This window comes from Nicotiana sylvestris, chromosome 2 (assembly GCF_000393655.2).
Source record: "Nicotiana sylvestris chromosome 2, ASM39365v2, whole genome shotgun sequence".
Lineage (NCBI taxonomy): Eukaryota > Viridiplantae > Streptophyta > Magnoliopsida > Solanales > Solanaceae > Nicotiana > Nicotiana sylvestris.
Window position 1 is genome coordinate 35,671,015 of NC_091058.1, and position 72,089 is coordinate 35,743,103.

Sequence of the window (72,089 nt, forward strand, 5' to 3'; positions counted from 1 at the left end):
GTTCGAGATACATTTTCACAACGTTTCAATTCTCTGTAAAATAATAATAGTAATAATAATAAAAGCGGTAAAGAGTTAAAATTTGCACATAAGTTCGTATTTGTATAAAATCAGATAATTAAGTTAAATACGACAATTGAGCGACCGTGCTAGAACCACGGAACTCGGGAATGCCTAACACTTTCTCCCGGGTTAACAGAATTCCTTATGCGGATTTCTGATTTGCGGACTGTAATACAGAGTCATTCTTTTTCTTGATTCGGGATTAAAACCGGTGACTTGGGACACCATAAATCTCTCAAGTGGCGACTCTGATCCATAAATAATTAAATCCCGTTTCGATTGTCCTTTAATTGAAAAAACTTCCCTCTGCGCCCCTTTGCGGCGGCGCGGGCTAAAAGGAGGTGTGACAATCATGCTCCTAGGATCTTACTTTTAAATCTGTTTGCTCTACTAAGTAGAAATTATGTATATAAGGTTCTACATCTTTTCACATCTAGAAACCATGCCTATAGGATTCAGATAATTTCATAATAAGAATCATGCTTTCAATGTCTTAAAAAATCGGATTAACTTATAGATGCCATGCCTTAGGACTTAATTCAGATTCTGGTGCAACGAGTGTTATGTATGTTTCCATGCCTGCAAATCGTTAAAATCAGTATTACACTTAGATATTATGGCTATAGGGAGCCATACTCGAAATTCTGCTTGTCAGTCTAATCTAGTCTAATAAATCAACTTAGTCCACGCCTAGCTCATTTCTGAATTGGTTTTATTAAGTATTTCATATTTCCTGAAACAAGTTCCTTAAAACTGTCTCAACCTATCATTAGATATCATTTCTATAGATATTAAAGAAGTCTGTTTCAAAACTTGCTTTGTTTTTATACAAGTGTGTTAATCAGCACTCCGCGTATAGGTAAGCTTTTAGGGCGTTTTCAAAACTGCATCTCTGAAACCGTTTCTATTGCCTAATGTTTTCTGATCCTAAGAGTCTTTAAAAATCCATAGGCAACTGCCAGGGTTATAACTTCTGAGTCTAAAAGAGGTTATTTGTCTGACTGCATATTCACCTAGATATCCTGCTTTAGGACAAAGGGAAATAAAAGACGAGAGAATCCTGCCTTTATTTTGACTACCCTAGGCTAGAGGACTTGACGGACCACCTCAGAGGTCGGAAGAAGATTCTTGGAGACCACGTCAACCCTTGCTGAAAGGGGTATGGGGGACAAGCAGGGCATATAGCCCATAAAGAGGGGGAATCCGTTCGTTCATACGCACACCAACTGGATCATCCACAGCGAAGATAATACTCGAAAAGGGACTACGAGTCACCTTCTTTGAGCAATATTCTATTTTTCAGAGAGAAGAATGACCAAAAGTAGACCTGACCTGAACAAGTACATCCGACCTTTCGTCTTGATAATCGTTGACCAAACACTCGCTTTGCATGACCAATATGGGATGGGAAGGGTAGGTATGGGATATGTAGACTACGCACTAATGTCACGTGTAGCCCCTCATTGAGGAGTGTTTACTGGACATTGTGTGGGGTGATCCTATAGGATAACCAACCTAGGACTCCTCTTTACCAGATTCCTTTTTTATTAAAACTTTGTTTTACAACTTGTCCAAATCTTAATACTTGAGTTATACCAACATGTTTTGCTTGCGACCTATTTGATTCAATTGTTTACTTGTAATGGATTTATGAATATAAGTTCGACCGGGACCCACAGTTATGGACCAAGAGGGATGCCTAACACCTTCCCCTCGAGCTTACTTCGAGCCCTTACCCTAATCTCTAGTAATGCAAACCAACCCAAGAGTTAATCACTCTAGGTACCCTAACGCACCATAATCCGTTAGGTGGTGACTCTTCAAATACCCAATTCCCAAAAGGAGATGAGTCATTACACCCCGTGAATGTCGAAACCCGGACTTCCCCGCCAAAAGAGGAAAAAGGGGGCGCGACAATGATCATTTTGATCTGGCTCACTATCTCCATCATTGTCTTGGGTTCCTTCATGTACAATAGGTGCCGTAGCAATAGAAATTGGATCAATATCAACTAAGATCTCATTACTTTGAGAATCTATCTTCTCGGCTTTGTCAATATCTTCAATAGTCTGGTCTTCAAAGAATATTACATCACGACTTCTAATAAGTTTATTGTCAACTGTATCGTAAAAACGATACCCAAACTTATCTTGACCATAACCGATATGCATTGCTTAGTTTTGACATCGAGTTTTGATCTCTCATCTTTAGGAACATGCACACAAGATTTACACCCAAAAACCCATCTCTCTTTACTTCCTCGTTCAACACATCACTCTTGGCATATTCCATGGTTGCCTTACCTCCAGGAGCTGAATTTGTCAAAGAAACACGAAGAGTTTCCCAAGAGTCTGGTAAAGTATTAAGAAACCAAAGTCCTTGTATATCATTATCAAAATTAACTCCCATTCTAGACAGTTGATCAAGGACGCCCTGAAAATCATTTATGTGATCAGGGATAGGGCTGCCTTCCTTGTATTTAAAGGTCATCAATTCCTTTAGCAGGAACAACGTGTTGTTCCCGGTTTTTGAAGGATAAAGAGTCTCTAGATTTTCCCATAATGATCTCGTATGTGTCTCATTCACAATATGGTTGCGAACTGTATCTTCAACCCATTGTCGTATATATCCACATACTTGTTGATGCTCGAAATCCCAATCTTTATAAGATATACTCTCGGGTTTATGAGCTGCAAAATGGGTAGATGCATCTTCTTCACGAACAACAAGTCTTTCATCTTACTTCTCCAAACATTATAATTGCTTCTATTTAAACATACTATATTGCTCATATACGCCTCCATTCCATAAAAACCTGGATAAGTAACCAAGGCTCTGATACCACTGTTATGACTGAAATAATCAGGTGTAATGCGGAATCTAGTAAAACAAACCATGAACGATGATAAATCAGATAAAAAAAGAGAAATATACCAGAAGAGACACAAACATTTAACGTGGTTCGGTCAATTGACCTACGTCTACGGGCGGAGATGAGCAATCCACTATATAAAAGAGAGTACAAAAATATTGAGAGAACAACCTCACGAAGAGGCAAATACAAGTGACATACTAACACTTGTCCCGTAAAGTTCTCCCTTACATAACTCTCAAACCCCATATGGCTACATTGTGGATGCTGCTGAATGAGAAGGAAGGTTCTTCAATTTATAGAAGTCCAAACCTTTTCCTACAACAAAAAGGTTAAATATGGAAGAATTATATTTTCCTTCTAAGAAAAGAAAAACCCAATTATGGTAAATATGTTGTCTTTTACTTCATGAGATAGGAAAACCAATTTTGTTAAGAAAATCTGGACAAACACCTAACAGTTATATATTGTTTAACCAAAAACAAGCCTTTTGATCAAAATCTAATTTTAGAAGAAAACGGGTTACTAATAACCAAGTTTTATTTCACTTTCCCAACAATATCAAAGGAAAATAATAAGAATAACTAAGAAAATAATTGATAGACAAATTGCAAAGTCAAGGTAGAGGATTTCGAGAAAGTAGGAAAGTAAAGAGTATATTTCAATATTGTCTCATATCTGTCTCTACAAATAGAATTTTGTGCCCTTATATAGGAATATACAATAGTAACGGTTTTTCCCACATAATTTGGGTCGATTATGGGAATTATTGATATTTATTGCCCATTATCTTGGATATCTATAACTAGAGTATTTATTGCTATAAATGCCTCATATCTATTCCAATTCCTCTTCCTTATTTACTCCCGGTTCATGTATCTTTCCTTCTTTTTATTCTTTATTCATTTCGTCCTTATTTATTCCTTGCCAACGGTTAGGCCAGGTACCGTCTCGTGGGTATTTCGTCTCGTGCCTTCTCTTCCCTATCGATTAAGAAAGCCACATGTCACTATATCACTGTCCCACGTGCCATGCCATGTTAGCATTCCAATATTCCATGTGTAATGCTTTTTCACCACTAATATAGATAGTCCCTCCACTTTCCTGAATATTCTCTACTAAATATTTGGGGAAGTGAAAAGTTTTTATGGCGGGAATTCTCTGCCACCATTTTTTCAAATGCAATCATACCTTTTTCTAAACCGATGCAACATATAACATATTCATTTAATGATCATGCCACATGGCCTTTACTAATTGGTTCATCATTTCCTCAACACTTTTTAGGGATTTTCTACAGCTGCATCAGTCACAAAGTGATGGTTCCATTATGACGCTTCATAATGAATTTAATAGTCGTGTCTTCTTATAAATACTTCACCCTTTTTTGGTTTTCTGAAGCCTTTTCTCCTTCATCTTTTTGTCTTACACCTTTCTGCCTTTTTTTACCTATTCTTCTTTAGATAATCATGTCTTCCCCTGACCCTTGCAAAGTTGTAATTGTCGACGAGTTTATTTCTTCCAATGCACCTACTAGAAGTAGAAGAGATGGTAGGCTGCGTAGCCTCAGTTCTATTTATAACTGTGGTTCCCCCTCTTAAAGTAGTGTTGTCAATCTGTCTTCTTCTAGACCTGGGGCTCCTATAACCCCAAGATCTTCTTCTAGAGATAAATATTCAACTGAAGCTTTTACGTGAACCCACTGTCGATGAAATTGTTCCTCAATAATTTTCCTTTGTGACTGATCGTGAATCTATGAGTAGTCAAGTTTCTTCCATGGCTTCCCTTGATCGTGTTGATTGTTACCTAACTTTGATTACTACTAGTCTTCTCGCTCTCGTTCGAAGAGAATGTTGTTGGAAAACTGACTTCCTAATTTTAGTTCATGGTGCCAACCAGAGAATAACTTCATATCAGACTGGTTATTCCTTCGTATATAGATATCCTTTTACCCTATGCTTTAAACCTCCTATTGATCCATTGATAATTGAATTCTATCATTACTTCAATATGTGTTTAGGACAGATTGGTCCTATTATTTGGAGAGCTGTTGCATGCCTCCGTTATTTGTCGAACTTGGCTTCTATGCCCTTTACTTTCCATCATCTACTTCATCTTTACTCCCTTAAATTATTTCGTGAAGGATTTTTTTCCCTTATGGCCAGAAGTAAGAGAGTATTAGTTAGCCCTAAAGATGACAGAGACCATGGCTGGTATGCCCTCTTCGTTGCTTCTCCCACTAGTGCTTTGATGGGTGAAGAAAACATGCCTTTTTTCTAGAAAGATGGAATTTTACACGTAAGTATATCTACCTTGTCTTTTCCCTTTCTCAAGAAAGATACTCATCTATTCACGTGCCTACTTTTTCAGCAACCATGGAAGTTTTCGAGGAGATTCTTAACTTCCGTGCTTGGGCAGAGAAGTTACTATCTATTTCCCCTTTGGAGAGAAGATCTTGGAAATATCTCTCACAGATATTCAACTGGAAAGTTAAGACACACGGTACTTTTCCCGCTTAGTCTTTTCCTTTCTCTTTTTTACTAACTTAAGAGTTTCTTACCATGCCTTTTTGTTTCTTTGCTAGGATTTCCTATTCGTGGTGTCATTCCTGCTTCTTTTTCATCCATAAGCTTATAGCAAGTCTGGCCCAAAAAAGAATTTTAAGCTCTTCTTCAAAAAGAAAGGTTGACGAAGCTCGTGGCTCTGAGGGTGAAGAAGAACCAGAGGAGGGTTCTTTAGTTCGTAGGCCCCGAGTTAGGAGAAGCGTTATTTTCAGTGATGAAGCTACCGCTCCATCAAGCTCAGTTCCTTCTAGACCTTTGGACGAGCCAGAAAGTGCCCCATTAGTGATCTTTGATGAAGAAATGAATGATCCCCACCCTGCTTTTGTTGAACAATTATTTGCTCATGGCTACGGAAGTGAGGAAGCCTTTGAACCCGTTTCTGAGGAGTTTCCACTTACCTTTTCCAATGTCAGTCCCCAATTATCCTCAAGTTTCCTTACCTAAAGTTGTTGCTGATGCTCCACCTGTGACTGCTTTCACCTCATCTGCCATTTCAACTGCTACTACTTCTCATAAAGAAGTTGATCCTTCCAGTAGCAAGAAGGCGATGAAGAAAATTATTGTCGAGGTTCCTGAAGGCAGGAACTTATTGAAGATGTCGGGTCAAGTCGACGTATGGTTGAAGCCTTTACTAGGTCCTATGGAGAAGGCAAAGTTGGAGAGTCATAGTTCGTTGACTTGGTTGAATGATATTGTTCATTCATCTCTAAAGGTTCGAGTTTGATTTTACTCCTTATTTCTTCTATTTTCATTTTATCCATGAACCTTTTTTATAGATTAATTTGAGCACTGAACTAATGAAAAGGATCGTCCATGCTGACCAACAAATTATTGATTACCGCACCGAGGCTGATAATTGGAAAGAGCAATTTGAAGGTCTTCAACTGGGGAAGGAAGTGTTGGCAGAGGAGAAGGATGCCTTAGACCAACAAATGCAAATGATCGATGCTGATTTCGAAGGCAACCGAAGAGATAAGGAGTTTGAGAGAACTCCTTAACCAGAAAGAGACTTATGCAGGAGAGTTGGTTCAAACACTTACTCAAACTCAAGAAGATCTATGTTCCTCAACTGATAAGGTTAAATTCTTGGAAAGTTCCCTTATTCCTTTGAAGGCAGCTTTTGATGTTTCCAAAATAGAGAAGGAAGAGTTGATAACCAAGATTGATCAGTGGGAGAAAGACTATGAGGCTCTCGAGGATAAGTCGTTACTTGACATAAGTAGAGCTTTTTTGAATACTCGCCTCAAGACTTTAATCGAAGCCAACCAGGAGGGTTTTGACCTTAACACTGAGATTGCTAAAGCTAAAGAGGCAATTGAAAAAACTCAGCAAAGTGCTTTCCTTTACCTAAAGGTGAAATTCCCAAAGATGATGGACTTGCTCCGGGTGAAGCTAATATTCAAGCCTCTTCTTCTCAAGCTGACCCCTCTACTTCCATCAATGATGCTCCTGTTGCTGATGTTCCTGTGGATGATGCCTCGTAATGTTTCTGTTACTTGATTGTTTTGTTTAGAACTTTTTGGTGGGAAGTTTTTCTTTTCTTTTTTGGAATAGTTGTTGGTTTATCCCTATCTTGTTCTGGGGTTTGATTATAAACAAGTACTTTGTTTTTGCAAAGTTTAATATATAAATCTCGGCTTTCTTTTTCGCATATTTTGATGGTCGAGTTTTTGTTCCACTCTTTGACATTCAATCTTGCATTAAAAATGCTTTAACAGTCCCTGATTTTGTTAGACACGAAATTTTTATAAAAGAGGACCCTTTTATAAGAGACACTGATGAAGATGACGCCTCATCTTCATATTGGTGTAAATATATGAAAGAAGTAGAAAAAAATAATTTGAGGAAGTTTTATGCTTTGAACTTTCAAATTTTGTACATCATTCTTCATTTATGCAATACAACATTTACAACTCTTTCACAACTGCTTTATTTGTAACAAGTTTCAAAATTCTGGGTCTATTGTCCCGTAACTAATTATTGACCTTAACCTAAAAACTCATAAGAACTTGGAGTATATCTTGTATCCATCTTGTGTCCTTTTTGCGAGTTTTACACCTTCTCAAGGTTTCTTCAAAGGTTTTTGAAGGCTTGATTTTTGGCTCTTAGGCTGATTCAGGCTTGAATTCTGACTTTTTGTCTTTTTTTGCCTCTTCAATATATATATATAGTCCCCCCCAGTGTTAGAGATTTAAAGTATAAAATCTCGAGCACTGGATTGTTTCTTCCTTTGGTCCATTCCCTAAAAAGGAAAATACACACGGGACTCGGAGGTATACATTTAGATGATGACTACTTAACCCTTTTTCTCCATCAGAAAGGTTGTAATCTAGATCGAGAATAATTCAGTATTACTCGTGTCTTTAGGGTCTAATATCATCATTTGGTACGAGCTAGCTTTTGCCTATCATCTAAAATAGTTAGTATAATTAAAAAGAATAAAATAAAATCATATTTGAGTGATACCTGACCATGGGTACTTCTTTTGCCTAGAAGTAATATTTCTTTAGATGAACAGCATTCCAATTTGATGGTAGTACTTTACATTCCATGGTTTCCAACTCATATGCTCCCTTTCCAATGATGCTTCGAATTCTATAGGGTCCTTCCCAATTTGGACTCAACTTCCCTGCATTGTCTGTTTTTGTTGATTGAATAACCTTTTTGAGGACGAAGTCCCCAATCTTGAAGTATCTAAGATGAGCTTTCCGGTTGTAGTATCGCTCAATAATTTATTTTTGAGCGGCCATTCTTATTAGAGCCGCTTCTCTCCTTTCTTCAAGCAAATCCAAATTTATTCACATCTCTTCCACGTTTGATTCCTCAATTTATTGTATATATCTTGTACTTGGTTCACCTGTTTTTGCTGGAATTAAGGCTTCAGCACCATATACAAGTAAAAATGGAGTCTTTCCCGTACCTGTTTTTGCTGTCATTCGATAAGCCCATAAGACTCCTGGTAACACTTCAGGCCATTTGCCTTTTGACTCCTCTAATATTTTCATCAAGTTATTAATAATAACTTTGTTTGTCGATTTGTCTTGCCCATTGTCCACATGGTGGTAAGGTGTTGAAATTATCCTTTTAATCTGCCAACTCTGAAAAAATTGTGATTTTTGTGCCTATGAATTGTGGGCCATTGTCACATACGATTTCTTTTGGAACTCTGAACTGACATATAATATTTCGCCAAACAAAGTCCCTAAATTCTTTCTCCCGCACCTGTTTGAGAGCTCCTGCTTCTACCCATTTGGTAAAATAATCAGTTAATACTAATAAAAACCGTACCTTTCCTTTAGCTTGTGGTAGTGGACCCACAATATCCATTCCCCACTTCATAAAAGTCCATGGTAAAATAATTGCATGTAATAGCTCCGTTGGGTGATGCATGTTATTGACATATCATTGGCGTTTGTCACACTTGGCCACAAAACTTTCCGCATCTTCTTCTATTTTTGGCTAATAGTATCCTGCTCTTATTAGAGTTTTTACCAAGGATCTTCCTCCTGCGTGATTTTCACAATGTCTTTCATGTATTTCTCTCATCACATATTCTGTTTGAGAAGGTCCGAGACATCTTTTTAAAGGTCCTTCGAACATCTTTCGAAAGAGGTTTCCACGAACCAAACAGTAACGGGCGACTTTTCATCGAAGTGACCGAGCCTTTTTCTTGTCTTCAGGTAGAATTCTGTACTACAGAAAATTAACAAATTCGTTTCTCTAATCCCAGGTTAAATTATTAAAATTTACCTCATTTTTATCTTGGTCGAGTGCTGAATGAAACAAATGTATTACGGTAGCATTTTCTGCATTCGTTACTTTTGCAACTGATGCGAGATTAGCCAGTGCGTCTGCTTTCGCATTTTCCTCCCTAGGTATTTGCACAATTTTCCATGATTAAAATTGTCTGATTAATTCTCATGCCTTTTCTAAATATTGCTGCATTTGCATCTGGTTAACTACCAGTTGCGAATCACTTTTGATTATAATCTGCTCTATTTCGAGTTCTCGTGCCAATTTCAGCCCTGCAATTATAGCCTCGTATTCTGCTTCATTGTTAGTAATGGGATGACACTTTATTGCTTGCCTTATGGTTTTCCCCGAAGGTGAGATTAGAACAATGCATAAACCCACTCCTTTAACATTCGAGAAGCCATCAGTAAATAGGGTCCAAGTACCCAGATTAGATCCGGTGAATACCTATAGTTCCTTTTCTGCTTCAAGAACTATTCTTGCGCTGAAATCTGCCACAAAATCTGCTAAAACTTGTGACTTTATCGCAGTTCTAGGTTGGTACACGATATCGTATTCACTGAGTTCTATAGCCCATTTAGCTAACCTACCTGACAGTTCTTGCTTATACAATATATTTCTTAGGGGATAAGCGGTTACTACAGAGATAGGATGACATTGAAAATAAGACCTCAACTTTCTAGATGCCAAAATTGAAAAAGAAAACGTTAGTTTATGTGCTTTACCCTCGATCTTCCAGAACTATGTAAAGATCTGATTCACGCGGGGTCATGATACGTAGGCAACCTACATAGGGTTCGATCAAATCATTTTTTTATTATTAAAAGAAAAAAAAGAAAAAAAAAAGGGGTGAGGTCATGGGATGTGAGAAATGAGAAGGAAGGAAAAGAGCGACAATTAGAAAGAAAAAGGGGAAGGAAAATGAGCGAGCTAAGAAGGGCTAGAAAAACAAAGAAAAGAGAGGTTGAAATGAACAAAATGGGATGATGCCAACTGACCTTTGTACCCTCGAATCATTTTAGAACCGATAACTGTGGCTAGGTGCATTGCACATAAAGTGAGATTATCTTATGTTAAATGCCCCAACGCTAACGTGATGGCTTCATTTTGTTATATTCATAGCAGAAGGGTGGTTGGTTTGTAGTTTTAAAGCGGTAACTCCTCTCCATATCATAAAGCCAAAAGGCAATGGCAGACAACAACAAAACTGAGTTAGTTGATACAGGTGCCCAAAAGCAATTAGTTGAACATGACAATGGGTTGGTTGAAGAGGTGAAGATGTTAAGACAACACATGACGGACATGTATTAGGCCTTGATGACTGGGAAGGCACCCCCCCCCCCCGCCACCACCTAGCTTCCTAAATACTACCCATACCCAAACACCAGTCACAGTGCCAGATAATCCCCCATACTCTCCAGTTCCACCCGCTTATCATGGCTTTCCCAACCACCCTAGTAGCTCCATCACTCATCTTCCAATTACCTTTCCCAAAAATTGCCCTCCTGTCTTATCCACCATCTCCTACAATGAACACCCACTCAAAGCTCACGATGCCCAATATTACCCCTCAGAGGTTGCCTACAAGGTTCCCAACTCATACAAACAGGGCCCACGAGATGAGCCTCATGTTGAAAATGAAAAATTCACAGGAAGAAAAGGGCGATATGGGATACCCAGGAGGCTGAAAGGCATAGAACAATCCTTAAAAAAGAAGCAAGGAATGGGAGACCAGGGTAGAATGTCTTACAAAGAATTGTCTATGTCCCCCGATGTTCGTCTGCCTGCGGGGTTTAAAATACCAAAATTTAACTTGTATAATGGAGTTGGAGCTCCGGTAACCCATTTGAGGGATTATTGCAGCAAAATGAGAAGTGTTGGCGAGAGAGATGATTTGTTGATGGCGTATTTCAGTGAGAGCCTGACTAGGGCAACTTTGGAATGGCATAATCATCAAGATGTTGGTAAGTGGCCTACATTAGGTGACATGGCTCAAGATTTTGTTCGATGCTTTCAAAACAGATCAGGTGTTGCCCCAGACCACTCCTCCCTATCTAAAATGGAAAAGAAGCCGGAGGAAAGCTTTAGGGAGTTTGGGCTCAGGTGGAGGGAGAAAGCGGCTCGAGTCAATACCCCGATTGGCGAAGAAGAAATGGTTGAGCTTTTCCTACAAGCCCAGGGGCCCACTTGCTTCAGTCATTTGATCCCGGCCTTGGGAAAGCCTTTCAAAAATGTATTAAAAATAGGGGAGCTAGTGGAAGAGGGAATCAAGTCAGGGAAAATCATGAGATATTCGAAAGACATTCAGAACACCCCAGTGAGCTTGGGTAGAAGAAAGAGAAATAGAAAAGATGATCTGATGGGTTTTTCCAATCAACACTTCCAGCCTCGACATCGTCCCCGTGGATATCCTTGTGCACTAGATGATCCTCCCCAATGTCACTTCTCTACACGGAACTCCCAAAATAGTACATCACTTTCCCAGTACCCAGCTCCACAAAATGCCTATCCACCTCCGCGAGCCTACCGAAAACCCCCTGGATTAGACTTTCGGCCCAGTCAAGCCTTTAAGAGCGAGAGGTTACAGAAGAAGAAAACATTCACTCCATTGGGAGTGTCATATGCCAGTCTGTTCCAGAGGCTAAGGAAATTGGACATGTTAAAGCCGACCCAGATAAAAATGTCAAACCCTCTTCGAAAGAAGTTTGATTTTTCTCAAAGGTGCGCCTATTGCTCAGATGCCTCGGGGCATGACATAGAGAAGTGTTGGAATCTGAAGAATGCGATTCAGAAGCTTATTGATGCAGGCGACATTGTTGTGCAAAATCCAGATGCAGCAGACACTAGCCAAAGTTCATCGCCTATGCATAATGAGACGCATATGGTGGGTATGGTTTATTTTGAAAAGGAATGTGAGAATTCTTCTGGGAGCCTCGGAGGTCCACGTGCTACTAAGCTTTCAATGCTATCAGGGGCTGATCTTAAGAACGAGCCGACAAAAGGAACCCAAAAGCAATTTGTTAAGAACAATGTAATGAAGACTTGTGAAGTTCCTAGTATTGTTGATGCAGAAGTCAATGGCTAAGATGTTGAGTTGGAGGACTGGAAAAATGCTCTTTTCTTGGTTAGCCAGGGAGGAGCTTTGGTGGCTTAGTTTGTTGTCATTTCTGTTGTCCGGCTTATTTCAGGGTTGTAATCCGGATATTGTCTTGTGACTCAAACCCTTCTATCCTTTTATTTTGTCTAGTTCCTTTAGTCGTAGTATCTCATTTAGTGTTGTCTAGGTTTGTTCCAGGGTTGTATCCCAATTTGTTTTACTTGTTTTGTTATTCGAACCGTTTCACCGTCTGTCTAATGCAATGTCCTGTCTTTTGTTATTTCCAATCATTTTCTTTGTTTAGTTCTTTTCTATCCTTTCATTTTGTCTTTTGTCTAATGCTGGTTCTAGTGACATGACATGCATGCAAAATTCTAGGCCTGGTCTTAAAGTCAGTTTAGTTACGAAGCAATGGAACAATTTTGAAGATGATAGAGACATTTGAGGGAAATAAGTAAAGGCATTTTGAGATCACTTGAAGCCCGAACCATGTGAAATTGGGGCAGGTAGAACATAAAGAAACCCTATTGAAATGGATCATGCCGCATCGGGTGGAAGCTAAAGGCAAGTTTGCCAAATCGACAGGGGTCGATCGTGGTAAGGAGAGTGAGAGTATTGTCCAAGGGTGCTTTGTATTCAACAGGTGTAGAAGGCGAATGTGTGGATATGGTCATCAAATCTGGCGCAATCAAAAGATGTTACGAATGTTTTCCTTGGTTTGTTTAATTGTGTTGTTTGCACTTGGCATGTTTTGAAGATTGGAATGACGAAGGCATTTTGTTTTGCTATCTAAACACCTTATCCTTCGTTACTCCTTTGAGCCTTGTTTATTTTCTTTCATACCCCTCTTTCGAAAAAGGAGAAAAGAAAAGAATGAAAAGGGAGAGAAGAAAAATGAAAATAAAAATAAAAAGAAAAAAGGAAATAATGAAAAGAAAAAGAAGAAAAACAACAAAAAGATAAAAAGAAAGCAAAAAAGAGAAAGAAAAGAAAGAGAAAAGAGAAAATCACAACAACAAAGTAATTCCTATATCATGAACTACGTTCGACCTGATTCCTTTTAAGGATAAGTAGACAGCCTCATGGTTCGGTCTCATTAAAATAAAAATCCAAAAGTCCCCAAGCAAGAAACTAGGGCAGAAGTTGTGGTTGTTGTAAGAAATCTGATTCCAAAAGTTGTAATTTTGAACCCATGTGAATTGTTTTGAGCCTTTAATATCCTTTCTTTTTAACCTTATCCAAAAGCCCACGTTATGGTCCAAAGAAATACCTTCCGATTAGTCTTCAAGAGATGCCAAGTCAAGCAAAGAGATGTAATCCATATCAGCGGCAACACTCTGGTCCAAGCAGAAAAATAATGAAAATGAGAGAGTCTTATTGGTAAAAACCCTCACGGACACCGAAAGGCGATGGAAAGCTGAGAGAAATAAAAAATGAGAGAGTTTTATTGGTGAAAACCCTCACGGGCACTGTAAGGCGAATGTAAGTTGAGAGAAAGAACAAAATGAGAGAGGCTTGATGGTGAAAACCCTTCAGGCACTACAAGTCTAATAAGGATTGTGAATCAGATTGGATAATTGGAGCATTGAAGCCCAGTTTCACGGTTTAGGGGGTGTGATAGGAGTTGAACATCAGACTTGCTCAACAGAATAGGCCACATGTGCATGTCATGGTCATTAGAGTTTGTATCCACATTTGATAGGTTTCTACTTTGTAGTTTTCTTGTTTGGGATCATTTCTTTCCTTTGTCCTTTACTCTGTTCCTTTTGTCTTGCTTACTTCCTCTTCCCGAGTCTGTGCGGTTAGAACAAGTGAGAAATGACTTCAAAATTTGCCACCAGTTGTCCAATTGCACAAAATGGGGTCTGCCTAACACATCAAAATGTCATAAGTCAGAAAAGAACAATAAGCGCATTGAGCTGGTAATAATCAACATGCTTTGGGATCCTTGTGAAATACAAAGGTTTGGTACATATCAATTCATGAACAACGCAACAAGATGGAGGGTGTTAGGTGAACGAATCAAAGGTATTTTCTGTGAAACACAAAGGTTTGGTACATATCAATTCATGGACAATGCAACAAATGGAGGGTGTTAGGTGAATGGATTAAAGGTATTTTCTGTGATAAGATTGACAGAGAAAGTGGTTAACCAATAACAAGCAAAGTCTTCCAAGTGGAAATCAAAGTTATCATGGCAAGTGAAGGAGCAATAGACCTCAAGGCCAATGCCAGTGGATTAAGTCAGGAAAGAACAACATATACATTGAGTGGACGGTAATTGACGTGCTTTGGGATTCATGTGTGAAACAAAGGTTGGTAAATGTCAGTTCATGAGTAATGCAATAGATAGAGGGTTTTGGGTCTGAACGGAGAAGAGGTATTTTCTATGATAAGGATGACAGAGAAAGTGATTAGTCAAGGAACAAGCAAGGTCTTTGAGTGGAAATCAGTTATCATGAGAAGTGAAGGAACAACCGCCCTCAAAGTCAAGGCCATCAACTAACCACCACATTTTAAAACTGATGAAATTTTTCTTTGATTAAAACAGGGGCAGGAAATTTCAGTTGTTTCGGAGAAACCGTCCGTGAAGAAAGGCAGTCACCAGACAGGTTTGATTTGTGATTTTCAGGACCCTCCTATAAAATGGGACCTAGTTTAAAAATCGAAACAATCATAAGTAGCATAAATGTACCCCAAGGAATATAAGTTGGTTTCAAAGTTTGCATGTTTAAGATAAGATATAATTAGGAGTTTTCAGTACCCTCCTGGATAATGGGATGTAGCTTTAAGACCCTCTTAGATAACAAGATTTAGCGGAAGTCACACCTTTAGAAGATATAACTTAGATTTAAAATTGTCGTTTAAGTAAGAATTGTCAGGACCCCCTGGATAATGGGACCTAGCTTTCGAATTCTTAGTAATATTTGGTAATATGATTCAGTTTAACACTCACATCTGTGCCCAACCTCCAAACTGGGGTAGAAAATTTTCTTTGTTTTATCTGTTTCATTGAAGTTAGGAGCCCACATGGAGAGCAGGGAATACTTTCAAGCGCAGCAGTCAGGATCCCACCTAGAGAACAAGGGAGTACAATTTAAGTTTAGCCTTCAAGTCCTCTGTTTCGTCTATTTCGAAATCAGGAGCCCTCCTGGAGAGCAGGGAATACATTCAAGTTTAGCAATCAGGAGCCCGCCTGGAGAGCAGGGAATACGTTTCAAGTTGAAATCAGCCGCACACCTGGAGAGCAGGGAATACGTTTCAAGTTGAAATCAAGAGCCCGCCTGGAGAGCAGAGAATACACTCAAGTTTAGCAATCAGGAGTCCGCCTGGAGAGCAGGGAATACGTTTCAAGTTGAAATCAGGAGCCCGCCTGGAGAGCAAGGAATACACTCAAGTTTAGCAATCAGGAGCCCGCCTGAAGAGCAGGGAATACGTTTCAAGTTGAAATCAGGAGCCCGCCTGGAGAGCAAGGAATACACTCAAGTTTAGCAATCAGGAGCCCGCCTGAAGAGCAGGGAATACGTTTCAAGTTGAAATCAGGAGCCCGCCTGGAGAGCAGGGAATACACTCAAGTTTAGCAATTAGGAGCCCGTGTGAAGAGCAGGGAATACGTTTCAAGTTGAAGTCAGGAGCCCGCCTGGAGAGCAGGGAATACGTTTCAAGTTGAAGTCAGAATGCCCGCCTGGAGAGCAGGGAATATATTCAAGCGCAGCAGTTAGGAGCCCGCCTGGATAGCATGGGAATATATTCACGTTTTGAAGTCAGGAGCCCGCCTGGATAGCATGGAAATACATTCATGTTTTGGAGTCAGGAGCCCACCTGGATAGCATGGGAATACATTCACATTTTGAAGTCAGGAGCCCGCCTGGATAGTATGGGAATACATTCACGTTTTGGAGTCATAACAAGGGAATACATTTCAAGTTCAGCAATCAAGAGCCCACCCGGAGAACAAAGGAATACATTCAAGTTTCAGGAATCAGGAGCCCACCTGGAGAACAAAGGGAAAATAGTTCAAGTTTCAAGGACAAGCAGTGCAATTGTTGGAAATCAGGCGCCCACCTGGAGAAACAAAGGGAAAGCACCAACATTCAAAGGAGTTCAGCAATTAGGAGCCCACCTGGAGAACAAAGGGAAGTAGTTCAAGTTTCAAAGAAAAGCAGTGCAAATGTTCAGCAATCAGGAGCCTACCTGGAGAATAAGAGAATTCACTTCAGAATGCAATTCAAGTCAGCAACGAAAGAAGCTCGCGGTAAGAATGCGAGTCAATAGTCCGAGTTGATCAACAAAAGTTGGTCACAATAAAGAAAAAGAAGAAGAGAAAGGCAAGAAGTTAATCCAAATGCAGGAGTTGATGAAAGATGTGGGCTGCTCAAGACATGGCCGAGGTCACAAGCACTGCATGCCCGGTTTTGATCCAAAAAGCTGAAGAAGAATGAGCTAGCACCTGCAACTAGCAAGCGTCAATGTTCAAATCCAAAGTCTGCAAGAAGAACCATTCAAGACTCAATATCAAGCTTCAGAAGACTTATAGATAGGAATCTTGTAACTCGTAGTTGATAGGCTTAACTAGTCTTTTTCTTGTTTTGATTTTTTATGTAACATCAGGATCGCGGACCGGAACCTCAGCGGAACGGCATGTAACGACCTGACCGATCGTTTTGAGCTCCGGCCCGTCATTCAGTAGTTTGAGGCCATAAGCGGCTTCATATTAGGTATATTGACTTGTGCGTATGGTCAGAATTAAAATTCAGGAAGTTTGGAGTCAAATATAAATGGAAATTCTCATTTTGAAAGCTTAAAATTGAAGAAATGAACTAGGATTGGAATTTTGAGTAAACGACCTCGGAATTGGGATCCGAAGGTTCCAGCAGGTTTGTATGATGATTTCGGACTTGGGCGTATGCCCGGATCGGGTTTTGGATAACCCGGGAGCGTTTTGGCGCCTATTGTGGAAGATAGCATTTTAGAAGAAATTGCATCAGTTTGGTTTAAAATGCATTTCAGTGTTATTGATGTCCGTTTGGGATTCCGAGACTGGGAGTAGCTCCGTATGGTGATTCTGGATTTGGGAGCGCGATCGGAAGTGAATTCGGATGTCCGGAGGTCATTTTGAAGTCATTTGGCTAAATATAAAAATTTGAAGGTTTTTGAGAAAATTCGACCGGAAGTGGAAATTTTGATATCGGGGTTGGAATGCGGTTCCGAAAGATGGGGCAAGTCCGTAATGTCGAATGTGACTTGTGTGCAAAATTTGAAGTCATTCCGGAATGATTTTGGTAAGGTTTGAGACACTTAGTCTCTTTTAAGGAGGTTTAAGTTGGAAAAGTCAACCGAACGTTGACTTATGTGTTAGACGGATTGGATTTGAATTTCGATGATTCAGTTAGCTTTGGGGGATGATTTGTGACTTAGGAGTGTGATCAGAAGTAATTTTGGAGGTCCGGTGTAGAATTAGGCTTGAATTGGCGAAGTTAGTATTTTGGCGAATTCCGGTTGATAGGTGAGATTTTGATCCGGGAGTCGGAATGGAATTCCGAGAATTACTGTAGATTTGTTATGTCATTTTTGATGTGTGTGCAAAATTTCAGGTCATTCGGACATCGTTTGGTCGGGTTTTTGATCGAAAGTGTATTTTCAGAAGTTTTTGGAAACTTAGGCTTGAATTCGATGAGTTTTGGGTAATTTGATGTTGTTTGAGGTGTTTTGATGATTTGACCAGGTTTTAATGATGTTATGAATTATGTTGGCATTTTTGGTCAGGGTCTCATGAGGCTCGGATAAGTTTTGCAAGAGTTTTTGGAAGATTTTTGCCGTTTTGAGCATAAGCATGTAATGATCCAAGGGTCCATTTTTAGTTTTAGAGATCCAAATTTGATTTCGAGACTTCCAGAATTTAAATCATGAATTATAGGACTGATCTAAAAATTTTGGTTTAATTTCATCAAGGCGCGATTGGGTTTTTGACGTGAAATGTGAGTTAATTGTTTAACGAGCGAAATGGGTATTGAACTGGACAAACGAGCTCCAAATTGAGTTTCGATTGAAGGGTTGTGTTTGTATTATTATTTGTGACTCATAGGAATAAAAATCGTCTAATTCCGAGTTCGTATGATGGAGTTAGAGCCTTTTTAGTGAAAATAAAAGCTGCTGCAATTTCTGCTGCTAAGCTGTCTTTGGACAGCAATGTGCAGTCGTGGAGCGTACTTCAGAGACCTATATCCTTTTATATACATGGAATTTTGAGATAATTCAAAAACAACAGTTGTAGTCCTTCGTATCTAGTTTCCATAAAGCTAAAGAAATCGTAATTTGGACATTTGTAGAGAAAGTTATGATTGATTGAAGATGACTGGTGGAGCAGTTTCTCCAGAAATTTTCTGATTTCATGGAGCCGATTTAGAAGCTCATATCTCGGGATATATAAAGAGTTATATGGTGTACAACCTATCAAATTAAAGATCTTTGAGTCTAGTTTCTAAATCTTCAAACCGTTTGTCATTTGAATATTTATACAAGACGTTATGGGTGTTTAAACAGAAGGTGTCCGACAAGGAACAATTTTAATAGGATGTACAACTTGTATAGCACAAGTGCAAGGTACAACTCGACGAAGCACGGACAGATTCTTTTAAACACGGATTTGGCTTATTTCTTTCATTTCTTTCATTTGGCTTGGATTATTTTGGAGAGAATTTCAAGGGGGATTTCATCAAGCATCAAAGGTGAGTTGTTTCTACTTATTTCCAAGTTAAATACATGGATTAGAGCTGAAAACTCAAGTAATTTATGGACAAAAATGGTGGTTTAGGGCTTGAAACTTAAGAGAATTAAATGGTGATTTGAGGGGTCAAATGAACTCCGAATTTTGTGAATTTGGTATGTATAGACTCGTGGAGATATAAGGGTCGTATTGATGTAAAAATTTCTGAATTTCGAGACGTGGGCCCGGGGCTCGGGTTTTGCTAATTTCGGGATTTTCGACATTTTTCGAGTCTTTTCGATTGGGTTATATTCCCTTAGCCTATTGTAACGTATTCGTTGTGGTTTTGACTAGATTCGACGCGCGAAGAGGTCGATTTTAGAGGAAAGGGCATTGCGGACTAGTCTACGGCCGGTTAGAGGTGAGTAATAAATGTAAATGTTGTTCTGAGGGTTTGAAACCCCGGACTTTCACATCGTAACGCTATATTGAGGCGTGACACGCACTCCATGGCGAGTGCGGGGTCGGATACTATTGGGGATTGTGACTTGGTCCATCCCGTGTGATGTTTATACTATACTGGTGATTGATACACATACTTCATTGATATTACTGGGCTTGATGCCATGTTTGGGGCCTTGTGCCGATTTGTAAAATCCTTCGAGGATTGATATTACTGCTTAGCATGATTTGCATATCATTTAATTTCAGTCCAAGGTTTTAAATGCTGTTTTGCAAACTCAGCCATAATTCTAAGTGTTGAAAACTTAAATGATATTTTTAAATGTATTCCGGGCTGGGAACTTCTGTTTTGTAAATGCCCAAGGGGCTTATTATATTATTTTCTGGACTGATTATAAAGTGACTTGAAACAGTGGTAACAATGGCACTGTGTGATATACTTGAAACAGTGGTAACAATGACACTGTGTGATATACTTGAAACAATGGTAACAATGACACTGTGTGATATACTTGAAATAGTGGTAACAATGACACTGGATGATATATTTGAACAGTGGTAACAATGACACTGTATGATATAAATTGGTCAGGTAACAATGGCTGACCGGTCAGGTAACAATGACTGACCAAGATATTGCGCTTGGGCTGTAGGAGCCCCTCCGGAGTCTGTACACACCCCCAGTGAGCGCCGTCGACGATAAATAAATATGGATGGCTCGGGCTGCACGCCGCAGTGGGTACTGGAATGTACCATCATATGCATTGCATTGCATTCATGTATTTGTATTTATACTGGTGTTTAGCTGCTCAGTTCCATATGTTGCTGTATATTCGGATTGTAGCTTACTTTGTGTATTTACTGGATTTTCTTATCTTCGGACTGTAGTTACTTTTATTACTCACTGGGTCGGAGTACTCACTTTACTCCCTGCACCTTGTGTGCAGATCCAGGGCAGTCTCAGGCTCAGTAGATCCAGTTGATCAGCAGATCCAGCCTCTGGGAGTATCGAGGTAGCTGCACGGCGTTCGCAGCCATTGATCTTCTCCCTCCTATCCTATCTCTTTATTTCCGCATTATCGGACTTTGGATATACCGTGTATTAGGATGATATTCTGTATTCTAGAGGCTCAGATTCGTGACACCGGGTCCTAGTGAGATTATATTGTGTATTTTGTTAAAATCTTCAGTACTTTAATCTTGCTTAATTGATATTTCTTTCCGCTGTTTTTGATAAATTGGGTTAAGTGTTGAATAATGGTCGGGCTTGCCTAGTAGTGTGCTGAGCGCCATCACGATCGGGATTTGGGTCGTGATGCGGCACCTCGACCGGCTCTCCACCTCGGCATACTCCGTCATCTCACTCATCTCTGAACTACACGTGGTCTGATTCCTTTATCGCCAAGGATATGTAGGCAGCTCAGATACCAGAGCTCGGTCACATTCCCCTCTCTCTTAGTTTTAGTCTCTCCAAATAAAGGTCGGGTCAAAAAACCTGTCTAGTCATTCTTTGTCTGAAAATACTTCGTCTTTCCAGTCAAAGAGAGGCAGCTGTAGACATGTGATTTTTTACCCTCCCCAAGATTTTCCATATCTTAGCACGTAAATATTTAGTTTAGGCCTAATATAACTAATTTAACTAGTTTTGACTTTTTTACTTTATTTCGTCACAAAAAATGAAAATTACAAAATATTTTAGTTTACGCATTCTTTCATAAATTTAAATAAAAAATATACAAAAATAGTAGCTTATTTTTATTTTTATATATAATCTTGAAAATACAAAATAGCTTCATATTTTAATATAGTTTAGTTCAATTAATTAAAATTAGTTTTATATTTTATATTATAATTGTATATAATTTTAGAAGGAGGAATTAGTTTTGGGTTGGTTTACCCCGTCTTTATGAATCTTGTAGTCCATCTTTTTTAGTCTTTGGCCCAATTCCCTAATTTTCAAGCCCATAACTCCTAAGACCATTACTCTAACCTACCCAAATCCCTTACCCTTTAATAAAACCTAGATATAGAAGGATGGGGAGGAGATTTTTTAGATCGCGAATACCCAAAAAATAGTGCAGCTTCCCCTTTGCTTTCTTTTTCGCTCCTCATCTTCCACGGAGAGGTACAAAATCTTCCATCATTTTATAAAACCGTAGACCTAAGACCAACAGCAGATCTCCCTCACCTCTCTCTTACATGAAGAACATACACCAATACACAAAAGAGAATGGAACTAGCACAAAACGAAAAATGGGAAATCGAAAAGGGAACTAAGTTTGGTTTTGGTCTCCGTACTTCTCTTATCTGCTTTGTCATTTTAGGTCTTTGATAAGAAATGCAGTCCAATTTTATTTCAAACTCGAAAAATACATAAATATATTTCAGTTTTCGTTTGCGGTTTTCAATCCTGGGGTTTAGTTGAAATTTAAGGTTGGTTTGTTGTATACGGTTTCAAGTTTGCTGTCCGATTGCTGTGTTCGAGGTTGCCGCTGAGCTTTCGAGTCGCCGATTCTGTTCGAGTTTTTTCCGGTGTAGTTGTGGCGGTTGTTTAAGTTTGATTGTCGATTCGTGTTCAAGCTTTGTACGCGGTTGGAATTTCTGTCAAGTAAACATATGGTTTCGATTATTAAGGTTCGTCTCCATTTTGTTTCTACTATTTTTTGAATAGCCTGAAATCTATATATTTGTTATTATGTTGCCTTCATTAATTGTTAAGTCAATACCTGATTCGAGTGTTCATCAATTTCTGATATTGGTTAGATACTACTGTGCTTGAGAGCTTCTGTTTATATAACTTGGTTAAGAAATTTAGGAGATGGTGTTGTTTCCTTCTAGCAGCTCAAAACATCTTCAGTGGCCAAATATCACGTCTTACTTTTCATTTCCATTTAATTAAAGTAAGTCAATTAATCATTTCCCTTTTTTTCAAAGAGAAAGAACAAAATAAAGAGATTTTTTCACATTACAGAAGGAAAATTTTGCCATGCCTTCGATAAGTGGACCTTTTTTTTTGGGATTTTTCTCTAAGTGATGTTTTATTACTATTTGTCGAGCTTCTAGTTTATCTTTAAATCTGGTAATTTCCAGTGTCAAGCTCACGCAATTAATTATGTGAGTATTAGTCTTGAAGAGAAAAGTTGAATAGGCTACTGACTTAGTCCAAATTCTGTTGGGATGGAAAACGAGCTTTCATATCCATTTTGTTAATGTCCTTTAGTTTGGGATCCAGTGGACCTTTCATTATCTGATAATAAGCAAAAATGAGTAGAAAAACTAGACAAATATGGGCCAATGTTTACGGGCTTATTGGATAAGATGATATTTTGTTATGCTTCTAGTTTTGTCTTATTAGCTTTATTTATAACTAATTAATTTTGTCTTGTTCTTGTTAGTCATGTGTGTTTTATAATTTGATCTCAAATTCGAAGTATCGATCGATGGTAATTAGAATGAAAGAATTTTGGGGGTTTGGAGTTACATTGGGTTTGGGATCATTAGTCAGTTGATTTCTTCTAAAATAATTTTTATCTATAAATTCGTGATATTTGCAATAATCTCAACTTAGGAATTGAGCAAATTATGAAAACCCACAGTTTGCTTTAGGCTCAATTTTGACTAGTATTGTGATTATGTATATGTTCGCGTAACATAATTGCAAATTTAATTCTAAAAATGACTCGAGGGATGCGTTCGCGCAACTTCAACCAAACTCTTCTTAAATAAATAAACAAAGCGTTATTAATTGTGGACACGTCTGCGTGACATAATTTTTGACGCGCCAAACAAAAGGGTATACGTACGCGTAACTCAATTCTTTAATTGCGAATAATCAATGATTTAAAAGCGGTAGAAAGATAATTTCACATAGGTTCTAAAACAAGTAATTAAACAATTTTAATAAGCCAAGTATGATCAAAGCGACCGTGCTAGAACCACGGAACTCGGGAATGCCTAACACCTTCTCCCGGGTTAACAGAATTCCTTACCCGGATTTTTGTGTTCGCAGATCGTAAATAGAGTCAACTTTCCTCGATTCGGGATTTTAAACCAGTGAATTGGGACACCATAAAATTATCCCAACTGGCGACTCTAAATCTGTAAATAAACAAATCCCGTTTCGATTGTCCTTTAATTGGAAAAACTCTCTTATATTTATACCCATTATGGGTTTGAAGGAAAAAGGAGGTGTGACACAGTCTATCACCAATAATATGCAAGATATCAAAAGCATGCCTTAGGTGTAAAAACTAGTAGAACCTCATTGTCGACTGTCGAGGAACTTTTTATGCCGTATTATAAGTTTCCTTTTCTTACAGTTCCTGGGCTAATTTACCTTTCCCTATTATTTTTGGTTGAAATCTAACCCTAGGCTCCGCCATTAGTGAGCTCGAGCAAGAGAAATAATAGAGAGAACGTTAGAGAGAGAAAGAAACTAGAAAATGAGAAAATCGTTTCTTATGTTGCTTACTTAGCTGCAAAATGAAATGTACACCCCTTATTATACTAATTAACATAACTAATCATCTACTAACTTCCTTAATTAATCACCTTCTAGAAGAGTACTACATAAATACAGAGATGTACAACTATTTACAACTTCTAATTTCAACATTCCCCCTCAAGTTGAGAATGAAAAAATGTCTTTCATTCCCAACTTAGAGATTAATGTTGCATATTGCTGATGTCCTAGTGCTTTGATCATCCCTCCTTGAATCTTCTCTCGGATGAAATGGCAGTCTATTTCTATGTGTTTTGTTCTTTCATAATACATAGGATTTACAACAATTTGCAATGCTGCTTTATTATCACAAAACAACTTCATGGGCAGCTTTAGATTTACACTCAGCTATTCCAATAGACATTTCAACCACACAACTTCAGCTACTGTGTGTGCCATGCTCCTATACTCAGCTTCAGCTGAGCTTCTAGATACAATATGCTTCTTCTTAGCTTTCCAGGATATGGTTGAAATCCCATGTTTAACACAACATCCAGTAACAGATTTTCTTGGCATAGGACATGATGCCCAATCTGAATCACAGAATGCTTCTATTTCTTCATTGTTGTCACTTGACATTAACAGCCCCAACCCTGGTTGCTTCTTGATGTACCTTACTACATGAATGTTGCTTCACAGTGAGATTTCTTAGGTGCCTGCATAAACTGGCTTAGTGAGTACACTGCATATGAGATATCTGGCCTTGTTATTGTTAGATACAAAAGCTTTCCTATGAGCCTTTAATAATTCCCACTGTCTTCCAGTGATTCATCTCCCTTACTTGTGTCTGTGAAAGTATCAAACTCAGTGCTTATCAGCTTCAAGTTCTACTCCATTGTTGTCTCTTTAGGCTTAGAACTTGCCAAACCTGCATCAGAAATCATCTCTAATACATATTTTCTTTGAGTCATAAGAATTCCCTCTTTTGCTCTAGCAAATTCTATGCCTAAGAAATATCTGACTTCTCCAAGTTCTTTTATTTTGAAGTGTTGATGCAGAGACTTTTGTGCATTTTTAATTTCCTTTAGATCATCTACATAGACCAAAATCAAAACAAATGTGTTATCCACATTTCTAGTAAACAAAAAATAGTCATGCTTTCTTTGTTTAAAACCAGATGAAGACAAGGCTTGAGATAGCTTCACATTCTATTGCCTAGAAGCCTGCTTAAGCCCATAAGATTTAAGTAGCCTACAATCCTTATACTCCCCCTAGCTACTAAATCCTTGGGGAAAATTCATGTAAACTTACTCTTCAAGATCTCCATTCAGAAAAGCATTCTAAACATCCATTTGAAAGATAGGGCAGTGCTTGTGTTACACCCCTCAATATTACGTCAATATTATGTCCCGCAGTATTATACTACGACAATGTTATGCTCTGCGGTAATATGTTACGATGATGTTACCCTCTGCAGTAATATATTATGATGATGTTATGTCCTGCAGTAATAAATTACGACAGTGCTGCACCCTGTAGTATTACATTACGGTGATATTGCGCTTCGCAGTAATAAGTTACGACAGTGTTGCACCCAGCAGTATTGTACGTTGAATTTGTCGTAAGGTAATTGACATCAGTCCAAGGAAAAGATTATTTGGCGATTATTAGGATTATGTTATTTCACAAGTGATTAGTAAATTTATGAAGGTGAAAGGGGGAGCAAGTCAAAGAAAACGAATTTTGCCAAAGTTTGGCATTTTGGGATAAAATACGGCCCGAGCTAAAATACCCGATAATTATGAACTAGTACGATACATGGTACCATACAAGTTACCACATGGTCTTGATAGAGAGGTGTATAAGGTATGCGAAAAGTGAGTAATATTTTAAGTAAGTGAGAATAATTCTCAATTTTACGGGTAATTGATTAATTACCGGGTAATGGGACAATACCTAATTAATTTCAATTATCCAAAAAACGTGGCAGCCCCTATGCTAATTAAAGTGACTCACTACTTTGATGGAAATGTTGCCATATTAAGTAACAAACACATGTTTGGCTTTTCTACACACATGAAACTTACGTTACTATTTGAATTAGTAACAATTTATCTTTCCATTGACACATGTATTACCTGTAGAACAACGGGCTTCAACCTTTTCTTTCCATCATGGCTTTCACTTCATTCCACAAATTTTCATTGTTCTTTCTTCATTTGTGTTTTAGTTTTGTTCAACATTCTCACCTCCTTGTTCCTTGATGTTTTGTTTGTATTCTTCTATCCCCTATCTCGTTGCTGTAGTCGTACAGTGATTGGCAATAAAGATATTCATTCCTGAATATCTCATTATCTCCTATAAACTTTAATTTTTCCATTGCTTCCTGAATTCCCAAGAATATCATACGGATTTTTTCCTACTCCGATCTTGCCGATACGTGTTGTCGCTATTTCCGTGTGTTAGAAGATTGTCAAGAAAATCGGCTCAGGTATGTTAAGGCTACCCCTTCTTTCTTTTGGCTTGATCCATACCATACGAACGAAACGTGCAAATAAACAAATTCCATGAATGACTCTATTTATAGAAGTATTAGAGATATCTATATTCTTGAATTTCCGTGTGTCATAATATTTTATCATCTTTTCATGGGTCTCAGAAAAATATGAAAGTTGAGAAAAAAAAAGTTTACTTTATGATATTGCTCAAAGACAAAATGGTCTTATGAAATTCTGAAAGATTTTATTAATGAACTTTTCATGCTTTGCATTCATGTGCATTGACCCATGACCAGATAGTGTTATATAAACGTGTATATGTAAATATATGTAAATGGGATATGGGAAAAGGTTACGGCATTATATACGCACCACCACCTGATCAACCGATATATGATGATGATGTTGCCAACAGTGGCTGAAATATGATTCAAACGGTGTTATATACGCGTATATATGTATGTATATATATGTATATGGGATATGGAAAGGTTATGGCATTATATACGCGCCACCACCTGATCAGCTGGTATACGATGATGATTTTATCCATAGTGGCCGATATGATATGATGGGATGCCCTCAGAGGCTGATGATGTTATGAAACATATACCTATGCACGACATGACATTCATACGCATATGCATGATGCTAAAAGTAATTTATGATTTACAAGTTATTTAGACTTATAGGTTGATTCATGTACTCTATATTTTTTCCGTGTCTCTTATGTTTTTATTTAAGTGCCTCACATACTAGGTACATTATTCGTACTGACATCCCTTTTGCCTGGAGACGCTGCGTTTCATGCACGTAGGTCCCGATAGACAGGTTGAGATCCCTCCAAGTAGGCTATCAGCTCAGCGGAAGATGTTGGGGTGCTTCATTTGCGTCAGAGTTGCTCGTTTGGTTAGTATGATTTAGACGTGTATTGTTTAGAAAGGCGGGACTCTATCCCGACCTTTATGACATTTATGTACTATTAGAGGCTTGTAGACATATGTCGTGTATATAAAAGATTGTACGGCCTAGTCGGCCTATGTTTTGAGTTTATAGAGGATCATGTTTGCCTATTAGGCCCGTATGTCATGTGTTATAATGATGTAATAAGAAATATATGTTACGTTGGTACTCGGTTGAGTAAGGTACCGGGTGCCCATCGTGGCCCATCGGTTTGGGTCGTGACAAAAGTGGTATCAGAGCAGTTCTGTCTTAGGGAGTCTACAAGCTGTGTCTAGTAGAGTCTTGTTTATGGGTGTGTCGTGCACCACACTTATAAGCAGGAGGCTACAAGGCATTTAGGACTATCACTCTTTTTTCTTACTCTAGATCATATGGTAGAGCTCACTTATAAGAATTCAACTCCCGAACTTCTATTCGTAATAAGACGATGCTTACAATTAGAAAGACGATCGATAAGAGATATAGCTGTGGAATTGTTGATTAGAGGAACTCGATTTTGCATCTTGCTTATGATAAGTAAATGTGAGGTTTTTAGCGAATCATGAGTTTATTGAAAGGTGTAAGATCCCTAATAAGAAGCCTTAAGGAATGAATCTCTATCCACATTTATGGTGAAAGACAAAGAGAGATTAAGAAGATAAATAAAAATTTCAACAAGTAAAGGAAGCAAGATGAAGAAGGGTACGAGGCACCCAGTTAATGAAGATTATCAGTATTACAGTTCCAGCAGAAAAATATAAGCATTGTGAGTTACCCTCAATAGTAAGAAAGGTATGTATAATTGGCCACACACATCTCAGTTATACCATATTGGGGGCTAACAGGTGTAGATTAAGAAGAGGATGGGATGTCACGATCCGGATGGGGTTAGAGTGGCCCAAAATAGTGAATGGATTGTTTTCTTTAGTTGACATTTCTGAAGGATATTGCAAATGCGCTAATAGATCTCCTCGTGAGACACCTTGATGGTGCACCCTAAAATATTAAAGCTAGATATAAACACTGGAAGACTTGAAGGAATAAATATTACCTTAGTGTGGCTCCCGCCCCTGTAATGGAAGAGCCAAGGGATGGAGCAAGGGGAGCCAAAAGCAAAAGAATGTTTTGTTCGAGTTTTCAGAGCAAAGCAGTAGACATAGATAATTAGTGGGAGATAAGAAGAGAGTTAATGAAGCATTATGAGTAAGATATGATACACGGATGACAACGGTAGGTCAAAAAAAATGATCACAGTATTACAGAGTTTACAGTCAAGTGAAGGAAAAGACAAAAAATGACAGGCCTTGAGACAAAAAAAGAATATAGGCCATAAAGTCATATCCTCATTTCGAGAAATAAGTTCGCAACTCTAACGTGATTTACAGAAGGAAAAATTAGACACCATATTAATAGAAAATAATACGGATTGGTGAACAAGATAAACTAAATATGAATTATGGACTGAGTGATTTGATAATAGTCAGCATCATGAGAATTTCAGATCGCGTTCCGACAATAATAGGATGGACAACAGAAGAAAATTCATAAGAAATTCAGAGAATGGTCATTCAGGAAGACGCTTCCCTAAAGCAAGTGATGTTAGAAAAGTTAAGCTTAAGGGACTGTATGTACCAGTTACATTAAGTGTCACCTCACGAGTAAGGGAATTTGTCATCCTTGGTACAGAAGGATTGCCGTAAGGCAAGTAAGGATCATTGATGTTGTGAAACGACGCCAACTATGAAGAGGTAAAACATCTATAAGTAGATCCTCGTGGCTTCAGCTCTTAATATACACCTAAAGAGGGGAATATGGAGTGATGTGGTATTAAGTCAGAATTAAGTGGTTCTAGTGACTATGGAATGGTAAAGGAAGAATGCGATAAATGAAAGAAGAATGAGATGGCATCTATCCAAATCTCATAGATACGCTACGATTCAAGAATATTGTGCAAACACGATGTCAAGGAGAGGAAGTAAAGGTTCCTGCCCGAGCTGTTATTAATAAATAAGGGGCCAGTACGAGACGTAAGTTAAGACAAAGGAAATAACCCAAGAAAGATTACAAGAAATATTGAGATGAGAATGGGCCAACGACTAATTAGTTGTTGATTCAGGAAGAGCCTAGTTATGGCTAGTTAAGAGGATACAGACAAGACAGCAGGTCGTGCAAGATAAAGATAGTAAAACCCAATATAGTGAATTAACTAAGGATAAGTACAAGTGAGCACGAACATCAAAAATTCTATCGGAAATACGATATAATAAGCTCACATCTTTATAAGAGTCAGAGGATCCTCCCTAAGTGCTACAGTGAAGGACTAGCTGAGGAAATAAGGAAGAAGGCTTCAACCTAAGTACAGTGACCTAAAGAGGAAATGGTCTTGTAACAACAAGTTTCACAAAAACATTGTACGTCCTCCATAAGGAAAGTGGCACCTACCATGACTAATGAATGGGAAGTAAAATTAAAAGTAATATTCAAGATCATATGAGTTGCATGAAACCTCTGGCATGTATAGGCACTAAGATGAGTTAAGTATGGACACAACAAGGGGGCAGAAGGACCAGAAAAAGTAATAGCTTACATTGAAAGAAAGCTAAAATGGAACGAAAGAAATTATTCGATTAATGATCCAAAGTTGGTTACGTTACGAACTCACTTATGGGTTCGGAGTTTTATACATGCATCATATACAGCCGTAGAAGATTTTGGTATACGTTAAAAGAAAGAATTGAGTCCAGGTCATAGATGAAGGATTGAAGTGTTAAAGGATTTTATCATGAATATCCCTCAACGCCTATGAAAGACTAAAGTAATAACTAATACCAGGAGTCGTAGGTCGGAAGATATCTAAGGCCTACATAGAGGCTGATCAGAAAGAAGAGGAGACTAAAGAGTTACATCAACTAAGCAAAACAGGAGGGACCAAGAGAATTATAGACCTTAGGATCACTCTTAAGTAGTAGAGGTATAAGAAAGATAGTAAAGTAGCCATATTTTATAATAACTCAATGATGAAGCCAACTGAAGAGTACCAGCTTCATAAGAAGTCAGTATGAAACTCCCACTGAATTGTGTATGCACCAGAGGTGTAACAATAATAATAGAGCTTCAAGTTAAGGACATGAATATTACCTATGTGGAAGGGATGTCATGAAAGAGATAGAATATACGATGCGAGATTTTAAGGTAAGAAAGGTAAAGGTGAATAGCGTACGAGATACTCAAAGGCAGAATATGTGAATAGTCCATACTTCGAATAGAAGTCTAGAAGTGCTGGGATTCAATATCCAGGAATGATAGCGGCATAGTCAGTGGCATATCTCATAGCCTATGGCTTCTAGGTATCGAGGAGGCTAATTAAGAAAGTAAAGAAGAGTTAGAGACGATACAATGACTCGCTTGATGTCCCACAATGACATAAGGAAATCTATGATGCAAGCAAGTTGAAAGGTTGAAAGTAATATAAATAGAGTTGTGTAGGTCGCAAGCCATTGTATGGTGAAGCGACAAGGTTCTAGAAGACAAGAGTAAGGATAAGAAAGGGCGAGTGAGAAGGTAACGAGAATGGATAAGTCCTTAGGATTAAACTCATGAAAACAAGAAGAGCATATGGTTTCTCTAAATTACACAAAGCTCACTATTGCCTGAATGAACTCAAAGGAATCTAAGACTAATAGTATTTAGAATGCCACTCTGGTAATAGAATGAGGGTGTAATTGTGATAGATAAAAGATGACGTTTGGACCTCCGATTGAGTAATGATTCAATGAAGAAAAGAAACCGATCTTATGAATTGGATAGGATTAAAGTACCCACGCAAGTTGAATCGCATTGGGATGCTGTGAGGTATGGTTATGAAAGCAGGGTATCGCCCCAGGTAGATCAATCTAATCATTTCAGACGTTCCCCGAAAAAATGTGAATCCTAGCAGCAATATTACATAAAAGGTTAAGTTATCAGTGGTATATTATAGATCAATATTGAGGTGAATCAATAATGGATGGACAAAAGTTATAAAGTATGAGATAAGATTAGGCCGTCATTCTAAAGATGAACAGTAATGAGGAAGTATTAAAGGACTTAAATTTATACATATGGAATGAGCAACGAGAGTAAGCTGAGACTTGGTAGCAGACCTCCGCAATGATAAATTAAAGTAAGAGATGTGGCAGTAAATTCATACGGATGGTTAAATGGACCTATGCGAAAAGATATAGCAATATTCGTAAATCCAACAACGTATCGAGCAAAGGACTTCAATATACCTATAGAGGCCCAGAGAGGCATCCTATTAAGCCTTGTACATACAAAGTAAGGCCTAGATATTGATTAAAATATAAAAGGAAAAAGGAGATGAATCGCATAAGTGCACCTACAAAGCTAGGGTTATACAGGTTGTATGATTGAAGGTAACATAAGTTGCAAGATTAGGAAGATTTCGACCATAGGTCATGATATGAGCAAAAAGTCTAAAGGGGGGAATACTTTAGACTTTGGATTTATTCACAGAACAACTGCTTGAATGGGAAGAAGAGTATTAATGTATTCACAAGAGCTATAAGATACGAAAATGATAAGAGCATCAGTCAACATTCGAGGATGAATGTTTCAAAGGGGGGAATGATGTTATACCCTACAATATTATGTCCTGCAGTATTATATTACGACAATGTTATGCTCTACAGTAATATGTTACGATGATGTCACCCTCTGCAGTAATATATTATGATGATGTTACGTCCTGCAGTAATAAGTTACGACAGTATTGCATCTTGTAGTATTACATTACGGTGATGTTGCGCTTTGCAGTAATAAGTTACGACAGTGTTGCACCATACAGTATTGTATGTTGAATTTGTCGTAAGGTAATTGACATCAGTCCAAGGAAAAGATTATTTGGAAATTATAAGAATTTTGCTATTTCACAAGTGATTAGTAAATTTATGAAGGTGAAAAGGGGAGCAAGTCAAAGAAAACAAATTTTGCCAAAGTTTGGCATTTTGGGATAAAATACTGTCTGAGCTAAAATGCCCGATAATTATGAACTAGTATGATACGACGTACCATACAAGTTACCACATGATCATGATAGTAAGGTGTATAAGTTATGTGAAAAGTGAGTAATATTTTAAATAAGTGGGAATAATTCTTAATTTTACGGGTAATTGATTAATTACCGTAACAATACCTAATTAATTAATTGCAATTATCCAAAAAACATGGCAGCCCCCGTGCTAATTAAAGTGACTCACTACTTTGATGGAAATGTGGCCATATTTAGTAACAAACACATGTTTGACTTTTCTACACACATGAAACTTACGTTACGATTTGAATTAGTAACAATTTATCTTTCCATTGACACATGTATTAACCTGTAGAACAACGGGCTTCTACCTTTTCTTTCCATCATGGCTTTCACTTCATTCCACAGATTTTCATTGTTCTTTCTTCATTTGTGTTTCAGTTTTGTTCAACATTCTCACCTCCTTGTTCCTTGATGTTTTGTTTGTATTCTTCTATCCCCTATCTCGTTTCTGTAGCCGTACAGTGATTGGCATTAAAGATATTCATTCCTGAATATCTCATTATCTCCTAGAAACTTTAATTTTTCCGTTCCCTCCTGAATTTCCAAGAATATCATACGGGGTTTTCCCTACTCCGATCTTGCCGATATGTATTTTCGCTATTGCTGTGTGTTAGAAGATTGTCAAGAGAATCGGCTCAGGTATGTTAAGGCTATCCCTTCTTTCTTTTGGCTTGATCCATACCATACAGACGAAACGTGCAAATACAGAAATTCCATGAACGACTCTATTCATAGAAGTATTAAAGATATCTATGTTCTTGAATTTTCGTGTGTCATAATATTTTATCATCTGTTCATGGGTCTTAGAAAGATATGAAAGTTGAGAAAAAAAAAGTTTACTTTATGATATTGCTCAAAGACAAAATGGTCTTATGAAATTCTGAAAGATTTTATTAACGTACTTTTCATGCATTGCATTCATGTGCATTAACCCATGACCAGATTACGTTATATACGCGTATATATGTAAATATATGTATATGGGATATTGGAAAAAGTTACAGCGTTATATACGCACCACCACCTGATCAACCGATATATGATGATGATGTTTCCCACAGTGGCTGAAATATGATTCAAATGGCGTTATATACGCGTATATATGTATGTATATATATGTATATGGGATATGAAAAGGTTATGGCATTATATACGCACCACCACCTGATCAGCTGGTATACGATGATGGTTTTGTCCACAGTGGCCGATATGATATGATGGGATGCCCTCAGAGGCTGATGATGTTATGAAACATGTACCTATGCATGACATGACATTCATACGCATGTGCATGATGCTAAAAGTAATTTATGATTTACAAGTAATTCAGACTTACAGGTTGAGTCATGTACTTTATATTTCTTCTATGTCTCTTATGTAATTATTTATGTGTCTTACATACTAGGTACATTATTCGTATCGACGTCCCTTTTACTTGGGGACGTTGCGTTTCATGCCTGCAGGTCCCGATAGACAGGTCAATAGCCCTCCAAGTAGGCTATTATCTCAGTGGAAGATATTGGTGCGCTTTATTTACTTCGGAGTTGCTCGTTTGGTTAGTATGAGTTAGACGTGTATTATTTGGTAAGGCGGGACTCTATCCCGAACTTTATGATATTTATGTAGTCTTAGAGGCTTGTAGACATATGTCATGTATATAAAGGATTGTATGGCCTGATTGGCCTATGTTTTGAATTTATAAAAAATCATGTTGGCCTATTAGGCCTGTATGTCATGTGTATATAATAATGTAATAAGAAAGATACGTTACGTTGGTACTCGGTTGAGTAAGGTACCAGGTGCCCGTCGTGTCCCATCGGTTTGGATCGTAACAAAAGTGGTATCAAAGCAGTTCAGTCCTAGGGAGTCTACAAGCCGTGTCTAGTAGAGTCTTATTTGTGGGTGTGTCGTGCACCACACTTATAAGCAGGAGGCTACAGGGCATTTAGGACTGTCACTCTTTCTTCTTACTCTAGATCGTGTGGTAGAGCTCACTTATAAGAATTCAAGTCCCGAACTTCTATTCATAATAAGACGATGCCTACATTTAGAAAGACGATCGATAAGAGATATAGCTGTGGAATTGTTGATTAGAGGAACTCGATTTTGCATCTTGCTTATGATAAGTAAATGTGAGGTTTTTAGCGAATCACGAGTGTATTTAAAGGTGTAAGCTCCCTAATAAGAAGCCTTAAGGAAAGAATGTCTATCCACATTTATAGTGAAAGAAAACAAGATATTAAAAAGATAAATACAAGTTTCAACAAGCAAAGGAAGCAAGATGAAGAAGGGTACGAGGCACCCAGTTAATGAAGATTATCAGTATTACAGTTCTAGCAGAAAAATATAAGCATTGTGAGTTATCCTCAATAGTAACAGAGATATGTATAATTGGCTATACCCATCTCAGTTATACCATATTGGGGGCTAACAGGTGTAGATTAAGAAGAGGACGGGATATCACGATATGGATGGGGTTAGAGTGGCCCAAAATAGTGAATGGATTGTTTGCTTTAGTTGACATTTCTGAAGGAAATTGCAAATGCGCTAATAGATCTCCTCGTGAGACACCTTGATGGTGCACCCTAAAATATTAAGGCTAAATATAAGCACTGGAATCCTTGAAGGAATAAATATTACCTTAGTGTGGCTCCCGCCCCCTGTAATGGAAGAGCCAAGGGATGGAGCAAGGGGAGCCAAAAGCAAAAGAATGTTTTGTTCGAGTTTTCAGAGTAAAACAGTAAACATAGATAATTAGCAGGAGATAAGAAGAGAGTTAATAAAGCATTATGAGTAAGATATGATACACGGATGACAACGGTAGGTCAAAAAAATGATGACAATATTACAGAGTTTATAGTCAAGTGAAGGAAAAGACAAAAGATGACAGGCCTTGAGACAAAAAAAGAATATAGGCCATAAAGTCATATCCTCATTTCGAGAAATAAGTTTGCAACTCTAACGTGATTAACAGAAGGAAAAATTAGACATCAGATTAATAGAAAATAATATGGATTGGTGAACAAGATAAACTAAATATGAATTAGGGACTGAGTGATTTGATAATAGTCAGCATCATGAGAATTTCAGATCGCGTTCTGACAATAATAGGACGGACAATAGAAGAAGATTCATGAGAAATTCAGAGAATGATCATTCAGGAAGACGCTTCTCTAAAGCAAGCAATGTTAGCAAAGTTAAGCTTAAGGGACTGTATGTACCAGTTACATTAAGTGTCACCTCGCGAGTAAGGGAATTTGTCATCCTTGGTACAGAAGGATTGCCGCAAGGCGAGTAAGGATCATTGATGTTGTGAAACGATGCCAACTATGAAGAGTTAAAACATCTATAGGTAGATCCTCGTGGCTTCAGCTCTTAATATACCCTTAAAGGGGGGAATATGGAGTGATGTGACATTAAGTCAGAATTAAGTGGTTCTAGTGACTATGGAATGATAAAGGAAGAATGCGATAAATGAAAGAAGAATGAGATGGCACCTATCCAAATCTTATAAATACGCTACGATTCAAGAATATTGTGCAAACACGACGTCAATGAGAGAAAGTAAAGGTTCCTGCCCGAGCTGTTATTAATAAATAAGGGGCCAGTACGAGACGTAAGTTAAGACAAAGGAAATAACCCAAGAAAGATTACAAGAAATATTGAGATGAGAATGGGCCAACGACTAATTAGTTGTTGATTCAGGAAGAGCCTAGTTATGGCTAGTTAAGAGGATACAGACAAGACAGCAGGTCGTGCAAGATAAAGATAGTAAAACCCAATATAGTGAATTAACTAAGGATAAGTACAAGTGAGCACGAACATCAAAAATTCTATCGGAAATACGATATAATAAGCTCACATCTTTATAAGAGTCAGAGGATCCTCCCTAAGTGCTACAGTGAAGGACTAGCTGAGGAAATAAGGAAGAAGGCTTCAACCTAAGTACAGTGACCTAAAGAGGAAATGGTCTTGTAACAACAAGTTTCACAAAAACATTGTACGTCCTCCATAAGGAAAGTGGCACCTACCATGACTAATGAATGGGAAGTAAAATTAAAAGTAATATTCAAGATCATATGAGTTGCATGAAACCTCTGGCATGTATAGGCACTAAGATGAGTTAAGTATGGACACAACAAGGGGGCAGAAGGACCAGAAAAAGTAATAACTTACATTGAAAGAAAGCTAAAATGGAATGAAAGAAATTATTCGATCAATGATCCAGAGTTGGTTACGTTACGAACTCACTTAAGGGTTCAGAGTTTTATGCATGCATGATATACAACCGTAGAAGATTCTGGTATACGTTAAAAGAAAGAATTGAGCCTAGGTCATAGATGAAGGACTGAATTGTTAAAGGATTTTATCATGAATATCCCTCAGCGCCTATGAAAGGCTAAAGTAATAATTAATACCAGGAGCCTTAGGTCGGAAGATATCTTAAGCCTACATAGAGGCTGATCAGCAAGAAGAGGAGACTAAAGAGTTATATCAACTAAGAAAAACAGGAGGGACTAAGAGAATTATAGACCTCAGGATCACTCTTAAGTAGTAGAGGTATAAGAAAGATAGTACAGTAGCCATATTTTATAATAGTCCTATGATGAATCCAACTGAAGAGTATCAGCCTCACAAGAAGTCAGTATGAACTCCCACTAGTTTGTGTATGCACCAGAGGTGTAACAATTATAATAGAGCTTCAAGTTATAGACGTGAATTTTACCTATGTGAAAGGGAGGTCATGAAAGAGATAGAATATACGATGCGAGATTTTAAGGTAAGAAAGGTAAAGGTGAACAACATATGAGATACTCAAAGGCAGAATATGTGAATAGTTCATACTTCGGATAGAAGGCTAGAAGTGCTAGGATTCAATATCCAGGAATGATAGCGGCATAGTCAGTGGCATATCTCATATCCTATGGTTTCTAGGTATCGAGGAGGCTAATTAAGAAAGTAAAGAAGAGTTAGAGACAATATGATGACTCGCTTGATGTCCCAGAATGACTTAAGGAAATCTATGATGCAAGCAAGTTAAAAGGTTGAAGGTAATATAAATAGAGTTGTGTAGGTCGCAAGCCATTGTATGATGAAGCGACAAGGTTCTAGAAGACAAAAGTAAGGATAATAAAGGGCGAGTGAGAAGGTAACAAGAATGGATAAGTCCTCAGGATTAAACCCATGAAAATAAGAAGAGCATATGGTTTCTCTAAATTATACAAAGCTCACTATAGCATGAATGAACTCAAAGGAGTCTAAGACTAATAGCATTTAAAATGCCACCATGGTAATAGAATGAGGGTGTAATTGTGATAGATAAAAGATGACGTTTGGGCCTTCGATTGAGTAATGATTCAACAAAAAAAAGAAACAGATCTTATGAATTGGACAGGATTAAAATACCCACACAAGTTGAATCGCATTGGGATGTTGTGAGGTACGGTTATGAAAGCAGGTTATCGTCTTAGGTGGATCAATCTAATCATTTCGGATGTTCCCCGATAAAACATGAATCCTAGCAGCAATATTACATAAAGTGTTAAGTTATCAGTAGTATATTGTAGATCAATATTGAGGTAAATCAACAACGGATTTACAAAAGTTATAAAGTATGAGATAAGTTTAGGTAGTCATTCTAAAGATGAACATTAATGAGGAAGTATTAAAAGACTTAAATTTATACATATGGAATGAGCAACGAGAGTTGTGGCAGACCTCCACAATGATAAATTAAAGTAAGAGTTGTGGCAGTAATTCATACGGATGGTTAAACGGACCTATGCGATAAGATACAACAATATTCGAAAATCCAACAACGTATTGAGCAAAGGAATTCAATATACCTATAGAGGCCTAGAGAGGCATCCTATTAATCCTTGTACATACAAAGTAAGGCCTAGAGATTGATTAAAAGATAAAAGGAAAAAGGAAAGATGAATCACATAAGTGCACCTACAAAGCCATGGTCATACAGGCTGTATGACAGAAGGTAACAGAAGCTGCAAGATTAGGAAGATTTCGACTACATGTCATGATATGAGCAAAAATACTAAAGGGGGGAATACCCTAGACTTTGGATTTATTCACAGAACAACTGCTTGAATGACAAAAAGAGTATTAATGTATTCACAAGAGCTATAAGTTACGAAAATGATAAGAGCATCAGTCAACATTCGAGGACGAATGTTCCAAAGGGGGGAATGATGTTACACCCTGCAATATTATGTCCCGCAGTATTATATTACGATAATGTTATGCTCTGCAGTAATATATTACGATGATGTCACCCTCTGCAGTAATATATTATGATGATGTTACGTCCTGCGGTAATAAGTTACGACATTGTTGCACCCTATAGTATTGCATTACGGTGATGTTGCGCTTTGCAGTAATAAGTTACGACAGTGTTGCACCCTGCAGTATTATACGTTGAATTTGTCGTAAGGTAATTGAAATCAGTCCAAGGAAAAGATTATTTGGGTAAGGATTATGCTATTTCACAAGTGATTAGTAAATTTATGAAGGTGAAAGGGGAAGCAAGTCAAAGAAAATGAATTTTGCCAAAGTTTGGCATTTTGGGATAAAATACGGCCCGAGCTAAAATACCCGATATTTATGAACTAGTACGATACGAGGTACCATACAAGTTACCACATGGTCATGATAGTAAGGTATATAAGGTATGTGAAAAGTGAGTAATATTTTAAGTAAGTGGGAATAATTCTCAATTTTACGAGTAATTGATTAATTACCGGGTAATGAGACAATACCTAATTAATTAATTGCAATTATCCCAAAAACGTGGCTGCCCCATGCTAATTAAAGTGACTCACTACTTTGATAAAAATGTGGCCATATTAAGTAACAAACACATGTTTGGCTTTTCTACACACATGAAACTTACGTTACTATTTGAATTAGTAATAATTTATCTTTCCATTGACACATGCACTAACCTGTAGAACAACGGGCTTCAACCTTTTCTTTCCAGCATGGCTTTCACTTCATTCCATAGATTTTCATTGTTTTTTCTTCATTTGTGTTTCAGTTTTGTTCAACACTCTCACCTCCTTGTTCCTTGATGTTTGTTTGTATTCTTCTATCCCCTATCTCGTTGCTGTAGTCGTACAGTGATTGGCATTAAAGATATTCATTCCTGAATATCTCATTATCTCCTATAAACATTAATTTTTCCGTTCCCTCCTGAATTCCCAAGAATATCATACGGATTTTTCTCTACTCCGATCTTGCCGATACGTGTTGTCGCTATTGCCGTGTGTTAGAAGATTGTCAAGAGAATCGGCTCAGGTATGTTAAGGCTATCCCTTCTTTCTTTTGGCTTGATCCATACCATACGAACGAAACGTGCAGATGTACAAATTCCATGAATGACTCTATTCATAGAAGTATTAGAGATATCTATGTTCTTGAATTTCCGTGTATCATAATATTTTATCATATGTTCATGGGTCTCAGAAAAATATGAAAGTTAAGAAAAAAAAAGTTTACTTTATGATATTGCTAAAAGACAAAATGGTCTTATGAAATTCCGAAAAATTTTATTAACGTACTTTTCATGCATTGCATTCATGTGCATTGACCCATGACCATATGGCGTTATATATGCGTATATATGTAAATATATGTATATGGGATATGGAAAAAAGTTACAGCGTTATATACGCACCTCCACCTAATCAGCCGGTATATGATGATGATTTTGCCCACAATGGCTGAAATATGATTCAAACGGTGTTATATAAGCGTATGTATGTATATATATGTATATGGGATATGAGAAAGATTATGGAATTATATACGCAACACCACCTGATCAGCTGGTATACGATGATGATTTTGCCCACAGTGGCCGATATGATATGATGGGATACCCTCAGAGGCTGATGATGTTATGAAACATGTACCTATGCACGACATGACATTCATACACATATGCATGATGCTAAAAGTAATTTATGATTTACAAGTTATTCAGACTTACAGGTTGAGTCATGTACTCTATATTTCTTCCATGTCTCTTATGTCTTTATTTATGTGTCTTACATACTCGGTACATTATTCGTACTAACGTCCCTTTTGCCTGGGGACGCTGCATTTTATGCCCGCAGGTCCCGATAGATAAGTCGAGAGCCCTCCAAGTAGGCTATTAGCTCAATGGAAGATGTTGGTGCGCTCCATTTGCTTCGGAGTTACTCGTTTGGTTAGTATGATTTAGACGTGTATTGTTTGGTAAGGCGGGATTCTATCCCGATCTTTATTATATTTATGTACTCTTAGAGGCTTGTAGATATATGTCGTGTATATAAAAGATTGTACGGCCTGGTCGGTCTATGTTTTGAGTTTATGTTGGCCTATTAGGCCCGTATGTCATGTGTATATAATGATGTAATAAGAAAGATATGTTACGTTGGTATTCGGTTGAGTAAGGTACCAGGTGCCCGTCGCGGCCCATCGGTTTGGGTCGTGACAACTTGAGAGCAGCAGTAGCAATGACAGCCCTCACAGTAGTCAACTTAGCAACTGGAGAGAAAGTATCATGGAAGTCTAACCCTTCCTATTGTGTAAAGCCTTTTGCAACCAATCTAGCCTTGAATCTTTTTATAGTGCCATCTGCATTATACTTTATTTGATACATCCATTTGCATCCAATGGGTGTTTTACCAACAAGTAAGTTAACTACGGACCAAGTGTTGTTTTGCTCTAGTGCTATAATTTTAAGTTTCATAGCTTCAACCCATCTGACATCTTTACTAGCTTGATAAAAAGATGAGGGTTCAACATCAGCAGAAAAAAGTAAGAAAGGCTTTGAAAGAAGGAAAAAGGAGAGTATATGAAACAAAATGTTGAATAGGATGAGAAGTAGAAGAAGTAGATAATAAGGGTAGATGAACAGCCAGTCAACCAGATTGGAGGCTTGCAAGTTCTCCCAAACTTCCTAGGGGGAGGTAAGTCATGTGAGGAAGGAGTGCTAGGTTCAGCAGAGGTAGCAAGATCCATGGGAGAAAAAGAGAGCAAGGTGTCTGATGGGATTGACTCTGCATCAGGGAATGAAGGTTCTGTCAATAGAGGACTATGAGGTCCTGGAGGTGAAGCTAGCAAGTTGGTGATTGGAGATGAAGGCAGTAAAGTGGATGATGTTTGAGTAGATGAGTCTGGCCCATGATCTAGTGTTTGAAAAGGAGAAAAGACCTCAGAACTAGTATCAGGTATGACTATTGAGGAATCATGGTGGGATGACAAAAATTTCTCTTTTGGACATTTGAAAAGAAAGACATTTTCTTTAAAGACAACATCTCGACTGACAAAGGTTCTTCCAGAGTTAAGGTCATATAGCTTATAGCCTTTCTGTGTAGAAGCATAACCTAAAAGAATAGCAGGAATGAATTTTGGTTGGAATTTGTCATGAGAGTCAAGTCTGGTAGAAAAAAAAGACATCCTATTGTTCTTAGGTGATCCAGTTTAGGGGAACAACCATGAAAATCTCATAAGGAGTCTTTTCATGTAGAACAGTGCTAGACAGCCTATTAATGAGATAAGCGGCTACTAGAAAACATTCACCCCATAGTTTTAAAGGTAATGCATCTTGAAACCTCAAGGCTCTGCCTACTTTAAGTAGGTGTCTATGCTTCCTTTCTACAACTCCATTTTGTTGGGGAGTATAGACACAACTACTTTGATGCATAATTCCTTTGGATTGAAATAGATTAGAACAAAGAGAATTGAAGAACTCATATCCATTATCAGACCTGAAAATCTTGACAAGAGAGGAAAATTGATTTTCTACCAAGTAAAGAAAATTTGATAGAATCGCATAGACATCACTTTTCAATCTTAAGAGAAAGGTCCGAGTCATTTTTGAAAAACATCAACAAGTCAACAAAATAGAAAGATTCGCTTTTTTTAACCGGCTCCTTCTTCTTTGTCAATGCTACTAAGGACCTATATGTTTGCCTACTTTACTTATTAACGATAATGAGAATGGGTTATTCAAACAAAAAGGAAAAGGCCTTACTTAGTTTACTGACAATAACAAAGTCTTGCAAAACTAAGTAGGGCCTAAGGCCCCCTGCGAATCCGTAAATCTGTGAAGCATGCCGCCACAAAAGGATGGTCCTCTATGCATTTAATTTTTTCCTTAGAAAATATCTATAACCATTATAAGTCGGATAGGCAAAAATCGCTCGCTTTATCTTTGCACGAAAACCCTTCGTGTCTCCGGGCAAAGAGGGGCAGCTGTAAGCACGTGATTTTTGCCCTATATGAGAAATACTCCCAAAAAATGCAAAATAAAATGATTTTCCTTGGTGTGCAATTTTGAGTATTTTGTGACATTTTTGGATTATTATTTGTATTTGTCTGTGTTTGTTTATTTGCTAAATTAATAAAAAATACAAAAATATATCGCATTTGCATGTAGGATTTAATTCTATAATTGTTAGTAATTAAATTAGTTTTATCAAAATTAAAAAATTTACAAAAAATATGCATCTTTTGCATTTTTAGCATTTAATGTCCAAATGAACAATTTTATGCTTAATTATTACTTAATTGTGCGTTAATTGTTATTGGTAGTTAATTTGCGCTTTTATAACTTAATTTAGTTCTTAATAATAATTTAAGTATTCTTATAATTTAGTTTTAGAAAATAAAAGAAGAAAAGATAACAAAAATACAAATAAAAATCGGATTGGGCCACTTCTTCAATTTTCAACCCCAGGCCCAAACAATTGTCCACGACCCAGTCCACTTCACACGGGTCGACCCGGTCCGCCCCATTAACCCATTGACCCAAGACCCACTCTTCATTTTGTCAAAACACAAAACAAAAACAAACAAAAAAAAAACCCTAAGAAAACCTAAAAACTACCCGCCCCCCTCCATCCTCATCTTCCCCAAACTCTCAAACAAACCCAACGTCCATGGCTGCTGCCATTCACCAGCTTCACCACCAAATGGACCCTTCCACCTCCAGCTGCCTCCCCGTCATCGTCACGGCCCAAGCAGTCCAGCAAACACCACCTCCATCGTCACCTCCTCCTTCGTTCTTCATCCAAACACCACCAAACTACGCAGCCCCTTCGCACGGCCAAAACGACCATTATCATGGTCGCTACAGCTGCATCTTCGTCGTCCTCATCAACCCCTTTTTCAGTTGCTTCGACTGCATTTGCTGCCTCAACGATGTCCTTGAGTCTAAACCAAACCTGCTCCTGTTCTGCCGCGTCACCTGCTGCTAGGCTTCGGCATGGTTTCAGTTGCTAACTAGAGTCGAGTTCGTCGTCGTTTGGTCGAGCTTCATCTTCTCCGAGCTGCTGCTTGCACTTCATCTTCTTCAAAGCTCGAGCTCGCCATGGCCGAGCTCTTCCTTAGCTGTCTCTTCTGCTTTCAGCTGCAGGCAAACGACGACGCACCCCCCCCCCCAGCTGCTTCCGTTTCAGCACTTCTGCCGCATCAGCTGTGGCTGTGGCTTCGGCGTCAACTTCTTAGGTTCGGGTTCGTCGTCGTTTGGTTGAGCTTTGGTCGAGGGTCGCCGAAACAGTCCGTATGTATGATTGTTCGATTCGGTTAGTAGATTTTTGAGTTTTATTCTGTCCGCATTTTGTTTTGATATTTTCGAATCTAAAATCGGCGAATGTTTGTTTTGTTCATGTTTATGTTTAGATATTTGATTTTGGTTTTGTTCATGTTCATGTGTTGTTTGTTAAATTAATTTTTCAGATTTCAAGTGAAAGATTAATTAGTTATTTTTCATGTTTATTTCATGTTTGTATTGTTGTTTAAGTGAATATTTGTTAGTTTAATGTTTGTTAGATCCAAATTGAAATTTAATTGGTTATTTCTTCAATTTGTTTCATGTGTTATGTATTTTCCAGAAAATATTAATGTTGTTTGAATCGTTAGAATCCGTCATGTTTGTTGCTTAAAGATAGATTAAATTCATGTTCGTCTTGGTTTGAAGTTCATGTTTAAATCCAGTGATTTAATGTGAGTTTATGTTTGTCTTTGATTTGTTAGTTTAATTTGAATCATGCATATTGTTGTTTGTATTATTGTCTCTTTGTTCATCCATTAATGGTCTAAATTAACCAGGATTGGTTCCCGATATGGTTGATTTATTTCCATTAATTTGGAGTTTGTGTTGTTCATCATGTTCATGTAAATTGTTGTTGAAGATTGTTGAGAAATTGGTCATCTTGACTATATTTTGGTTGAGTTATGATTAATTGATTGTTTAGAGCAGAAGGGTAATTTGGTAAATTGCATTGCATTCGGGGGTAGATTTGTAATTGCAATAAGGTCGGAGGGGTAGTTTGGTAATTGAACATTATTTTGATTCTTTATGTTAAGCATGGGGGACAAATATAATGGGGTGGGGTTTTTGATGTACTTGTTTAATATAATGGGGAACAAGACAAAACATAATGGGGAGGAATCTTGTACTTTTTTAATATAGGCATGGGGGACATATGGTAATGGGTTGGGAATGTGGTATTTATTTAATGTAGGCATGGGGGACAAAGTTTAAAATAAAGAAAACATTAAGTAGTGAGACAAAGCATGCCATTGGGGGAATAATTTTGGGGTTGGGAATTGAAGACTTGTCTTGCTATATATAGAGGACTATTCTTGACATTAAGGGACTAGAACTTGAATATTGAGAGGATTTTTAGAGAGAAGAAAAAAAGGTTGAACATTATTGAGAGATTATTGTTGAGAGACTTTTACACTTGAGAGTTGACATACTTTTATACTGGAGAGAGTTTGTGATAGTAAAAGAGAAAGACAATTTGAACTTTCACTCGAACAATTCTGTTTGCTTTTCTTCGAGTGTTATTCAAAAATCCGAAAGCTGCTGCATCTCGTATCTTTTCTCTCTTCTGCTTTGACTGCGATTGTACTTTTGCACTGCTGAGTTTTCAATCTGTTACTGGGTCATTCTACTGGTTGTTACTGGTTTCGCGGTGTTGCTGAACCTGCTGTTGCTGTGTTATTACTGCTGCTGACTCCTACTTCTTTTGTTCTTGTACTGCTGTTTCCAGGTACACATTTGTACACTCTTGGTTCGAAGCAAAAATGAAATATTAATCAGGCTCCTGTTCCTGTTGAATTCTTTTGTTTGGATTTGTGTTTGAATATTAGTTTCCCTCTCCTGGTGTAAAAATGTAGTTGATTGATTAAATGAGCAATGATGTCGCATATGTATAACTTCTTCATCTAATAATGTTAGTTTACATTAATCGAAGAATAGTTAATCTGTTTTGATATTATTGTGTATTTATCTCATGTTCTAGCAAATAATAAAATGTGGAATGAAAGCAGTTTTTCCTTGTACAAACGCGATCGCAATTTTCCGTTCACATTAGCCGTAACTTAATAACTAATAAGTTGCGTTTTTCAGCATGTAAATAATTAGGAGATTTTTCTTTTATTTTAGAGACAAACTTAATAGAAAAATGTAGTCGCTATAGGTTTATCCTTTTTAAAATAAAAATGAGACGAGCCTCGCCAAATAAATCACAAATCGCCGGGGGCCTCAATAAAATACATAATCATTGACTAGACTTTGGATTTGGCCGTTTAATGAACCTTCACGGCCTCTTCCTAAAATAACAATACGTTAGACTCTTTAGGACGCGCCTTAATAAATCTTACCTTCTTAAACTCGGGTGCACATTTATGTGACCCAAATCCAATTCTCAACGGAGTCGAAATGTGTTTCTAATCACGGGTACATTGATTGTGACGTGGTTCGAGATGCGTGTCCATGACGTTGCAAATTCATTTTAAAAAATAAGAATGAGATGAGCCTCGCCAAATAAAATACAAATTGCGGGGCCCTCAGTAAATATTTGCTTTAAAAATTGTTAGACTTCGGGATGGACAATCATGACAGTTACAATGATGACATTGTCCCTCAGTAAATATTAGTTTGTTTAACTAATGGACAATCATGACAGTTACAAGAACTAGAACTAGAATTAGACAACATTGTCTTTATTCTAGGTATCCTCTTAAGAACTGAATGAGGAGCATGACCAAGCCTTTGATGCCACAACATAGTTGAGGAAGCGGATTGGTTAGTGGTCATACAGGTGGAAATGAGAGGTGCAGCAGGCTTTGAAGGATTGAGGATGTAGAGTTCACCCTTGAGGCTACCAATCACCCTCACCTTGCCACTGAAGAGATCCTGAAAGAGACAAAAATCAGGATAAAAAGAGACTATACAATTTAGCTCTTTGGTATATCTGGACATAGATAACAAATTGTACTTAAACTTAGGCACATAAAGCACATCATGTAGAGTTTGATTGTTAGACAATTACATGACCCTGTATGAGTGATCTGAGTACTTTGTCTATTTGGTAAATGGATGAAGTAAATTTCGAATGAGAAACAGGCTTAGAACAAGATAACAGATCTAAGGAAGAAACTATGTGATTTGAAGCACCAGTACAATGATCCACTTAATTGGTCAGTGATTGAAATACCTACCATATTGGCTACATCTACTGGTGTTTATTCTTCTACTGGTCCTTTTTCCTTGCTCAACATTCTGAGTATCTGTTGGTACTGCTCAAGTGTGAAGATTGGAGCTGTTGCATTGATCATGCCATTCATCATACTAATTCCATCAGTTCCTGTGTGTTTAGTCTCCTCCATTATACTCACATTGTGTGTTGTAGGTGTGTAGTTGTCATTAGCCCTTCTTTTTTTTGTTTTTGAACTTAAAACATTGTGGATACTCTACCAAGTTATAGCAAGTCTCTCTTGTGTGTCCTTTCATTTTGTAATAATCACAAAACAGATTTGTGTTCCTTTTAAACTTCACATTTGAGTTGTTTGCCGATACAAAAGACCTGCTCTCAGTATTTATAGGTCCACTTCCCAGAATTTCACTTTGTACACCATATCCACTATTGGCACTTTGACTTTCTTCCTGAACTATCATTGAATATGCTTGATTTAGTGAAGGTGTTGGTTGCATCATTAGTATTTGACTCCTTTGAGGTGCATAAGTATCATTTAATCCCATTAAAAACTTCATAAGCTTCTGTTGGCGAAGAAACTCAACAAATGTCTTAGATTTCTCACAGTCACATGGTTCAGGTATTATTGACCCAAATTCGTCCTAGAGATCATTGAGGTTAGAGAAATAGACAGATACACTAGAAATTCCCTGTGTTAGGCAGCTGATTTCCCTATTCATATGATACACCTATAGTAGCATTAATTTTGTCAAAATGATCCTTAAGTGCTTTCCAAACCTTCTGCGCATTTGAAGAGTACACAATTCCTTTCCTGAGTTCCTTAGCCACAGAACTTTGAATTCATGACTGCACTATGGCATTGCAACGGTCCACTACTTCAATTGGAACACATTCTTCTCGTACTTCTCTCTAGTACAAGTTCCATCAACAAATCCAAGTTTATTTTTTACAAGGAGTGACATCTCCATGGATCGCTTCCATTTCGAGTAATTTGTAGTTCCAATTAACAGTTGAGGAAAAAGTGACGTACCTGGTGTATATGAGGGATGAACATACAGCGGATCGTTACAATCGATCTGTTGATTGTTTGCATGTGAAGATCCAGTTGTAATTTGAGGTGAATCAAGCGTCATTTTAACCGAAAATTGACAGGAAGAAATAGATCTGGAAAAATTAAAGATGAAAAGAAGAAGAGATTAAAGAACAGGTGAAGTAGAAGAAAAACGTAGGAAGTTGATCTGGTGAAATGCTCGTTGCTCAATCGCAAAGACCCATTGCTCTGATACCATATTGAAATCTAGCCCTAGGCTCCGCCATTAGTGAGCTCGAGCAAGAGAAATAATAGAGAGAGCGTTAGAGAGAGAAAGAAACTGGAAAATGAGAAAACCATTTCGTCTGTTACTTACTTAGCTGTAAAATGAACTGTACACCCCTTATACTACCTAACATAACTAAACATCTACTAACTTTCTTAACTAATCACCTTCTAGAAGAGTACTACACAAATACATAAATGTACAACTATTTACAACTTCTAAATTCACCATTTGTCTCTTCTGATTTAGCATAACTATCAATAATATGCTTTAGAAGATGATTTTTTTAATTTAAAAATAATAATCATGAGAGCCCTTAGGTCTATTTCATGTGGCTCTCAAAAATATTTGCAAAATGTCGTTTATTATAGAATTTGCTAAGTGGTTGGGAGTGATCGGAAGTTTAGTAGTTGCTTTGTTGTACAAAAGTCATATTGTCGTAAGTCTGACATTATTTATTTATTCTTTCAAATTAATGAAGGACTAATTCATTTTTCTATAGTAGTCATCATGTCATCCCTTTCCTGAGTTTTTAGTAATGTTTTCGTCTGATTTTTTTTGTTGTTTGGCAAAATATAACTTTGGTCAAAATTTAATTTCTAAGCTCAACCTTTTAAAATCTTTCAAAAATACAGAACTAATATTTGACGTTCTCCATCTTTGGGTAAAGTGGATCAATAATGTTTACTTAAAAGATAGTGATTGGTGGCAGTACATATCATCACATGATTATTGTTGGTACTTGAAAAAGGTATGCTCTACTAGCGATACATTTGCACCTGACTTTGTTATGAATGGATGGCTAAATGTATAAGGTCGGTATTCTGTTAGGAGTGGGTACAAATGGAGAATACGGGAAAAGGAGGACTTGCCCTGGTGGAGATGGGTATGAAGTAGAGGAAATGTGATAAAACACAATTTCTTTTACTGGTTAGTTTTGCACAAGCGACTATTAACCAAAGACAGACTGTATGGACTGGGTATCACCCAAGATAACGGTGTAGAATTTGTGGTGACCATATGATCACTGTGGAGCATCTGTTCGTTGAATGTGCCTTCACCCTAAATTGCTTACAAGGGATTCTTGTTTGACCAAAAGGTTTCAAGCCTTTTTATTAAACTAATTGAATAAGAAGATATGGGGTAAATCCTAGCTAGAGATAATTTGTTCTAGATCTAAGATGGAAGACAAGGATAAACAAGCATAGTTGAACGTAAATTTTGATTATAGCCGCTATTGGATTCATAATGTAAGAAAAGGAAGATGGCTTCAATAATATCAAATGATAATGATGAATACATAAAGGAAAAGAATTACCATTCTTGAATTAGAAAGACCTCCATACATTTGATAAAGTTAATCGACAGATAAATGCCAAGATCCTGAGATTGATCCCCCTTTTTGGGAAGGGCCTGGGAGGATGGAGCATCTTCTCCTTCATAGGGATCGATCTCCCTGTATGTGTTCCCTTCCGCCCCCTTTTATGTTACTCTCTCTCTCTCTCATGATATTAATATCAAACACTTTCCTTATCCGACGATCTTTGATCGAAGTACCTAAGTTCTTGGAATATCTTGCAGAATATTCCTCTAAAATGTATAAGTGTTGAGCTATCCGTTCATGTCGAACTAAGTGCTCGACCTCGACCATAAATGAATCATTCGCTGATGTATTGCTTCCTGTACGTGACTTTGGCTTGGTTGACTCCTAGTCATTCTTCTTTAAGTGGAATTCTTTTGATCAAATTTCTACCTATACAGTTAGTCCCTCCGCCTATCAGGGCCGTCTTTGGTGAGCTCGATGGGCGGACCCTACTAGTTTGCGGGTTGAGAAGTCTAGGCATCTTAGTCGAGGGGCAAACCCTTCACAGTGAGATGACGATGTGATTCTTTAAGAGCCATACCTGTCTGCTACATCAGTTTGAAATGACGTCAATTTGTCATGCGTCATTATGGCGCATATTACCTATATGAGGCGTCGTTTTCTGTGCCTCTTCTGCTTTGGAATTAACATGGCGATGTTTGGTTTTCCCACTTAAAGTGCTTGTATTCTTATTACTAGAGAAGAGAATTTCTCATTTGGGGTTGCAGTGTTTCGTATACATTATTCGAAAAACTCCAGGCTTCTCTTTCCTCGTTCTTCAGATTCTTACGTCTCCATCTCTCTTCTTTTAAAATTTCTCGCCATTGTTACCCCCTTTACCTTAGAACTTATCATCCACCTAACCGAAGAAAACATGGCTAGTGCACTTTCTACCCCTGATAAAGTCGTCGGTTCTGTTGCATCGGAAACGGATATGCCCTCTCATAAAGAAGGGACAACCATTGTGGAAGATGAGAATTTTCCCACCGTGGATGAGATAATTCCTTGCTCGAGGTAAGCCAGGACTGATTTCAAGAACTTACCTGACACCGATCCTGAGCCTGTCATTTCCGTAATGGACGCTGCGGCGCTTGCTGCGCTTAAGGATAAGTGGAGGATTCCTGACCATGTTGAACTCATTCCAGCGGGTAGTGACGTCGTGTAGATACATCATCTGGGGTACTGCGTGTTTTATGCGTACCCATTTATCATTGGTTACACACTCCCCTTCCGTAATTGGCGGAAGACTTTTGTCGCTATTATAGCGTATACCCGGCTCAACTCTATTTGTATATATACAAGCTCTTCCTCATGCTTACCAAGTACACGGAACTGGTCGACTGGGGTATTTCTCTCAGTCACTTGCTTTACCTCTTCGTACCCAGTTTTTACAAGGGTACTATGATATAACTTCTTCACTGCGGGACCAAGGGCTTGGTGGTAAATATGGATGATAAGATCAATCACCACTTTTGGGAGAGCTTCTACTTTGTGAGGACGGCACACGTGGTGTCAAATCCTAACGGATTTCATGAGGAGTGGAATTATACCCATAAGTTATATATATATATATATATATATATATATATATATATATATATATATATATATATAACGGCTTCTCGTCGTCCCCTTCTAGTGATCTTATTGTTCTTCTTTTTCCCTTTTTCTCTACTTTGCAGCCAAGAAGGCACCTCCCCCGCTAGTCGCTGATATTCGCGAGTGGGTGAGCCAGGTTTTCCCCATATGATGAGGATTCATGAATGGTCGCCGTTCCACGAGAGATTCGGGCGTAGACCTCCGTTGATGATTCATATTGTCTTGCCCTTAATCACTTTGACCTTTGATCTGTATTTTCCTCTTTGGTTTAAGCTTCTCTCGGTTGTAGGTCGATAGGTCACAAGGAGGGAAAGGGCTCCCATACCTGCTTTCCATCAGTCGAGTCTCTCCATCAGACCTGCACCGATTGCGGCTACAACTGAGAGCGTTCAGACCGCTACTATTGTACAGACTACGGCCCCTCCCGAGCTCAACCGTCGTGAGATTGGTGGACGAATTATCTCAGGATGATGGCGACGAGGCTCTATTAAAGAGGCGGAGAATAAGGGCCGATGGGGTACCAGGATAGAGGGGCCTTCGAGGGGCAATCCCGTATTGGCAGTGTCCGATCCTGCTGATGATGCCAATTTAGGTGAGGAAACTGTATCCCCCTCGGGCGTGGAGGTGGTGCCCATTTCTGGCATGGGGAGTCTACCGTGGTAAGGGGCAGAACTTGGAGGCCGCTGCGATCATTCGAAGTGGTTCATCGACTTAACAACAAGACCGTGCTTCCTCTTCGTCCAACGAGAGGGAAAAGGGAATAGTTGTAGATGACTATGAATTCGGTTCAAATATTGACCCTGAAGACATAAGCATGTTTGAGGCGGGATTCACTCGGGTGGAGGCGGAATGGATGATTCCTCCCGCATAATCGAGATTGCTCCGGAGTGCAATTTGTTGGAGGACACGATGAGCCTGGTGCCCCAATTTTCCCTTCTTTGTTCTACTACTGAAAGAAGGGCCCTTAAGGAGATCAGCGATGCTGGCCTATCACGGGGCGCAGTCGGAATGGCTTTGAGGGTGAGTATATTGCTTTCTTCGTTTTACGTCTTCTATTCCTGCTAATTTCTCTTTTTGTTCTCTTTTCTTTCTTCAGACTTTCATTTTGGAGACTGAGAGTATCCGCCGTGAGGAGAGGTGGGTTGTCGCTTTTAAAAAAATGGTTTCAAAATACCACTAATACTGTGATAAGTGTTGCGATATGCATGCACGACTGAGGGCAGGCGGCAATCCTCAGTACCTTAGGGAGGAATTTGAGCGGAAGGACAAGGACCTAATGCAGTATATGGGCAAATACAGCGAACTCGAAGGGCTGCTTAGGGCTAAAGAAGAAGAGCTCGATGTGGGCAAGGGTGTGTTGCAGCTGAGTGTGTTGATCTTCAGGCTAAGGTGGTGCCCCTGCAGTCGGAACTTCAGCAATGTGACACTAGGGTCGCCAACCTATGTGTTGAATTGGCGGAGAAGGTGACCAAATTTGAAGGGAAGGTGACCGAGCTGGAGAGGGCTGAGAGAGCCCGAGTAGCAGCCTTGGCAAGGGCTGCGGCACTGGAGGATTCTATCCTCGTTCTCAGGTCTGAACGTGCAACTGAGATGGAAACGGCCGCTCTGAGGGAGGGGCAGCTTGATGAGAGAATTGGCGGGCTTGAGAGAGACGTCTCGACTCTGGGTGATCAAATTACTTCTCTCGAGGCTGAGGCAACTCAATTGTTGATTTCGACTCCTCCTGCGTCCGCTTTAGAAGAAGCTCGTGTTAGAGCGCATGAGTCCTGGATTACTTGCGTCTATAACCCTGCGACGCTGGAGGCCGGTGAAGATGACAAAGCTGAGGACGAGCTTACCTTTGGCGATGAGCATTCCGATGGAGAGAGTGACGGTGGAGGTGAAGCCGCTGAACCAAGCGAGGAGAGAGATGACGGTGTGGACGGGGATAATGCTGAGTGAAGCTTTTGTACTTAATTTTCACTCATGTATTTGGTTTTTTTGTACTTAGTTAGTTGGGTGGGCACCCCCTTTTGTCCGTTTGTAAGACGTTATTTTCCTTTTGAATGGAACAATTGATTTGTCCTTGATTGTATGTCTTTAGCCTTTCCTTCTTTTTTCTTTTTCGAATTTCTTGAATCTTTTTGCAATGAGTCCCTGATTTTCGGTAGTTAATCCGAACGAGGTTGAATTTTGACCTGCTAATTCAAGCGAGGTCAATTTGACTTGTTAATTTGAATGAGGTCAAATTTAACTTGCTAATTCGAGCGGGGTCAAATTTGTCTTGCTAATTCGAGCGGGGTCGAATTTAGACTTGTTGATTCGAGCGAGGTCCAATTTAACTTGCTAATTTGAGCGAGGTCGAATTTGACTTGTTAATTGGAGCGAGGTTAAATTTAACTTGGTAATTCAAACGAGATCGAATTTGTCTTGCTAATTCGAGCGAGATCGAATTTGTCTTGCAAATTCGTGGGAGGTTGAATTTAGATTTGCTGATTCGAGCGAGGTCGAATTTTAACTTGCTAATTCGAGTGAGGTCGAATTTGACTTGTTAATTCGAGCGTGGTTGAATTTAACTTGCTAATTCGAGCGAGATCGAATTTGTATTGCTAATTCTGGTGAGGTCGAATTTAGACTTAGGAAATACTTTGAGTGAGATCGAATGTATATTTGTTGATTCGAGCGAGGTCGAAATTAACTTGCTAATTCGAGCGAGGTCGAATTTGTCTTGCTAATTCGAGTAAGATCAAATTTTTCTTGCTAATTCTAGCAAGGTCGAATTTAAACTTGTTGATTCGATCGAGGTCGAATTTAACTTGCTAATTCGAGAGGTCAAATTTAGACTTAGGAAATAATTCGAGTGAGGCCGAATGTATGTTTGTTAATTCAAGCGAGATCGAATTTGTCTTACTATTCGAGCGAGGCCGAATTTAGACTTGTTGATTCAAGCGAGGTGGAATTTAACTTGCTAACTTGAGCCAGTTCGAATTTAGACTTAGAAAATAATTCGAGTGAGATCGAATGTATATTTCCTTTGTTGGTGTGATGTGTAAACTTGGTGGAGTTGCGTAAAAAATCCGTATGCTATTTTGCTTACTCATTTATTGGAGAATACTACATGTTGTTTTACGGTCTATACACAAATTCGAGGAGTCCCAGTCTATCTAATCCCTTCATTGCTCGGCCTGGAGGGATAGTTGATAGGCCGGACGATTAATGTTTCACTCAAGCTTCAGGACGTCTCAATGTATGTACGAGATCGAATTTTAGCTAGTTGTGTCGTTGCATAGTGTCTTTGGTGAGCGCGTGAGTGAGTTTCATGCACTTGTGTTCTATCTGCATGTTGGTGAGATTTGTATGTTTTCCGGCCTGGTGACCCAGTCCCAGTCTATGCACTCTTCCTTTATGGCATTGGGTACCAACTTATTGAGGGGGGTTTTGCTCGACCGTTGCCCATAGGATGATATGGCGCGGAGCGTTTTCTTAGTATGCTATTTTGATGGTGTTTGTTCCCTGTTCGCATGTCGGTAAGGGTACCCCTGTTCCTGTTAGCAGGTTAGAGTCAAACAAAATCGTTTGTTACCTCGACTGATTGGTTGACGAGTGGAAGGGAGCAACCATGTTCCCTTCTTTGGCTATGCTTCGTAGCTACTATCATTGGTTAAGCTAATATCCACCGAACTCGGATGACTTATTTTGGATCTTTGGCTTGGTGTCTTTGTCGTCTCTACTACTTAGGTCTGGAAAGTCCCTTCGATCTGATTGGCAATGAACTGAGAGTGCTAGCTTCAGATCTGATCTCAATCTCGTACTTAGCTTCAGCGTTAGTCGAATTTGGGCACCTTGTGGGTTGATGACTTGCTTCACTCATTAGGATATTCGAGTTCAAGTCCCAATCCGATCCAGTCCCGAGTGCGTGAAGACACAGAAACATAAGCTGCACCACAAGCACACGGGCGAAAGGATGAAGTTACAGCGAACGGGAAGTAGAACTAGAACCGAGCTTAGATCTAGAGAAAACTAAAACTTTGGCTAGGAAATCCCCACAGACGGCGCCAAATTGTTTGACCAAAAGATTTCAAGCCTTTTTATTAAACTAATTGAATAAGAAGATATGGGATAAATCCTAGCCAGAGATAATTTGTTCTAGATCTAAGATGGAAGACAAGGATAAACAAGCACAGTTGAACGTTAAATTTGATTCTAGTCGCGATTGGATTCCATAATGTAAGAGAAGGAAGATGGATTCAATAATAACAAATGATGACGACGAATACATAAAGGAAAAGAATCACCATTCTTGAACTAGACAGACCTCCATACATTTGATAAAGTTAATCTACAGATAAATGCCAATATCCTAAGATTTATCCCCCTTTTTGGGAAGATCCTAGGAGGATGGAGCATCTTCTCCTTCATAGTGATCGATCTCCCTGTATGTGTTCCCTTCTTCCCCCTTTTTCGTTACTCTCTCTCATGATATTTATACCAAACACTTTCCTTACCTAGCAGTCTTTGACCAGAGTACCTAAGTTCTTAGAATATCCTGCAGAATATTCCTCCAAAATATCTAAGTGTTGAGCTATCCGTTTGGGTCCAACTGAGTGCTCTCGACTGTAGCTGAATCATTCGCCGATGTATCGCTTCCTGTACGTGACTTCGGCTTGGTTAACTCCTGGTCGTTCTTCCTTAAGTGGAATTCTTTTTATCAAATTTTGACTTATACAATTCTTAGACGGACATGAAAAGGAGTACAACATATATACAGACATAAATGAGATATGGAGGAGACTGGCCAGGAGTACTAAAGGAAGAAATGTAGGGCATTTGTCATTGTTATCTTGGCAGCACTATTATATCGCATTTGGAAGGCAAGAAATACTGCGTATTGGGATCTCAAATTGCCACGACCTGACCATGTGTGGTTGAACAGATAAAACAGGAGTGCAAATTGCAGAGGAGCATATTTTTGAATGAAGCAAAGCAACAAAAAAATAGAAACTGGTTAAGCATCATACTTAGCTAAAGTTAGATGCTTTATTCATGTAGGGTACATAGTACACATTATGTGATTTTAGCATATAGATGCAAATGTATATCTTTATATACCAAAATAGAGATAGGGGGTAGATAGTCTGAAAGGATGGATTGTACATGGTCGAGAAAATTGTACTTGTTCGCGGAGATTAACAAAAAATATTCTTCACCAAAAAAAAAACCTTTGAAGTTTTAAGTCTTTTTAAAATTGAATAACTGAGTTTGCAATTCTTGATTAGGAGAGATCACATACAAAATACTTGCATGTGCTGCATAAAGGTGATCGTCTTCAGGTCGCAGAGTAGAATTATTTCTTGACGGTTTGCTCAGCAGGTTGATAGAATGCTTTTAGAAATATGTTGACTTAACCATCACGTCGTCGATGTAACCTTAATGTTATATTGTTGGGGTTTTAAGCATTAATGAGGCTTAAAATAAGTGAATGGGAAATGGAGGGAAATAAAAATTTTAAGTGAAATTTTAAGTTTCCCCCTCCCCCTGGCAAAGGGACATGTCACACCTCCTTTTTTCTTACACCTCGGAAAGGGTATATGGGAATTTTTTCCAACTTAAAGTGACAATCGAAATGAGATTCATTTATTATTAAAAATTCAGAGTCGCCACTTGGGATAATTTATGGTGTCCCAAGTCACCGGTTCAAATCCCGAATCGAGGATAAGATTGACTCTGTTTTACAGTTCGCGAATATAGAAATCCGTGTAAGGAATTCTGTTAACCCGGGAGAAGGTGTTAGGCATTCCCGGGTTCCGTGGTTCTAGCACGGTCGCTCAACTGTTATAATTGTCCTATTATCTGATTTTAATACACATTTTAGCCTATGGTTCGATTTTAACTTATTAACCGCTCTTATTCATTTGTAGGAAGATTGCAACATCATTTAAAATATGTCTTGAACCACGTCACATAAATGCACCCGCGGTCCACGACACATTTTATTTAACGTTGTTGGGATTTGGATTTGGGTCACATGAAATGCACACCCGAATTTAGGAAGGTAATTTCAAATTACGCGCCTAAAGCAACTACGCATTTTTCAACTTTGCGAGGGCCATAGAAAATTCGCTAAATGGCATGCCTCGAATTCTAAGGATTTAAAATTAATTAAATGAGGGCCATGAGTTTTGATGTTTTATTGTGGATGGAATGGTATAAATTGATAAGTACAAAAGGCCTAAAGAAATGGGTTAGCTACATGTATATCACTGGAGCCTTTTGTTATAGCATACTATAATTCAGAAAGGTGGAGTTGACATTTATGTGAAAATAACAAAAGACAGGTGCCAGCTTTGGGTTCATCTCCATATCATCTTCAAAAGACCGACTTTCGTTTTCAAATTCTAGAAAGAAACTAACAAAATTTTATAACAAAATAATGAATCTTAAATGACCATATGAGCACAAAAAAAAACCCATGCTGAGAACTATTCGGATGAACCAGAAGGAACAAAACAAACATGGACATACAAAAATGCATTTTAAACTTGATTATAACAAAGAACACTTAAAGTAATTAATTTATTTAACACTATGCTAAAGAGAAATTTATAGTATCACCACTATAACTTCTATAGTACCATTTTGAAGCAGAGGAAGTTGAATCTTCACATGGTTAATTTAGGAAAATATGCAGCCAATAACATAAACTGAAGATAAGATCCTTCCACTAACGCAATGTATTTTTTTTTACATCTTAATGTTGACAAATTGTTCAACTTCACATACTTCTTTAAATTTCAAAATATAAACATGGTGCTACATGATCTTGAAATCTAAATGTAAACAAAACAATACATGCTGGTTACAAGTCATGAGCCAAGAAAAATAAAAAAAAAGAAAAAAAAAGAAAAAAAACGAGACAGAGTCATGAACATACTAAAATAACGTTAACATTTGCAAATCTCAATTCACTCAATCAAAGAAACATCATTCATGCGAACAGATTAAATACGAAAGAAACTTTATCAAAAGAACCAAATCAATTTGCTTCTGCTTCAATAAAGATGCTCTGACATTTTTTAACTCAAGAGCTTGAATTACATACCTACAAGAAAGTGAATTCAAATGAATAAAATCTGAACGTTGTAGAGTCAATACAGCAGCAACAACAAAATCTCTACCAACTCTTCTTCAAACCCAAGATTCAAGGCCCGAAATATTGAAAGAAAAATTTAATGAAAATTTTCAACCTAAATTTCACTCCTCCCCCTCTCTTCTTTTTTTTTTCCCTTTCTTCTCAAATTTTCTCTTTTATTTATAGCAAAATTCTCGAGATTTTTCAGATTTTTTTTAAAAAATGTTTTATTATTTTATTATTTTTTAATTAAAAGAAATCCCACTTACAAATTGCTTTTATTTTTTTTATAAAAAGAAATTCCACCTTTCTTTACTTTTATTTTTTAAATTCCAACTTTAATTACTTTTATCTTATTTAAAATCCCGCTTTTTTTTATTTTTTAAAAGAGAATTCCACTTATTTAACTTTTCTTAAAAAAACAATCCACATTCTTTTGTTTTTCTTTTAAAAATGCTACTTTCTTTTACTTTAAATTTTTTTAATTTTTAGATATCTTTATATTTGTTTTTAATTCCAACTTTATTTTACTTTTTATTTTTTAAAAATTTCCACAAAACTTTACTTTTATTTTTTTAATTTTCTAATTTCTTTTACTTTTTAAAAGAGAATTCCACCTAATTTTACTTTTATATTTTTTATTTAATACTTCCCTTTTTCTTATTTTTAAATCACTCCTGAAAATTAAAAAAAATTAATATTTTTTCGGAATTTTTTGATTATTTTAAAATAAAAATAAAAATAAAATAATATTAATAGTAATAATTCACCTTTTAAATTTTGTATTTTTACCCTATAATAAAAAGTGTAACAAATTTAAAAATTGTAGGTTAAAACCCCTAAAATATTTATATAGAAGAAGTGATAAAAAATTAAATATTATCAAAAATTAGGTGCTTACAACTGCCCCTCTTTGTTTAGAAACATAAAGAGTTTTCAAGCAAAGATAAGGTGAGACATGTGACTAATTTTTGAACATATTTTTATTCAAAGGGAAGAAATAAGGATAAGAGAAAAGAGAAAGGGTGCAACCGAGTCTTGGTTTTGGACAACCTACATATCCCGGGTTATAGGGGAATCATGTTGCGTGTAGTTCAAGAAGTTTTGGTAGCTGGTACTACCGAAGAGCTGTGATTTTGCTGCTATTGCTGCTATTTCTGCTTACTGAACTCCTTATTACACTATGACAAAATAAAAGAAGTCAGACTAAACTATGATATACGAATTACAAGAATCTTATCTATATCTTGAACTTGCAGTTTCTGCTGCCCTGCTGACTTGTACTCTCTAAGTGAGATTCCTTTGTTGCTGACTTGAATTGCATTCTGAGATGTTTTCCCTTTGTTCTTCAAGTGGGCTCCTTATTGTTGTCTTCCTTTGAACCTTGCTGCTTCCATTCGTTCTCCAGGTGGGCTCCTAATTACCAACACTTGCGCTGTTTTTCCTCGAAACTTGAACTGCTTCCCTTCGTTTTTCAGGTGGTTTCCTGATTGCTGAACTCCTTTGAACCTTGATGATTCCCTTCGTTCTCCAGGTGGGCTCCTGATTGCCAATACTTGCACTACTTTTCCTCGAAACTTGAACTGTTTCCCTTTGTTCTTCAGGTGGGCTCCTGATTACCAACACTTGACTTGCTGCTTCTCTTCGTTCTTCAGGTGGGCTCCTGATTACCAATACTTGAACTGTATTCCCTTGCTCTCCAGGTGGGCGCCTGATTGCCAAAACTTGAATTGTATTCCCTTGCTCTCCAGGTGGGCGCCTGATTGCCAAAAATGGAATTGTATTCCCTTGCTCTCCAGATGGGCTCCTGACTGCTAAAACTCGAATGTATTCCCTTGTTCTCCAGGTGGGCTCCTGACTGCTGAAACTTGAAATGTATTCTCTTGTTCTCCAGGTAGGTTCCTGATTGCTGAACTCGAAATGTATTCCCTTGCTCTCCAGGTGGGCTCCTGACTGCTAAAACTCGAATGTATTCCCTTGTTCTCCAGGTGGGCTCCTGACTGCTGAAATTTCAACCGTCTTTCCTTGTTCTCCAGGTGGACGCCTGATTTCTGAAACTTGGTCCATCTTCTTCTTGAAACTGCTTTTCTTTGACTTGTTCTCCCTCGTTCCTCCAGGTGGGCGCCTGATTACCAATACTTGTGCCAATCTTCCTTGAAACCTGATTTGTTTTCCCTTGTTCTCCAGGTGGGCTTCTGATTGCCGAAACTCGAACTGTTGTTCCTTGTTCTCCAGGTGGACGCCTGATTGCTGATACTTCAACTGTTGTTCTTTGTTCTCCAGGTGGACGCCTGATTGCTAGTACTTGGTCACGCTCTTATCTTTGATATCCGTGTTGTTCTCCCTATTCTTTAGATGGGCACCTGACTTCAACAAAAATAGACAACACAAAAGAAAATTTTCTGCCCCAGTTTGGTAGCTGGGCGCATCTGTGAGTTTAAACTGAATCACATCACCAAATATTACTAAGAATTTGAAAGATAGGTCCCATTATCTAGGGGGTCCTGAAAACTCTTAACTAAATGACGATTTTAAATTTAAGTTATATCTTATTATCTAAGGAGGTCTTAAACTACTCCCCATTATCCAAGAGGGTCCTGACAATTTTTAATTAAACGACAATTTTAGAGCTAAATTATATCTACTGAAGGGTATGTCTTATGCTAAATCTTGTTATCCAAACCAGTTTTAAACTACTTCCCATTATCCAGGCGGGCCCTGACAACTCTTAAATCAAGTCTTATCTTAAGAATGACAATTCTACGGCTAAATTATATTACCCTACAACAAGAACTTATGCTAAACCTTGTTATCTAATGGAGATCTCAAAGCTAGGTCCCATTATCCAGGAGGGTCCTGAAAACTCCTAATTGAACCATATCTTAAACATGCGAACTTTAAAACCATCTTATTCTTTGGGATACATTTATGCTAGATTTTACTACTCATGACTGTTTTAAATTTTAAACTAGGTCCTATTTTCCATGAGGGTCCTGACAACTCCTAACTAAATTCTATCTCCAGAATGAAAATTTTGAAACCAACTTATATTCTTTTGGGGTACATTTATGTCAGATCTTGCTACTTAGTCGTGTATTTTGAATTTTAAACTAAGTCCCATTTTCCAGGAGGGTCCTGAGAATTCTGCGATCAAACCTGCATGGTACTTGTCTTCCTTACAGGGTGTTTCCTGAAACAAATGCCATCTTTGCCCCTGTTTCAAATCAAAGAAAATCTTGTCAGTTTAAACGTGGCGGTTAGTTGTGGCATTCTTGCTGGGGCTGGTTTTCTCTTTGCTAGGCTCTGCTTCGTTTCGACTGCCTTGAACATGGTTGAAGGATTGTTTTGACCTTCTGACTGATCCTTAACTACAGGATCCCCAACTGTTGTTCTCCATTTCTGACCTTTCTGTCTGAACTCGTATATCTCCCACGATATTACTGAACTATTCCACCGATTTAACTTTTGCTTACACCATATGTCCCACTTTTCATCATATCATCTCTGAAATGTTCTAGCCACATTTTGCTTTGTGCAATTTCGAAACTGGTAGTAAGCTTTGAAATTCCTTCTTATTTGTTGAAACAAGGCTAAACTTGGAAAAATTAACAGCAATGAAATGCAATGATTTTGGGAATTAAGAATAAAGAAGAAAATCCGAATTTGGATTATTGTTGGAGATAGGAAAAAGGAACTTATCTGAGTAGAGTCACTGACACCAATGATCATGGTATGCATTTTGGATTAATCGGCCCAGTCTATTTAACCAATCTCTTTTCCAATTGTTTTACTTTGTGCTCCAAGATGTTCCACAACCCAATTTACTTTCTGCCAACTTTACGGATCTTGTTCGACTTGCAGTGCCCTGAAAGGTTTTCACCGACAAACCTCTCTCATTTGTTGATTCCTCAATTCTTTGTCGCCTGATGGTGCCCGTGAAGGTTTTCACCAATAAGACTCTCATTTTTATTTTCTCTCAGCTTTCGTTGCCTCATGGTGCTCGTGAGGGTTTTCACCAATAAGACTCTCTCATTTTCATTACTTTCCCTGCTTGGACCAGAGTGTTACCCTGATATGAATCACCTCTATTTACTCGACTTGGCATCTCTTGAAAACTGATCAGAAGGTCTTTCTTTGGACCGTAATGTGGGCTTTTGGATGGGGTTAGAAAGAAAGGGTATCAAAGGCTCAAAACAATTTGACATGGGTTTAAAATTACAACTTTTGGAATCACATTTCTTATTACAAATACAACCTCTGCCCCAGTTTCTTGCTTGGGGATCTTTTGACTTTTATTTTACTATGACCGAACCGTAAAGCTGCCTACGTATCCTTAACAGGAATCAGGTCAAACGTAGTTCACACCTGAATTTCCTTGTTGTTATACTTTTCACTTCTTTTCTTTTCCCTTTTTCTTTTCTTTCTTTTTCTTTCTTTTTCGTGATTGATTCCAAAAGAGGGGTATGAAAGAAATAAATAAGGCTTATAAAGGGGAAACAAAGGGTAAAGTGTTTAGATAGCAGAACAAATTGCCTTCGACATTTCAATCTTCGAAATAATGCCAAATACAAACAATCAACAATTATAATAAAGAAATCATACATAATATCTTTTTACTGCATCAGAATTGATAGTCATGTCTATGCATTTTCCTTCGATATTTGTTAAACATAAAGTACCATTGGACAATACTCTGGTTACAATGATTGGCCATTGCCAATTCGGGGCGAACTTGCCTTTTGCCCCAGCCTGATGTGGAAGGATGTGTTTCAGCACTTGCTGGTCCACTTCAAACTTCCGGGGACGTACCTTTTTATTGTATGCTCTTGCCATTCTCTTTTGATACAACTAGCCATGACACACAAATGCCAATCATTTTTCATCAATCAAGCTCAACTGCTCCAAACGGGTTTTGATCCACTCATCATTATCAATCTCAGCCTCAGCGACAATCCGAAGGGACGAGATTTCAACTTCCACCAGTATCACTGCTTCGGTTCCATATACCAACAAATAAGGGGTTGCACCTACTGAAGTACGGACAGTAGTGCGATAACCTAGCAACGCAAATGGTAATTTTTCATGCCATTGCCTGGAACCTTCTACCATTTTCTGAAGTATCTTCTTTATGTTTTTGTTGGCTGCCTCAACTGCTCTATTCGTATTGGGACGATATGGGGTGGAATTGCGGTGTGCAATCTTAAACTGTTGACATACTTCTTTCATCAAATTGCTTTTAAGATTAGCACCATTATCCGTGATGATCACCTTTGGGATTCCAAATCGACAGATGATATTTGAATGAACAAAATCGACCACTGCTTTCTTGGTTACAGACTTAAAGTTTTGGCCTCAACCCACTTGGTGAAATAATCAATGGCTACTAGAATGAATCTATGCCCATTGGACGCTGCTGGCTCAATTGGTCCAATGATATCCATGCCCCAAGCAACGAAGGGCTATGATGCCTACATCGTGTGCAATTCCGATGGTGGAGAATGAATCAAATCTCCGTGTATCTGGCACTGATGATATTTGCGCACAAAACTGATACAATCTCGCTCCATGGTGAGCCAATAATAACCTACTCGGAGAATTTTCCTTACCACCACATATCCGCTCATATGTGGTCCGCAGACTCCTGAATGTACTTCGGACATGACAGTCGTATCTTGTCTAGCATCTATGCATCTTAACAATCCAAGGTCTGGTGTTCTTTTATACAAAACTCCTCCACTTAAGAAGAATCCACTTGCCAATCGTCGAATTGTTCTCTTTTGATCCCCCGTGGCTTGCACTGGATATATCCCCATTCTGATGTACTCCTTGATATCATGGAACCATGGTTCGCCATCAAGTTCTTCTTCAATCATGTTGCAGTAAGCATGCTGATCTCGTACTTGAATGTGCAAAATATCGACATAGGCTTTGTCCGGATGGTGCAACATTGACGCTAGGGTAGCCAAAGCATCGGCGACCTCATTATGGACCCTTGGAATATGCCTAAACTCCACCGATCGAAACCATTGACAAAGATCATGCAAACATTGTCGGTATGGTATGAGCTTCAAATCGCGTGTTTCCCATTCTCCTTGAATTTGATGTACTAGAAGATCCGAGTCTCCTAAGACCAAGACTTCCTGGACATCCATGTCTGCAGCTAGACTTAAACCCAAAATGCATGCTTCGTATTCAGCCATATTGTTGGTACAATGAAAACGAAGCTGAGCTGTAACAGGATAGTGATGCCCTGTTTCAGAAATAAGCACGGCTCATATTCCCACTCCTTTCATGTTAGCAGCCCCATCAAAGAAAAGTTTCCAACCTGGTTTTTCGGCCTGTTCTAGCTCGTCAATATGCATCACCTCTTCATCGGAAAAATAAGTCCTCAGTGGCTCATACTCTTCATCGACCGGGTTCTCGGCCAAATGATCGACCAATGCTTGGGCTTTCATCGCAGTCCGAGTCACATAGATGATGTCAAATTCTGTGAGCAAAATCTGCCATTTCGCAAGTCTTCCTGTCGGCATGGACTTTTGAAAGATATACTTCAATGGATCCAAGCATGAAATGATGTAAGTAGTGTAGGATGACAATTAATGTTTCAATTTCTATGCCACCCAAGTTAAGGCGCAACATGTCCTTTCCAGGTGAGTGTACTTAACCTCATAAGCCATGAACTTCTTGCTAAGATAGTAGATGGCATGTTCTTTCCTGCCTGTGATGTCATGCTACCCCAGTACACAGGCAAATGAATTTTCCAGGACAGTCAAGTAAAGAATCAAAGGTCTCCCTGGTTCTGGTAGTACTAGCACAAGCGAGTTAGACAAGTACCCCTTTATCTCGTCGAATGATTCTTGACACTCATCAGTCCACTTGATCACAACGTCCTTCTTCAGCAACTTCAAAATAGGATCACAAGTTGTCGTGAGCTGAGCAATAAACCTGCTGATGTAGTTCAACCTTCCTAACAGACTCATCACTTCAGTCTTGTTCCTTGGATGTGGAAATTCTTGTATGGCTTTGATCTTTGATGGGTCCAATTCGATGCCTCGCCAACTGACTATGAATCCCAATAGCTTTCCGGATGGAACACCAAATGCACACTTGGCAGGGTTAAGCTTGAGGTTGTACCTGCGAAGCCTATGAAAGAATTTCCTCAAATACCCAACGTGGTCGGCCTGACGCTTTGATTTTATGATCACATCATCTATGTATACCTCAATCACCTTGTGTATCATATCATGAATGCCCTCATGTAAGTTGCCCCAGCGTTCTTCAAACCAAATGGCATTACCCTGTAGCAATAAGTCCCCCATGGCATGATGAAAGCCGTCTTTTCTACATCTTTTTCATCCATTAGAATCTGATGATACCCGGCATAACAATCCACAAAAGATCCTATCTCACGCTTGGCACAATTATCGATCAAAATGTGGATATTGGGTAGTGAGAAGTTATCCTTCGGACTTGCTTTGTTGAGATTGCGGTAATCGACGCATACTCTGATCTTGTCGTCCTTTTTCAGTACAGGCACGCCATTAGCCAACCAAACAGGATATCGAGTGACCCGAATAACCTTTGTATCCAACTGCTTAGTAATTTCTTCTTTAATCTTCACACTCATATCAGTTTTGAATTTCCTCAACCTTTGCTTGACGGGAGGGAATACTGGATCAGTAGGCAATTTGTGGACCACTAAATCAGTGCTCAAACCCGGCATGTCGTCATATGACCATGCAAAAACATATTTGTACTCGATGAGTGCTTTGATTAACTCTTCCCGGATCTCTGGCTCGAGGTGGACACTTATTTTAGTCTCTCGGACATTGTCTGTGTCCCTAAAATTGATGATTTTTGTATCATTCAGGTTGGGTTTGGGTTTTTCTTCGAAGTGAATTAACTCCTTACTAATCTATTCGAAGGTTTCATCCTCATCATCATATTCTGATTCGTAATTACAATCTACTTCTTGAACTAATATTTCGGAATCAGATTGATTTTTAAGACTGGGCTGAGGATTCCTTATGCATGTCATGTCATTAGAACCAGCGTAAAAAGAACTGTATAGAAAAGAAAAGAAAACAAAAAGGAAAACCATCAGGAATAATGAAGAAAGGGAAATTGTATTTCATTGAATGATGAAGGATAACAAGGTTTGCACACTCAAACAGACTGAAAAAAAAAATCTGGATTACAACCCTGGAATAATCTGTACAAACTTAAAGGAAAATCAAAGCAAACTACCAAGACTCCTTCCGAGTAGGGAGAGGATTAGCCTTCCAATTATTAAGCTTTGTTTTTGGCCCGACAAATTGCACTTCCGCGTTGCTAAAACCTTCTCCAATTTCCACCATGTTCACACTGTCGAACAATTTCTCAAATCTTTCAATTAACTCCTTGTCAGGATCAATCACAAAACTGGGAATTGATGTTACTGGGCGACTCCTTATACCAGACTTGACAAATGATCTGGAAAGACGTGGGACCGGCCTTGGAAGTACCCATGCCCTCTGTTTCAATTTCCTGGCTCTTTTATGTCTGCGCCTGTGGGCTTGCCCAGACCAAATGTTCCCAAGTTTTCAGGAAGAGACACGGGCTGTATGATGCCTTGCAGAGCTTATCCCAAACCCTTTCCTGGTACAAAACTATTCTTCAGCATTTCATACGCTACCATGACTGATGCGGCGGTTATCTTTGGATTTGGGATACACTTCCCTTCTGGAACTTTCTCGACTGACATTGCGTTAGAAACTTGGTAGACCCATGGTCCCTTGTCATCTTCCATTTCAATGAATGGCATAATGGTGTTGCTGTGAGCGCAAAAATTATCTTCACCGTGCACAACTATTTCCTATCTGTCCCATTCAAACTTGACCATCTGATGGAGTATTGATGGTACTGCTTTAGCGGCGTGAATCCACGGTCACCCTAATAGCAAATTCTAGGAAATAGTTATATCCAGCACTTGGAATTCCATTGTGAATTCTACTGGACCTATAGTCAGCTCTAACATTATGTCCCCGACGGAGTCTTTATCCCCGCCGTCAAATCCCCGCACACAGATACTGTTCTTATGGATCCTCTCATCTTCTACTTTCAGCTTGCTTAGAGTGGAGAGAGGACAGATGTTCGCACTTGAACCATTGTCAATCAATACCCGAGTAACCATGGAATCCTCACATTTCACTGTAAGGTAAAGGGCTTTGTTATGCTCAGTACCCTCTACGGGAAATTCATCATCGGAAAAAGTGACTCTGTTTACTTCAAAAATCTTGTTGGCTATCTTTTCCAGATGGTTTACCGAGATCTTGTCGGGGACATGGGCCTCATTCAAGATTTTCATCAGCGACTGACGGTGCTCATCTGATTGGATTAGCAATGAGAGCAATGAGATCTGAGCGGGCATTTTCCTCAACTGCTCTACAACAGAATAGTCATGCACTTTCATTTTCCTCAAAAATTAATCTACCTCTTCTTTAGTTACAGCTTTCTTTACCGGCGTTGGATTATCTTTAGCTCTTCTTAACTCCTCGGGAGTGAAACACCTTCCTGAGAGAGTCAAACCTTGTGCTTCACAAACTTATTCTTTGATTTATTTCCCTTTGTAAATCACTGTCACCCGTTCATAATTCCAAGGAACAGCCTTGATGTTGATCATTGGAAGCTGAGTTACTGGTTTTATAATAACAGGCTCTGTGCGAGCACCCTTCACGGCCACAACAGGTTTACTTCCAAACCCTGGTACTACCACTTTAGCTTTCTCTAGTTTCACTGCAACAGTGCTTGATGACCCTTTTTCGGCTACCACAGCTGGCTTATTGTCTACCACTTTCATCTGGACCACTGATTTCCAATAGTTACCTTCTCTTATGAACTGGTTTCGCTGGAACGGATCATCATTACCGTCTGCGAGGGTTTCTTAGGCTCCTCTCCTTTGTGTACCAACTCAATCATATGGGTCTCATGGTGAGTTGGCAGTGGATTATGATTGATATTTGGTGCTTCTGGGGCCTGGACCTCGATCCGATGAGTAGCAATAAGCTCTTGCACAGCTGTTTTCAGTTTCCAACACTTCTCTGTATCATGCACAGGGGCCCCTGAACAGTACTCACAACTCACCGAGTGGTCAAGATTTCTAGGAGGGGGATTTGGCATTTTAGGCTCAATTGGATTCAACATGCCCAACTTCCTCAACCTGTGGAAAAGACTGGTATACGATTCCCCTAGTGGAGTGAAAGTCTTTTGCTTCTGTAACCTCTCATTATTGAAGGCTTGGCTTGGTCGGAAACCCATTTCGGGGGGATTTCTGCAGGCTTTTGGGGGTGGATATGTGTTTTGTAGAGCTGGGTATGGATTTTGTGGAGCCGGCACATGCCATTGTGCGTGTGCCGGGGTTTGGGTATAAGTTTGTGCCTGATGGACAAAAAAATGGGGATCTGGCGATGGGTAGTATTGTTGTGGAGAGCTATATGGAGTGTGGGGGTAATTTTGGTGGTAGGGTCGGGGTTAGTTATAGTAGGGTGATGGGCCTCTAGATCCGAACCAGGCTCCAGACTCAATTATCGCAACATCTTCTTTCTTCTTTTTCCCAAGTACACCCCAGTGCCGTTTTGGATGGCCTGGGTGGTTGCCTTGATTGCTTAGTAACTCATGATCTTGTTGGACTTAAGTCCACCCTCGACCATGCCTCCCATTTTACAACCTCATTAAAAGACTTGCCGATTGCGGACACCAAATGACTAAAGTAGGTCGGCTCTAAAGCCTGCAAAAAATAATCAACCATCTCGCTCTCTTTCATTGGAGGATCTACCCTTGCTGCCTGCTCCCTCCATCGGAAACCATATTCTCTGAAGCTTTCACTGTGCTTTTTCTCCAGTTTAGTCAAGGACAGTTGGTCTGGAATGATCTCAAGATTATACTGGAAGTGACAAGCGAACGTTTGTGCCAGATCATCCCATGTGTACCATCTTCCGTGATCTTGGCAGGTGTACCATTCCAATGCTGATCCACTCAAACTCTGACTGAAGGAAGCCATTAACAATTCATCTTTTCCTCCGGCTCCCCTCATCTTACTGCAAAAACCTCTTAAGTGTGCTACTGGATCACCGTGCCCATTGTATAGATCAAACTTGTGCATCTTGAAACCTGGCGGCAATTTCACATTTGGAAACAGACATAGGTCCTTGTAGGCCACACTTACTTGACCTCCTAATCCTCGCATGTCCTGGAATGACTGTTCTCTCAACTTCTCTCGGGAGATCAAAACGTGGATTATAGGGGTAGGTTTCGGGAGCTTTGAAGGTAGGCTCCGGGGGGTAGTACTGGTTGTCCTGAGCTTGGAACATATGCTCACTTGAGGATCTATGGAGTGCAGCTGGTGGAGATGCCACAAAGATAGGGGTGACTGGCGAAGGGGGGTATGGAATTGATTTTGGTAGTGGATCTTGTGGCATATGAGAAGTAGTGCCATGGTAATGTTGGTAAATGGGAAAGCTTGGATCGATGGCAGGATGATCTTGAGCCTGAGCCGGTGGTGGGGTGGAAGCAGGTTTAGTAGGGTAAGCTGGGGGTGATTGTCCTTTAGACCAAGCCTGATACATCTCGACCATCTGTTGCTTAAGTTTGAGCATCTCCTCTTTCATTTTACTGACGTCCAACTCCTCTACCTCAACACTTGTGTCGACATCCGGGATAGACATGATTTCTAGTATTGGTCCATTTGATCTGGTTTAGTAATGATAATGTGCTAGTATCCTCTAGATAAACTAACTGCTTGAATTCTCTGAAAAACAACAAACTTGTTAGTTTTTAGAGTTTAACACATATGCAATTACACATTGGGATGCAATGCACCTACGCAATTAACCATTTTCTATCATGCATTTGCTTCGGTTGCGTCCGTCATTCCGGCCTCTCATAATTGTGCCCCTTCTTTTAAGCTTCCTTTATTCTATCCTCCTTTATTTATTTTTCATTTCTCCCTTTTCTTTTTAGTGGTGGTCGAATCCTATAGAGATTGCCTACGTATCATGTCCCCGCATGAATCAGACTGTGCGTAGTTCTAGCAGATAAGTGCACAAGTAAACAGCTCTAAAAAAACAAATGCTTCCATTACAAAACTCAAAACTAACAAATTTCAAAAGACTAACAGATTCTGATGCAAAGACGAAATACAGACTCTAAAAATAAGCTATCATACTCCAACAAAAGGAAATACTAAACAGAAAGAAAATATAAACTCAACATGACTGACAGACTTTAACCGAAATGGAAATACAGACTTCATAAGAAATCATGAATACATCAATGCTCCTGGTGCCCGCAGGACATCATTCGGTCTCTCCGCGGGCCTATATGCAAGATCCCTTTGAAGTCGGTCCAAGTCACTCATTATCTGCTTAACAAATGTCATCACTGCTGCGAAGAAAGTAGTGCGAGTCATATCCTCACATATCTGGCACTTCATAACGACGTAGTCGGCGATGTTTCTAATTCTCTCTCTTATGACGCCTTTTTCTTGTAACAAACGCCCAATCTGCTGGGCCCTGGCTTCCAAAGTTTGGTCGGCCACATGATTCTGCTCCTGAAGTTGTTGCAAGTCTATTTCTAATTGCGCCAAGGCCGTATAACAATGTTCCCTTTCATCCTTGAAGTCTTTTGCATGTTTGATCATTTTGTTTTCTGTGGCGATGACCCTTTTCTTTAGCCCTGCAACCTCATTGTCATACTTTTCTTTCAGCTGCTTAACCAGACGTGCTCGTTCTGCTGAGTTTTCGGCCAATTGTTTTTGAGCCCTGGTTAATTCACTTTCGGCTTTATTTAGATCAAAATTATATTCGCCCACTTTCCGCCTCAGGTTATCTATAAGTTTTTCATCTTTGGCACTTCTGGCGGGGTTTTTTGCAGCTATTTTCATCTTTTGAATTTGGGCTCGAAGGGCCTCATTTTCTTTAGCTAGTTTCTTTTTCTTCCCCTCATCTTCGGCGGCCTGCAGATCTTTCTCAAACTGCAACTCCATGATTTGCTTCTCCAATCTGCCTATTGTGGCCCTGTACTCATGTTCTTTAGCCAACCAATCCCACTGTTCTTGCGACGCCCCGACGAACTCCTGGAGATGGGGTCTCTTAGCCGGCCTCCCAAACTCGATTTCTCTCTTGTACCAAGCAAGGTAACCCGACGAAACTTCACCTTTGGACCGATCACGTACACATGTATTTGCCATTAAGTATTGACACTCGCTCCAAATTTGGCGGACTGCTGCTTTGTGAAATTGTCCGTTAGGCCCGATCTCGACCACTTGGTCACTAAGATCTTCATCTTTCGGAACAATTTGGCATCTCCCCAACTGCCTCAAAACTCGATACGGGGCATAGGGCTAGATACTCCTGAGTCCCATCAAAAGGAAATGGGGTCCAGTGGATGGCATATATATTATTTCATCCAACAGGCAGCCATCCAAAGGTCCACTCTATTTGGCTTGCAGTGACGGAACGGAGGTGCGCTATCCACTTTGTGACCCCTTCTGGCAAGCTGATTCCATCAACCATCGTAGAAAATTCCTCTATGCATGTTTTCTCTGTCGACCCATAACTCATAAATTGAGGACGATGGCATAGGTTTTCGATCATCCACATCTGCAGCAACACGTTGCACCCCTCAAAAATGTCTCCCCCGGCTTTGCAGGCTGTGAGAGC

General features: G+C 38.7%; 1 long non-coding RNA gene across 1 annotated transcript; it reads left to right on the forward strand.

Moving 5' to 3' along the window:
* Window positions 1-21,560: 21,560 nt before the first annotated feature.
* LOC138886500 (uncharacterized) lies at window positions 21,561-27,529 on the forward strand. Its single transcript, XR_011405281.1, has 2 exons — window positions 21,561-22,151; window positions 27,252-27,529. It is a non-coding gene; the product is annotated as an uncharacterized lncRNA (long non-coding RNA).
* Window positions 27,530-72,089: the final 44,560 nt, after the last annotated feature.